General features: G+C 37.9%; 1 protein-coding gene across 2 annotated transcripts; it reads left to right on the forward strand.

Annotated features, from left to right (window-relative positions):
* The first annotated feature begins 8,295 nt into the window (after positions 1 to 8,295).
* Rnf19a (ring finger protein 19A, RBR E3 ubiquitin protein ligase) lies at positions 8,296 to 60,503 on the forward strand. Of its 2 annotated transcripts, none has more exons than XM_048358413.1 (10): positions 8,296 to 8,537; positions 26,187 to 26,953; positions 37,909 to 38,117; positions 45,265 to 45,409; positions 46,013 to 46,175; positions 50,112 to 50,226; positions 51,087 to 51,248; positions 55,399 to 55,612; positions 57,259 to 57,402; positions 58,312 to 60,503. In XM_048358413.1, exons 2-10 carry the CDS (start codon positions 26,280 to 26,282, stop codon positions 59,000 to 59,002), a joined length of 2,517 nt encoding a protein of 838 aa, XP_048214370.1. In that variant the 5' UTR covers positions 8,296 to 8,537; positions 26,187 to 26,279; the 3' UTR covers positions 59,003 to 60,503. The 2 variants fall into 2 exon arrangements, with proteins under 2 accessions (XP_048214370.1, XP_048214371.1); XM_048358414.1 differs by lacking the exon at positions 8,296 to 8,537 and adding an exon at positions 8,989 to 9,121 and having other exon boundaries at positions 26,185 to 26,953.
* Positions 60,504 to 64,106: the final 3,603 nt, after the last annotated feature.

Raw genomic sequence — 64,106 nt, forward strand, 5'->3', positions numbered from 1 at the left:
ACATAAAGATAGAACTCCTAAAAATGATATGACTTGGAGGAATAAAGCTTTTACTTTCTGTATAAAAAATTTCTATGTTATACCATCTTCACCCATTTTACAATAACATTATTGGTGTTATTATAATATTTATACTATTACATTACAATAGAACGTTGTAATATTTATTGAACCATTACTAAGTGCCAGGCATTGTGCTAGATGCTTATACTATTACTTCCCCTAATCGTCACATAAACATATAAAGAAGGTACTTTTTTAATTTTCAGGCAGAAAAGAATTTATTGGGGAGAGAGCAAACCGCAGGCCTGCATGAGATAGAGGCACACAGAGACAGAGGAGAAAGAAGAAGAGAAAGAGAGCAAGGAGGTACTTTTATTGTCTTAATTATAAAGATAAGGAGGCAGGCTTGAAGGACCTTGATGTATGGGTTCTCATCAACCTGTATTCAAAATTTTAGAACTTTCACTGGAAGAGTTCTGAGAATCAAAATGCACACATTATTTTCTTCACCTAGTTAATGTTGACATCTATGACATAATATGTTTGAGAAGAACATAGTGTTTTCAAACTTTGAAAAACAGTAAATCGTCATTAAATTTGGTATGACAGAACAAATCTCTTGCATACACATAAAGGCATACATAAAAATGCTCATTTAGCATAATGCCAGTGGCTCACACCTGTAATCCTAGCTTTTCAAAAGACTGAGATCTGAGGATCATCGTTTGAAGCCAGCCTGGGCAGGAAAGATAGTGAGTCACATATCTCCAATTAATCAGCAAAAAGTGGAGCCATGGATCAAGTAATAGAGGGCTAGTTGAGCATAAAATCTCAGGGACAATGCCCAGGCACTAAGTTCATGCCCCAGGACACACACACACACACACACACACACACACACACACACAGGAATGCTCATTTATTTAGCATTTAAAATGTCTGACTACAGGGCTGGGAATATGGCCTAGGGGCAAGAGTGCTTGCCTCATATACATGAAGCCCTGGGTTCAAGTCCTCAGCACCACATATATAGAAAAGGCCAGAAGAGGCGCTGTGGCTCAAGTGGCAGAGTGCTAGCACTGAGCAAAAAGAAGCCAGAGATAGTGCACAGGCCCTGAGTTCAAGCCCCGGGACTGGCAAAAAAAAAAAGTCTGACTACAGTTCCAGGCACTAACATAAGTAGATATTGAGAGCTATTTTGAAGGTTTTGTTTTTTGTTTTTAAGCTATAGAATGGTACTAGAACTATGTGAGTTTATTTTGTCATTCTCTGAAAGGTTTTGTGCTTAAAAAAAAAATCCACCCTAAGAAAATTAAGATAGGCATATTTATGTTGGGGAAATGAAAAAAAAAACAAGAATTACCATATAGAACATGATTTTGACAATTTTTTATAAATATTGTTATTTAGTATCAGGAGTCTGGATCATATCTAAAAATATTTCACTTGTAAATTAATCTCATCTCTTGTTTGCTTTTGTTTGGAATCTTTTCACTTTGGATAATGCTTTAATTGAAGACTCCTAAAGCCAGCATTAAAATGATATTTGTTTGTTTTGGTTATATTTTGTAAATGAGGAATTTATACCTTATATGTACTTAAATACAATCCCTTTCACTTATTTAATTACCAATCAGTGCTAGTTTGTGGATATATATACATTACTTTATTACTATATTTTGTTACATGAGTAGTATATTTATTAATATAATTAATAATTGTATAATCAACATATTATATTGTTACATATATGTTCGCATACATAATCTGCCTTGTATGTACATGTTTATACATATACCTGCCTTGTTTAAAAAATGGTAAAAGATGAATTACAAATATATGTCATATAGCACCAGAAAAGTTAAATCTGAACTTAATGAAGAAATGGGAACTAAGCCAGGAATGAGTTAAGTATATACAATACATCCTGTCACATCTTATACATAGGCCGGAAGGAGACCACATATATCGCTCTAAGCTTCCTCACAGGCAAGGGAAATACTGTCATGTCCACAATGAGGCACCCACAAAACAAAAACAATTGTAGACAATAGTGAGGGAAACATAAGCATACCAGGTGTTAAACCAAAGAAAAATATTTCCAGATATTGTCAGAGAGACTAAATATAGCAACAAGTTATGACTCTTGTTTATAAAATCTCTTAATGAGGGCCTAAAATATTATACCAAAGTGGATTCATTAAGAAAATTTGGAGCCAGGTTCTGGTGGCTAACACATATAATCAATCCTAGCTACTCAGGAGACTAAGATCTTAGAATCTTAGTTCAAGGCCAGCAAGTCCATGAGACTCTTATCTCTAATTAACCACCAAAAAGCTGGAAGCAGAGCCATGGCTCAAGTGGTAGAACATTAGCTTTGAACAAACAAAAAGCTCAGGGAAAATGTCCAGGCCCTGAGTTCAAGCCCCAAGATCACACACGTACAATATGGAAGACAGAGGAGCCATATCATGAGATTGGGAGGAAGTAGAAGGCTGATCAGTGGAAGCATAATCCTTCAGTTGGCCTTGACATATGTTCATTACCAGGATGGTCATCATATTTGTTGTCTAATCTAGAACCTGCAAGAGTAAAGTCCACACAACAGGCATAAGTCATGACTGTCTTGAACAACCTGGGTCATAATTTTACCCAAAATTATCGTTCATCATCCACTGCCATTCTGCTCCATTGCAATATAACACTGGGAACCTAATGAGCCAGCCTCATCCTATCCAGCATAGAATATGCCTAACTTGTTTTGCTCTAGTTATAGAGGATTCTGGGAATCTCTGGTTCAGGTCACCAGCAAGGAGTGGGCTTGTCTGAGTGAAGATAACTGAGAAAGACTGATAATTGAGTACAGAATTTGAAACAGTGGCCTGAGGATCTGATCCACATCAAGAAAAGATGAGAGATGTGGTATGAATTACCTGGAGAGATTGTTTAAAACTAAATCCTACACCCCTCTCCCCCGAGTCTGACAAATGATTCTATTAGGCTGAGATGGAATCCAGGTATCTATTTTAGCAAGCATTCCACACAATGATAATTTTAGCTTATACTTTGAGAAACATGACCCTAATAATTGCTTACACACCTCCGCAAAGTCTTAACCTATCTCCAAGAAAGAATACCTTGGGTCAGCCTTAGAGAATTCTCTCAATGGACTGTGGGAGGTGAAGGATGAGAACAGAGATAAGCAGAGTTCAGCCTTTAGCCACCTGAAGGACTTTCCCATCAAGGAATTTATTCTCCATTTTGTAAAGGCCTCTCCTCCTCAGATTCCCTATATGGTACTAACAAGAAAACCACCCAAGCAGGTACATTAGTGACACAATATTAGAAATCTCAGCTGGAATATTTCCCACTCTAGTGAGGTTTGTTTTTTTTTAACCTAGTAAGTGAGGCTACCATTTATTGATGCTTTACTAAGGTCAATCCTTTAGGCACGTACCTTTATCATTTAGTCTTGTGACCCAATGGGTGGTACTATTTTTACCCTCCATTTTAAATCTGAGTAGAGTGACCAGGGCTACTATGATGATCATTCATCGGGCACTGGAATCAGGGTGGTCTGTGTATATAGCACCCCCTCTAGTAATTCAGGATACAACCTTCACAGCCATTCACACTAGTCCTGAAATTGAGGATCCCAGAAAGAAAGTCTGTAACTTTCTCAGGTCCCCATAACTAATGCTGAAACTCTGAAACCTCAAACATAGAATATTGAAGAAACTATATGAAGGAATCTGTGTGACCTTGCTGGAAAGGGAACTGAGCCAACTTGGAAATCAGTATTCCCAGTCACATAAAGATAAATAAGGGTGAGAGGTCAAGAAGTAGCACATTCTGTGACACACTGTGCCAAGTAAGATTCTCCCAAGTCATCTTTGAGAAGGAAGGCTCAGTATATCCTCCCCATGGCATGTTAATGGCAATAGAGAATAAAGCCCTAAGTTGCCATTTTCCTGTGATGAAATAACACTAAGACCACGTTTCTTGCCGTTGTCGACCTCAGACAGAATTTATGGTACTCTGGTAAGTTCTTCTAATTGCTTGTACCTCACATTTGGCCATTATACTAGACTATACTACACTTCTATGTGTTAGTTTCTCTGTGAGGTTTATGAGTTAAAGGAGGGCAGGGAGCATTCTTTATCTTATTTTATCTCCCAGTGCTTAGGAAAGGCATGTCATGTGTGTAAAGCTAAGTTGCTTGCTTTCTTCTCTTCTGAAAGTGTCAGACATTAAAGCTCCCTGCCTTCAAAGCTTGATAGGAAAGATCTACTAATAATGATAATACAGTGCTTTGAGGAAAGAATTATAGTGTAGAGAACAGGGTTTCCATGAAGCCAAATAGGCTTGACTTAGCCAGTGAGGCCCAGTAAAGATAAGTAAACGAGCCATGTAGAAAAGAGGGAAGGGGGTATTCTAGGCAGAGTGACACCTAGAACGGAGGAGAAACCAAAATGAGGGAATGAAAAAAGACATAAGGCAGGGGGAAAAGGAAGGATTTGTGGTGCTGCAAGCTTAGTGTAGCTAAAGAAAATTTCACTTTGTGGCACCAATAAAGAGAAATGAGGTAGGTAGGGGAGAAAGGTATGAACTCTGGAGCCAGGCTGCCTGGATCACCCAAATCCCAGCTCTGCCACTTGCCATCTATGTAACAGAGCAAATTACCTAACCTCTGGAGCTGTAGATACTAATTTGTTAATTGGCTAACAACAAAACCTACCATTGGGAACTCATAATAATTAAATGGCTTAATACTAATAAAACAGAACACAGCCTGTCAGGTAGCATGTACTCAATAAGGGATATCTATTAATGTAATCCCATTGTATTCTCTAGTGTTCCACCTTTATTCCATTCTACTCACCTATTTCTGCCTCAACAGCAGGACTGGCAAAAAAGAAATACTTTCAGAGAAATCAAATTTGGCCCAGGACTGGCAAAAAAAGAAAGAAAGAAATACTTTCTTCCTCAACAGATTCAACTTTTTTCCCCCTCCTGTATTGAACCCAGGGCCTTGTTCATGTAAGGCAAGTGGTCTACCATTGAGCCCCAAGCCATGACTCCTTTATAGGATTCCTTTAGTAGCCTAACTAGTCTTTCTGCCTCTTCTCTTGGTCTACTTTAATTTGTAATAACCAACTGATCTAGGTCAAAAGTACAACAGCTGTTACTCTCCTTAAAATCTGTTGCTTTATGACACACCATACCAACCATTACAAATTCACCTTCCATGACCTCGGTCTTAAGTAATCTGGCTCACTCCTATCTTCTCTTATCCTCCCATACTCACCTCCCTCTTTCTATGTATGCTTCAGCCACTGGCTGCTTTGAACTTGACACATTTTTCTTGATAGGGCCTTTGCATTTGCTATTTCTTCTGCTTTTCCCGCCGGCTAAATTTACTTGCTTCCTCCTTGTCTTGCCGAACCCAACTCAAGTATCAGAGGAATTTGTCTTAGTTGGAGAAATCAAAATAAAGTAATAAACTTCCTGATTTCTATATACTACTTTGGGAAGTTAATTTCTTTTTCTTTATTCTTCCTTCATGCCCCATCCATTAGCCTCTCCACGAGAACAGACATATGGGTTGGATTTTTGAGTGATGAATATATTCCTAGCGCCTGTAACAGCAAATGGTCCCTCTCAATAGCACTCACTCATTGACACTGAATGAATTCCAAAAGCATAGGGAAATAAGAGAAAATGTGCCCAAAATTAAGGCACAAGGGGGCCTTAGTTTTAGGGGTTTGTTTTTTGCATGAATCCAACAAGAAATGACATCCTAGTAGTGATTCAACCTTGGGTATGCATTGGGTCACCTAGGGTCTTAAAACACTGATGCTGGGCACCACTCTCAGTAATTCTAATTAACTGATATGTGTGGCTTGGGCATCTGAATTTTGGGGGGTGAGGGGGTAAGCTGGAGTTCATACTTGCTAGGCAGATGATTTAAAACTTGAAACAAGCTTCTAGCCCTTATTTTGCTTTGTTTCTGGGATGAAACTTTTTTTTTCAAGCCTCCAACTGAAATCCTCTGATCTCTGCCTCCCAAGTAGCTGTGATTATAGACATGAGCCACCACACTGAGCCTGGCATTAGAATCTATAGAAGCTCCTTCAGGAGACTCCAATGTACACTCAAGCTTGAAACATTGCTTTAAAAAGATACTGGGGGATGTAGAAGAGATAGTATAATAAACAGTAGATGGCATAATAAGCAGCACTTGGTAGATAGAAAGTCTTTGAGAAAAATCTAAGTTTTGGCCTAGATGATGAAAGATGTAAAATTTAAGAGAAGTAAACATCTGGGCATGGTGGTGTATACGCCTATAATATCAGCTTCCCAAGAAGAGGTTAGAACATCCAAAGTTCAAGGCTTGCACTAACAGTTAGCTAGACCTTATCACAAAACAAACAAAAGGGCTGATGGTATGGCCTAGGTGGTAGAATGCATCTTGGATGTGCTGAGTTTGAGGCCATCTGGAAGGAATCCAGTACAGGTGTTCAATAGGTTGGGTTTTGTTTTGTTGTTTTTTTAAATATAGTTTTTGTGCTGTACTTTTTAGCAGTACTAAAATTTGAACTCAAGGCTTCACACTTGCTAGGCAGGTGCTCCTACCACTTGAGCCACGCCTTAATTTTGAGATAGGGTCTCACTTTTTGCTAAGGCAGACCTGGACTGCTATCCCCCTACCATTTATTCTTCCCAACTGTAGATAAGTTGCCAGGCACTTGTCACTGCACCCAGCTATTGGTGGAAATTGAATCCAGATAACTTTTTGTCCAGGCCCACTTTGAACTTCAAGCCTCCCAATCTTTGCCTCTGGAGTAAGTGCAGAGCTGCATTGCTTAACAGGTTCGTGTTGGCCTAACTGAAGAGTAGGAGGAAATCCCTCTAGTTTCAGGAAGGCAAGTAATGGGCATCTCTGCAGACAGCTATAGAGTACAAGAGCATTTTGTCCTGCTCTTTATTAAAAACCAACCAAATTCCAAGCTCTCTCTAAGCTGAAATGTTTAACATGATTTATTTTCAAGAATTATGTGTGAGTACTATTCCATGTATCCAACTCATCATTTATACTTTTGCAGGCTTAAAGTATTCCATTGATTATACTGCTGGCCTTCAAGCAGTATTTAAAGCTACATTTAACAGTTCTGAAATGTCCAACAAATGAAAAACATATCCACAATTGCTCCAAGACTCCTGACTGAAGACATTTAGACCTGAAATGACTAGCTTATTCAGTTTAAGTGGTAAACATTTACTGGGTTACCAAAGATACCAACTATAGTCTGAAAAGGCATGGCTCTTCGGTTTGTTCTTAATTTAAATTAGACAGACACACTAAAATAAGGATCGAAAGGTTGATATATTTAGCTAAGTAACAGATGGCGGATGGACATTTTGTACAGCATTTATCACGTGTGTTCCAAGGAAGAATGATGTAAATCTCTGAAGGGAAACAGACTAGGAGGGAAGGGATCAGGATTGGAATGAATCTGCTATTCAACTAAGAATTTATAGCAAGTCCTGTGTAGGTTTAAAAAAAAAGACATTAGAAGTCTTATAAGACATAAGGATGAGACAGACAAAGCTGGATCAAAGTGTTTTATAATACATGAGACAACGATGAGGACCGAACTATGTATTCTCCAGGCGCCAGCGGCTCACGCCTGTAATCCTAGTTACTCAGGAGATCTGAGGTTTATAGTTCGAGGCCAGCCAGGGCAGCAAAGTCGGCGAGACTCTAACCACCAAAAAGCCGGAAGTGGAGCTGTGGTGCAAACAGTAGAGCGGCAGCATTGAGAGAGAGAGGGAGGAAAAACAGACCGAGGGCCCCCAGTTCAAGCCCCAGGACCAGCACACGCAAAAAGGAAAGAACTACGGGTTGGGTGGACGGTCAGGACTGGACCTGGCCAGCTCCGCTCTCCACGGGCTGTCAAGGAAGCAGGTGGTGAGCCGCGAGAACACAAAAGAATGAGGAATTCCTACTCAGGCACCCCCACCTGTCCACGGAGGAGATCGCGGGCTCGGAGACCCCACTGCCCAGCCGGCGGCTCCGGGCCGATGGCCTGGCTGACGGCTGCGGCGCCGAGCGAAGGGGCACGAGCGCACCACGGCGTCCCAGCGGCGCCCGCGGCCGGCCGGGTGGGCGTGACGCCATGACGCAAGGCACGCGGGTGGCGCGGCGGGGCGGGGCCGGGGATGGGGGCGGGGCCGGGAGGGAGGGGGGGCAAGAGGAGTGGGGAGGAGACGGGGGTGTGTGTGGGGGGGGAGAATGGCAGTTGCGGCGCTGCTTCCCCCGAGCAGCCGTCGAGCCGGAGCTGCGGAGGAGGAGGAGTTCGGGAAAGCTGCGGTGGGGACTCTCGCCCTCCGCTACCCGCGCCCCAGCCGACAGGAGCCGTGGCGGGGCTGAAGGGGCCTCCTTCGTCTTGGCTCCGGCTTCCCCCTCCGCGGCGGGGACGTGGGCCTGCTCGCCCGCTGCCAGGCGCCTCCGTGGCTCTGAGGAGTTAAAGGTACCGCGGGGCACCGGAGGCGGTTGCGCTCGGGACGGGAGGCCAGGGGCGGCTCCCATGTCCGGACCCGAGGAGCTCCGGCCCGGGCACTGCCATCACGCGCCCCCCAGCCTGGGACATGGATTCGTTTATTCCCTAGAGGAGGCGCCCGTGGGTGCCCCACGCGGGCAGCCGGCGTGAGGTGCGGGGATTTGGGGGGGGGGGGTCACAGGCCTCGAGCCCGGCTCCCTCCCCTCCCGGGCCTGGGTCCACCTCTCTTCCCCAGGATCGCGGGCGGAGGCGGGGCGTGGGATCCGCCCGGAGCCCGGTCCCGGCCCGGCCGGCTGCTGGGCGGGCGGCGGCCCCGCTGTGTTGTGACGGGCCGTGGCGGCGGCGCTCCCCGAGAGCACTCCCCCAGCCCGGCCCTACCCGGCCCGGGAAGCCAGCGGGACCCGCGGGCGGCTGCGGCGGGGAGGCGGCGGGGGCGGAGCGCATTCCTGACGGGTGAAATCGGCTCTAACGGGACGGTTTCCGGGCTTCGCTGCACGTTCGGAGCCGAGGACTTGGGCCCGCTATCCTTGCTGCCGGCCGGAGGCCCTTCGAGAAGTGGGGGGAGCCCTGTTCCTTGGGAAGAACTAATACCCTTTCCAAAGCGAAAATCACACCCACCATGGTCGCCAGAAAATGGAGTAGCCTCGGGGTGGGGTATGTGTTGATGGGGGTCTTCAAGTTGCCCCCAGCCCTCACCCAGCAAGCAATGCCACTACTTTTTCATGTCTAGTTTTTTCCTCTGATCGGAATTCCACTCTGCCACCCCCACCCCCGTTTCCATTAATTTGGGAAGAAAAAGTAGTTTGGGGGTTCGTTAGCCCCGAGATGAGCGCGGTGGATAAAAGAGGTTACCGTGTCGTTTAGGGTTCTACGTGGGGGAGAGGAAGGTCTGATCTTGATTTTTGCCCATCGGTCCCGGGCAGAAATGGATGAGTGAGGCTTCGCTCTGCTCAGAGACTTAACTCTTCTCTGAGTGTTTTGTGGGGTTGACGTTCGTAAGGACCGTCCTGTTTAAGTGCTGCTGCTGCTGCTGTTTTTAAACTCAGGTGTTGGCTGGAAAGGCTAGTTTTAAGTAAACAGCATGAGGCATAAGGCGATCGGTCCATTGCCTCCAAATGTGTGTGATCTTACTTTTCCATTCTACCTCTGTTTTGTTTTGAAGAATATAGCTGTCTTTTGTTGTTGTTGTTTCTTATTCTAACCCAGATACATTGGCTCTTTTGAGTGTCTGAAGTCTGGCCAGTAAGCTCAAGTTTTGTTTTCAGTTTTGCCATTAACCACCTCAGTGCACGTTTGACCACTTCTGTTTGTAATTCAAGCCCTTCCCAAATTTGCGTGCTTAGCCTTCTCTAACACTGAGCTGTCTGAATTGAATTAAAATGTAAATACTTTATTTAGAAAATGGCGATGAACCTATTTCCAGATGTTCTTTCGTTGCTACGTGTAATTCCTGAGTTAGGATTTAGAATTAAATTTTGGGATTTAGTAAACCAAATTATGCAATAACAAAACACTTTTTTGTTAGTACTGTGCTTAATGCTCTTTTAAAAAATTACTGTATGCAGTGCATTTGGAGATAAATTTTATGTTTTCATGGAAACTTTTAATATCATCAAAAGGTGTCTTAGGAAATAAATACATTTGGCAATTAATGACATGTTTTTTTAATGATGGTAAGATTAATTTTTAAGTACAAGTTTATTTTAGAAGTTGGAACACAACCAAATAGTAGCTGCTTTAACTATTATCTCCTCCCAGAGATGTTTCAGCTGACCATTTAGGATTGATATAAAGAATTGCCCATTTTTCCCACTACTGTCTGAACTGTCTTAAATATTATTGGCAATTTGTTAAATTTTTTTTGGTACTTCGGTACTGACTAAAGGAAACCGTATTATTTTCTACGTAAATGCTTTTAAAGATGCTCCAGCATCTTAGGGGAAAGTAAATGAACTTCCATATTTGAACATGGATAAAGTATAAAGCAGCATTTTCACAACTGTGATTACAACATATTTTGGGGTCACCTCTTAAATGGAATCAGATGAAAGTGTATACTATTTTGGTGTTGGGTGAAATTTAGATAATTTGGCAAATCTTAACATATGAAAGATTTTCCTGTATTATGGCAGGTTTACAAGTTATCTTAAATCTTTATATGGATTTAACACAAATAGCCTCGGTTCCCCTGACCCCCATGTATTTTTCTTTCTGGACGTAGTCATACCTTGTAATCCTAGCTATTTTATGAGTGAAGTAGGAGGTTGGAAGTCAGTTTGGGCAATTTGAGACACTGTTTCAAAAGTTATTTTTTTAATTTAAAAATATTAAGGACTGAGAAATACAGTTTTATGAAATTTCCAAAAAGGCAAAAAAAAAAGTTTCTGATAACATGTAAACATTACTAGTCAGGTGTTTGCTTGGCACAGAGTAAGCTGGTGTTATATATTTACATCATAATTGGTCATTTGTATCTTCTCTACTCTGGTAATGTAGAAAATGTTAAGAGAACTGTTACTTATTTTTTTATTTTTTGATGCTAGTAATAGGTGACAATTGTCAGATGCTGGCTAGTGTTTACTAAGCTTATGCTTTTTAAAAATCAGTTGTTATTGTTGAGGTCCAGATTAAAAATTAGGCCATTTTGGGCTAAAGGCCAAAGTGAAATTGACCTTCTAAATTTGAAGTTGAATTTCTAAATTTATATTTGATTGCATATTTCACTGTATTTGTCAAGCTAGCTAGCTCATCATAGCTAAGTAGTAATTTAATGACTGAAAGAACCTATTATCATATATGGAGTTACATTAACTCCATATTTAGCAAAACATTAATCTGATTACTTATAGAAAATAGCTAAAGTTTTCATACTTTGGCAGGTTTTTTTTTTCTTCCAACTATGAATGATTTTTCTTGGGTTTTTTTTCTTCCTCTTTCCCTTTATCAAATGATTGTTAGCTGACCGAAGACATATCATTGAAACAGCTCATGTGCATAAGCACACTTACACAGCTAAGAGATTGAGAGATAATACCCATTTGCTAAACACATTTGTGTTTAAATTCTCAACAGCAGTCATTTCTGACATCTGCTGTAAAGTGAAAAAATAGTACATTTTTATAAAATAATTTTTAAAATAGTTTTTGCTGTATTGGTTTCTTTGTTTCTGTTAACACCAGAATTATTTTTGTTAGGTTTTTAAAGTAGGTATCCAGTAAAGGAGAATGCCAGGCAGTATTCAGGCAGGAGAGAAAGTTTTTTTTTTTTGTTTTGTTTTGTTTTTTACCAAACTGCTGGTCTGTGGCCAAGGTGATGCATTCTGAAGAGAAGGGAGTAAAAGGGGCGGACCCCCACCCAGCCCTGCCTTATCTGGGGCAGGGGCCTGAGGGTATGGCCAGGTGGATTAGGATGTGACCTCAGGGAAGGGGAAGGTAACTGCCTCCAGGTCTGCTGATTACCCAGGTAACTGGGTGGAGACTTAACAAAGTGGGGGCATCTGCGTAGAGCCCTCCTGGGACGGACCTTAAAATTTTTATTATTCATACTATCTTGAAAGTTATGCTATTGGCCTTAACCATTAAATATTTTTGGTCCTATTAATACTACCTGGGGTTTTATTTTAAAAGTCAGCTCTACATTGGGTGCTGGTGGTTCAACCTGTAATCCTAACCACTCAGGAAGCTGAGATCTGAGGATCACAGTTTGAAACCAACATAGGCAGTAAAGTCTGTGAGACTCTTCATCGCCAATTAACCTCCAAATATCTGGAAGAGGAGCTGTGGTGCAAGTGATAAAATGGTATCCTTGAGCAAAAAAAGCTGAGGGACAGTGCCTGGGCCCTGGACCAGCACTAACTCGAGCACACACACAGTTCTAGTTGAACTAGACAATTCTAGTTGTTAATTTGTCTTATTTGGGAAGGTTTTGTTATGTGAAAGTCTCAGTAGCACAGTACTGATAAGGAATTGTTTTAGCCAACAAAAAAGGTTGTCCATTGAATTTTGAAGCAAAATCTTCTTTATAAATTACCTTTCTCTGAATCCCAAAGAAACTTCAAAACTGTATCCTTGGTTCACAAAGCTGGTGGGATTAAAGTGGGGTTGGGTTTGAAAATAGATGTTGAGTAAGCATTTGCTAACTAAATAAAGTATGTACAGTGTAAAGTATCTGTTTCATAAACTTCTCTATAGCAGTAGTGCCCAAATAGAATGTAAGCCACCAAGTTAAGGATTTCTTTTTTTTTTTTTTTTTGCCAGTCCTAGGCTGTGAACTCAGGGCCTGAGCACTGTCCCTGGCTTCTTTTTTGCTCAAGGCTAGCACTCTGCCACTTGAGCCACAGCGCCACTTCTGGCCACTTTCTGTATATGTGGTGCTGAGGAATCGAACCCAGGGCCTCATGTATACGAGGCAAGCACTCTTGCCACTAGGCCATATCCCCAGCCCAAAGTTAAGGATTTCTTTTTTTTTTGGGGGGGGGGGGGCCAGTCCTGGGGCTTGGACTCAGGGCCTGAGCACTGTCCCTGGCTTCTTCTTGCTCAAGGCTAGCACTCTGCCACTTGAGCCACAGCGCCACTTCTGGCCATTTTCTGTATATGTGGTGCTGGGGAATCGAACCTAGGGCTTCATGTATACGAGGCAAGCACTCTAGCCACTAGGCCATATCCCCAGCCCCCCAAAGTTAAGGATTTCTTAAAGTACTTTAGCATGCATTGGTGGGTGACTTTTTTTTTTATTCATACTGAATGGTATAATTCCAAGGATATTTTGTATGAACTGTTCCTTTCCACAGAGATTCATTTTCTTCCTCCTTACTGTTCCTTTCCACAGAGATTCATTTTCTTCCTCCTTTTCTCCCTGTTCCTTCCTTTCCCCTCGCACCTTCTTTTCTTTTTTAATATTAAAAAAAATTTTTTTTGCTGGGTGCGGGTGACTCACACCTGTAATCTTAGCTATTCAGGAGGCTGAGGTCTGAGGATTGCATTTCAAAGCTAGCCTGGGCAGAAAAAATCCATGATACTCTTATCTCTAACAAGCTATTCAGAAAAAGCTGGAAGTGGCTCTGTGGCTCAAGTGGTAGAGTGCTAATCCTGACTACAAAGAGACTCAGGGACACAGTGCCTAAGCCCTGCGTACAAGCCACAGGACCAGCAAAAAGGAAAGAAAGGTTTTTTGGTACCAGTACTGGAGTTTGAACTGTCTTGAAATCTTGCTTGGCTTTTTTTCCTCAAGGCTGGGGCTCTACAACTTGAACCACACTCTGCCCCTGGTTTTTTGTTGGTTAATTAATTGACAATAAGAATCACACAGATTTGTCTGCCCTGACTAGCTTTGAACCATAATCCTCATATGTCAGCCTTCTGAGTAGGATTACAGGTGTGAGCCACTGGTGCCTGGCAGATTCATTGTGTTTTAGTAGTATTTTTCCAAATGATCAATGTGTCTTTTGGAGTGAAACGCAGAACAGTATGTGCCATTTATTATACAGGAATTATTGAGTTTAATTGAAAGTCAAGGTGCCTGTCTTCTCTCTTTTACAACTGTCCCTAAATGACTGCCTTACCCTTTTTCCCAGTCTATAAAATAAAGGAGAATGTGCTATCGTCTTGTACAATCTGAAATACTCTGAACTGTTCAGATAAGACTGTTACAAAATTAATCTTTTATTACTACTAAGTTGCAATGACTAGTCCCTCTGCCTGGAATGTTCTTTCACCAGATTTCCACATGGCTAACTCTTTAACTATGGACCTTGGTGTAAATGTCACTTTTTCAGTGAGACTCATGACCCTATTTAAAATACATTGTTGATTTTTAAAAATTCTATTTAACTTTTTCCTACCTCTTATCAATCACCTAAAAATATTTAGATGAATTATTTAAAAAATATTAAACTTTATATAAAGCAAAGAACATTTTAGTATTATTTATAATTACTGAATTTAAATTGTTTGTGAAGAATAAAGAAGACTTTAGAATATCAAAAAAGATGTAAAAGAATATTTTAGCTAGCATCCAAGATGCAATAAAAATCATGGAAGTGAAATTATGTGTGTTTTGTTAAGACACTTTACAAATATTGGGCCTTTTGTGGTGGTATTGGAGTTTGAACTCAGCACCTTGAACTTGCTAGACTGGCCTTCTACCTCTTTTACCATATTTTCACCCTTGCGTTTTACCAGTTACTTTGGAAATGCTGTCTCATAGACTTTTCTGATCTAGATGACTTTGAACCTCACTCTTCCAAATCTTGACTTCCTGGGTAACTAGGATTACAAGTGTGACCCATGTATACTGGGGTAAATACAGAATTTCTTTGAGAGACTTGGACTTTTTAAGGCTATACAGGGGGTGGAGAGAGGGACTCTGAATGCAATGTTAACTTGAAATTGTTCCATATCTTTAGGAGACCAGGGTCTGGGAAGGTGGCTTAGCGGTAGAGTGCTTGCCTAGCATGCATGAAGCCCCGGGTTCGATTCCTCAGCACCACATACACAGAAAAAGCCAGAAGTGGTGCTGTGGCTCAAGTGGTAGAGTGCTAGCCTTGAGCAAAGGAAGCCAGAGACAGTGCTCAGGCCCTGAGTTCAAGGCCCAGGACTGGCAAAAAAAAAAAGGACTTCTCTTTAGGAGACCAATGGAAATTTGTAAGTAAACCTTAACAAGAGAGGCTAGGTGATTAATGAAGCCCTAAATAAGAAGGATGATAGTAGAAGAAGCACAGATAATTTGTCTCTGCCATATTTACTGTGTGGATAAATCATATGCTCTAGATGAGTGCTATCCAATTGAACTTTCTGTGATGAAAGTATGTTCTAGATCGACATTGTCTAATGTTATAACAAATAGCTGCACATATGGCCAAAGACTATTTGAAGTGTAACTAATGCATCTGAGGGACTGAAATTTTTAACAATTTTACGTGCTAGTGATGATATACTGAGTACCTCTAGACTTCATTTTTACATTTTACAAAATGTAAAGATTAAAATATTAGAATATCATTAGAAGGATAATTCCAGAGCCAAATAAAAATTGGTGCAGTCTTCTGAGAAGAGTGAGTGGATATTTGAGCAGATGCCCATGTGCATGACTAGTATCTGTGAAGTGATTCCTAGGCTTTTTGTCTTCATGCCTTAGGAGACTCACTCTGTCTCTTCATGAGCTTTTTCATCTTTAGATTAATGTCTCCCAAGAATCAGTAGTTGGTTATCTAATACATCTAATTTAATAGTATATTTTAGAATTTTACTGATTTTCTTTTGGATCCTCAATGAGAAAAACCACAAAATTAGCAAACCTTAAAGATTATTTACTATGTATTTCTTAGCAAGTACTTTGAGTTTGTTTTTTGTTTTTAAGAAAACACTTGCCCATAAGTTTTCTAGCCTTGTTATTTTGTATTTGAGTTTCTATTAGTGGTCTCATGGGAGACCATGTTTAAAGAAAGGCTATCAGTGCTGAATATCCATGGGAACACATTTGCTTCTTGTGCCTCTTATCTTAAAAGAGATGTTGTTCCTTTTGAGAATTACTTTATAATTTGATGAACATTTTTTTAAATACCTCCTTGGGCCTCTTACCATACACTTCCTCCAAACTCTACAGCATCTTATCTACATATGTTACAAACGGGTTGGCTAACCGGAGGTCTTCCCACTCCTTTGCCTATTATATTCTTTAGGAGAAAAAGGTAAATGAGACTCTAAAACTGGAGAAATGTTAGGATGCTGTGGGTACTAGTGTATATTTATGTGTGGTAGAGTAAAGAATAATGTATATGGAAACCTAAAAGTTTTAATTTTTTTAGAAGATACCTAAACTATCGAAAAATTAGGCTTCAGTTTGTTAAAATACTACTGTGGATCCACAGAAGGGAAATGCTAGTAGTTAGGGTAAAATTGAACCAAACACTATCAAAATATTAAAAATAAACAGATTAACCATGATACTTGTAAAGATTATATTCATGCCATGAATTTAGTAAGGCAGAAGAATGTACTTGAAAATTTGAAAACATTTAAAAGCACTTATCCAGTTTAACCCTAAAAAGTTCTTTGTATTAAAGCTGTGTATTATATACTAGAATAGTCTTAGAACTAAGGGACCTTAGACATCTGGTCTTAATAATCTTTACTTTCAAAGAAGGAAGCAGAAATTAAAACAAATAGATATACTTAGCTTAGACTGCATACTAGCCTAGTGTTTCCCTTCTGTTGATCTGCGGCAGTGTGTATTTTAATATGTTTTGAAAAATTTTTAACAGTTAAGTATCTTTAAAAGCCTATTAACTGATAGCTTGAGACTTTTGCATTCTGCTTTCCCTATTATTTCCCTGTTGGCGTATTGCTTGCCCTTTTTAACAAAAGAGGGACTAGAATAAGATAGCTAAAATGTTTTTTTAACCATTTTCTACATTTTTTGGTTTAATTGAATAGATAATGCTGTTTTCTGAAGCAACTTGTGACAGATTGAATAACAAGTACTATTTGTGTTGTTAAAACTACAAAGTATCATTCTGTTTTACCTTCTAATGAAGAATAGTCAAATAAGTGTGTTTGTGAAGCTGTTTAAGAAATATCTCTTTTGGGAGGCTTGGTGGCATATGGAATAGTTTATTCTGAATTTGTAGTTTCTGTTTCTGGGAAATAACAGAAATTCTCTTAAGGATACAACACATGATAATCTATTTATGTCTTGATGGGCATGAAGGGCATGAAGTTTTTAAAAGTAGAAAACAATTGCTGGAAACTGACACTTGCCTATGATAATCTATTGATCTCTCCTTATCTCCTTTATTTATATGTAAATTTAAAAATTCCTGTTTTAATATTAGGCCAGTAGAGTCAGGTTTGTACTTATATAGACATAAGAAAATTGAAAAGGGCTACACAGTGTGACTGTTTCCGTGTGTGTGTGTGTGTGTGTGTGTAGTTATATATACATAAAAAAATGAAAAGGGCTTAAACAGTGTGACTGTTTCTGTGTGTGTGTTTGTAGTTATGTACACATAAGAAAAATGAAAAGGGCTATACAGTGTGACTGTGTGTGTGTGTGTGTAATTTATTTATATTTCTCTCACAAGCATGTGGATGATTCAAGTATCCAAATTCCTCCATTGTTGTGATTCTGTTGCCCTTTTAGGTGTTCTTAGAGTTAGCCACTGGAATAGCTAAAGGATGCTTGAAGAAATGGTTGCATTGGTCAGGACTAGTTATATATAGTTGGTAGGTAGCTACTACTGGAATGAAAATATCCTCCTTTGTGCTGAGGAAGAAAATGAAATGGCTGAGCATATAGCATCATCTCTGCCACAGTAGTGTTTTTCTTATTTATACAGATGGTACAGAGAGGTCATTACCAATCAAAAGCCACAAACCTCTTGGTAGCAATCCATAGTGCCCAGATTTTCTTCTGTGTAAACTATATGCTCATGTTTCTGCAGAAACAGAAATAATTGAAAGAAATTTAGACTACATTTCTAAAACTATATGTAGCTGCCTTTTGTGGTGAACAGTGAATGTTTGACCTCTTAAGCCAGGCACTCTGGAGGTTGAAGCTGGAGAATCATAAGTTGAAACCATCCTGGTCTGCATAGAGACTTTCCCAAAATAATAATGAACTTCCCTTTAAACATACAAATTGATGAACCTTCATTTGTTCTGATTTTAGTTTTAAAAATGTGAGAGATTACTTTGTGTTGTCCTTCTACCTAATATTTATTCTTACATAATGAAATGTAGACCTTTGTTCAGAAAACGGTGTGGTTTTTTTTAACCTTCCCCCACACTTTGTTGAAAGATCTATAACTTTAAATCTTAATGGAGTAGAATATGTTCTAGCCAAGGATATAAGCTGATATAGATGAATATTGTACTTATAAATTATAGTAGAAAGGTTTTCAAGCGCTAATGTCAATGTTTTATGTGTGCGTGCCGGTCCTGGGCCTTCAACTCAGGGCCTGGGCACTGTCCTTGAGCTCTTTTGCTCAATGCTAGTGCTTTGCCACTTGAGTCACAGCTCTACTTCTGACTTTTTAGTGGTTAATGTGAGATAAGAGCTCCTATTTGGGCTAGCTTTGAACCATGATCTTGTGATCACAGCCTCTTGAGTAGCTAGGATTATAGACATGTTAACTTTTACTGACACTTTCAACTATGACTCCTCAGAAGTAGCTGTGTTAATTAACTCTCCATTAGATTCCTTAGGGAAGTTATTGAAAGCTATGGATGTATCTTCTTATTAGAACATACGTATTATATTTATAATTTATTATCTAGTTTGTTATTTCATTGATATCTCTGAAGCCAGTCAGTGCATTAGTGATTTTTAAAATATTTTTGTTACCAAAATTTATTGTGCCTATTAAATTTTTACTGTGACAGGTAGTATAAAAAATGATTAGTAAGTCAGAATTCTTTCAAATATATCGTCTCTTTAATATTGTTCAAGAAGTAAAAATTATGCATAGAGAATGCATTGGTGCTTACTTAGTATCTGGGTTTGGTAGCTATACTGGAGAGCAGGCTTATTAGAGGAAAATGTTTTCCACATTTTAGGTTGGCAAATATAACAACTTTTTAAGATTATGAATGTTACAACTTGAAAAATAAAATATTTATATAACCTTTTAAAATTATACCAGACTTCATTATAATGAACTTTAATTTTAGTTTATTTTTGTCAGTCATAAGGCTTGAACTCAGGGCCTGTGAACTGTTTGTAAGCTTTTCTGCTCAAGGCTAGTGTTCTACCACTTTGAGCCACAGCTCCATTTCCCATTTTCTGGTGGTTAGAGATGGGTTTACAGATTTTTCTCCCTGGGCTGGCTTCAAGCCTGGAGCCTCAGATCTCAGCCTCTTGGTAGCTGGGATTACAGAAAAGAGCCACCAGTACCCAGCTAAACTTTAGTGTTTTATCTCTGGAAGCCATACACAAACATCCAGATATTCAATATCCTAAACTTTTCTCTCTTTCAGTTTCATTTTGAGTTAGGATTTACTTTATATAGTTCAGGTTGGTCTCAAATTTATAATTCTTCTTCAGTCTCTTGAATGCTGAGATTACAGGCAGGCACCACAATGTCTAGCTTAAGAAAACCTTTTATTATACATCAGTTTTAAATAGCAGCTTAGTAAATACACACACACACACACACATACACACATTAGGCTAAAATAGTCAATGATACCATCATATGGAGATCTAAGCATATTATATCTCAGAGCCTAGATGAAGGTATCCTTTAGAAAACTATCAGATATCTCTTTGTGACTCAGCCCCCTGCATACCCCCTCCTCCCAAAAGAAAAACCATGTACATCTTTTCCATAAAGAAAAGTCAATGTAGTGTAGGAACTCAGGCATGGAAAGCCAGAGTTTTATTTGCCTAAGGTGTCAGGAAATGGAGTTTGGATTGCTAGAGGGGCTGAAAGTTAGAAGCATAAATCTAAGAGAAGAAAGTTATAGTAGGTTAGTCCTAAAATCTGTGGATAAACTGTCCTCAATAAGTAATTTTCTCCTGAACCATGCATGGGAGATTTCCAAGTATCTCAAAGGAAAACTAGCTTGAAGCTATTGAAAGCTGTGGATGTATTTTCTTATTAGAACATATGCATTGTATTTATAATTTATTATCGGGTTTATAATTTCATAGATTTCTCTGAAGCCAGTCAATAGTACTAGTTATTTTTAAACACTTTTGAGTTTTATTTTGTTTTTTTAATTTTTTTTTCAAGTCCTGGGGACTGAATTCTGGGTCTGAGCACTGCCCCTGGCTTCTTTTTGCTCAGGGCTACCACTCTACCACTTGAACCACAACGCCACTTCCGGCCTTTTCCATATATGCGGTGCTGAGGAATTGAACCCAGGGTTTCATGTATACGAGGCAAGCACTCTACCACTAGGCCATATTCCCAGCCCCTGGACCTTTTCAATTGTTAAACATTGTTAAACATTTTTATTGGGGAAAACTTAGTTGAACTTAAGCAGCTACTACAGAATTGCGTGTGATTCCCAATATAAAGTACCTTAGTAAACATTTGTGCTTTTTGCAAGACATTTTTAAAAGCATAAACAACAAGCCTCTATAAGTTCTATTTAATTAGTTACTAATTTAACTGCCAGATATAATTTTTTAAAAATCCTCCCTCTTCCCAAAGCTTCTAAGAAGATCATGGTGCTGATAAGAGCGGGGGGCCAGGGTCTGATTGTCAAAGACTGGATTTAGGGTACATGTATGAAAGACCATTTCTGCTACTGTACTTGTTCTGCCTTTATATGTTATAACTACATTTTCTCAATATTGTTTTCACTAAATTAATGAGTAACCATTTAAGTTGTAATGGTTCTGTGCAGTATTATTACATGCATTATATTCTCAGAGCATCAAAGGATTACCCTACATTTAGCCCAGTATGTATATGATTAACATGTAAAATAGTTGTCTCATGGTGTTTTGCATGGAACCAGTATCTTTTAAAATATCTCAAGGGCTAAGAATATGGCCTAGTGGTAAAGTGCTCGCTTTGTATACATGAAACCCTGGGTTCGATTCCTCAGCACCACATATATAGAGAAGGCCAGAAGTGGTGCTGTGGCTCAAGTGGTAAGAGTGCTAGCCTTGAGCAAAAAGAAGCCAGGGACAGTGCTCAGGCTCTTGAGTTCAAGCCCCAGGACTGGCAAAAAACAAAACAAAAATATCTCAAAAGTAATTTGTTCAATAAATGTTGATAGCATTGAATTTGCAGTTTTAGAAATTTAAAGAAAATTTCCTAGTATTGTGCAAGCCTGTAAAATTTATTTAGTCCCTCATGAATCTTCTATGTAGTGACATATGCTGTTAAGCTAATGAAACTGAAGTATGAAATATTTTTCTTCTTTATGAGAGGAATGTGAAATTCCAGAGATCTTTGTTATATTTTCCATATGTATCCTCTTTATGAATAGTTTCAAAGTGCTACATCATTGAATATTTTACTTGTGTTATAACTTGGAAAAGTCAATGAGAAAAATTTTAATTATTTGAAACTCAAATCTTTCCTGTTGAGAAAATAAGAAATTCCAGAATCTCTACAACATATCGCACACAGTATCCAGCTTACAAGAAGCAATTACTAGAAATACTGATAAACAAAATACAGCTTACTTTTTACCACTTCGTCCAAAAAGAAAAGTTAGGTAACGGAGTTAGCAGACAGATTTTTAAAAGCAACATGAGTATTTTAAGGACTTAAGGGGAGATAAATAACTGAACAGATGGGTAATATCAATGAAGACATGGAAACTAAAAAGGAACAGTTACTCTAGTAATGAAAAGTACAGTGTCTAAAAATTTTTCCTGGATAGATTTAACAGTAGAGTCAAGATAGAAGAAGAAAAAGTAAAATTGAAGACAGATCAATAAAAATGTGTTAAGCTCTTCCTGTGGTTGTACCTACACATCTCTGTAATCTTATCTGAGTATATTGGAAACCGTGTATACTGGTATTGGAAGTAGGAAATTGAAAGGGAATACCAAAATTGAGAGACACAGGGTAAAAAAAGACAACTACAAAAGCAGTACTTGCAAAACTGTTTGGTGTAAGTGAACTGAACACCTTGGGGGGAGGGGAAGGGAAAGGGGGAGGGGGGTATGAGGGACAAGGTAACAAACAGTACAAGAAATGTATCCAATGCCTAATGTATGAAACTGTAACCTCTCTGTACATCAGTTTGATAATAAAAATTTGAAAAAAAATGTGTTAAGCTAAAGAATGAAGAAAACAGATTACTCAAAATGAACACAGAACTATTGATATAATGAGGGCTGTTGGTGAGAATTCAGAGACATAAATAAATACCTTTCTGTCAGCTGGTACAAATTGGAAGAAAACATTTTCAAGCCAAAATCATTTAGGTTGTAGGAGATTGGTCCACTAATAAGTGATTTATCAATCAGTGGAAGATAGGGTGGAGAGGAGATCATTATTCAGTAACCATAGCCCAGATAACTTATAACTGGCTAGGTCTTTAGAAATCAAAGTTTAATCCTTACTTTTTTTCCCCCTCTTAGGCCTGTTCTGGTGCTGAACTCGGGGGCTAGCTGCTGTTCCTGAGCTTTTGTGCTCATGGCCAGCATTCTGCCACTTGATCCACAGCTCTACTTCTAGCTTTTTTTTTTTTTAAATTGCTGGTCAATTGGCCATAAGAGTCAGACTGAGTGGGCTGGCTTTGAACCACTGATCTTCAGATCTCAGCCTCCTTACTAGGATTAAGCTAGAAATACCACCAGTTCCTGGTGTGTGTATTTTTGTTTTGTTCTCTTTTTTTTGTTCTCTTTTAAGACAAAGTCTTACTATGTAATCCAAGCTAGCTTTAGACCCGCTATGTGGCCCAGGTTGGCCTTGAATTAAAGATTCTTCTGCCTCAGTCTGAGTGCTTGAATTAAATGTGTGCATCCATACCCCCCAGATCTCTTCATTTTCCCCTCTAGTACTGGAATTTGAACTACTTAGGTAAGAACTCTAGAGCCACTTGATCAATTCCACTGGTTCTTTCGGCTTTATTTTTCAGAGAGAGTGTCATATTTTTCTCCCGGCTAGCCTCAGACTATAAGTGTTCTATCTATGCCTCCTGAGAAGGATTACAAGCCTGTCACTATGCCCTGTTGATTTGTTGAGATGAGGGTCTGGCCACACCAACTTGAACCCCTGCTGGCCTTGAACCATGATTCTCCTAATCTCTACACCGTGTTTCCTTTCTTGCTCTGTGTGTGTGTGTGTGTGTGTGTACGTGTGTACTGGTACTGGGGCTTGAATTCAGGTCCTTGTGCCACTCACTGAGCTGTTTTTGCTGAGCAGTGATTACCATTTGAGCACCTCCATTTCTGGCTTTTTACTGGTTAAGAAGAAAGTCTTGAGAATTTGTCTTCCTGGTTTTAACCTCAGTCCTCAGATCTCAACTTTCTGAATAGCTAGGATTACAAGTGTAAGCCTCAGGTGCCTGATAGATGGATAGCCTCTTTCTTTTCCTTTTCTTTCCTTTTTAATTTCCTTCCTTCATCCCTCATCTCTTTCTTTCCATATAACTTTTAATCATGGTGTAACATGCATCCAAAAGTGCATTAATTATGAGTTTGTAGGTCAGTTACTTAACACAGAGTGAACATACCTTTGTAATTACTCCTACACTTGTTAAGAAAGCTCCCATTGAACCACAACCACCACCACGGTGGTGACTTCTAACATTGTAGATTAGTTCTGCCTATTTTGAATTTTATATGAGTGTAATTTTTTTTGCATTTCAATAATTTTATTGAAAGGTACCAAACGATAGTTGGTCAGGTTGCATCTGCCAACTCAAAGTTAACACTGATGTTTTTAAAATGTTGAAATGAATCAGCCCTTTGGGGAAACTGAAAGGCTACCCATAAAGCATGGTCTATAAAAGATAGGGAAAACATACTCTGTGGGGCTTTGGTTTGTGTATGAGTGGAATTTTATAGTTTGTTTATAGTGGAATTTTATGTGGCATTCTTTACTTCATACGTATTGGTGCTTTTATGGTATACACTAGTGTGAATATAACACAATTTGCTCATCTGCTTTACTCTTGATGGAAATGTGGGTTGTTTCTATATTGACTGTTATAACTAATACTGCTGAGAATATTGTTAATGTGCACCATTGGACATCTTCGTGCATGTATTAGAAAATAATACAGAAGAGAACTACTGTATTCATATCTAGAAGTGATAATAAGAGTCTATGTTCAGATTTGGTAGATATTCCAAGATTTCGAAAGTATAGAGGTACTATTTTATGTACCATTTTATATTTCTATCACTAGTATGAGAGAGTGCCCATTTCTCCATATCTTTGTGAACAACTACAAATATTTTTAATCTTAGCCATCTGTTGAGTACATCATAACTTCTCAGTGTGGCTTTAATTTTTTCTCCCTTATAACTAATGATTTTGATCATTCTCTCACAACTTCAAGTGCCTCTTAAGTCCTCCTCCCATTTTTTTTTTCTGTTGGGTTGTCTACTTTTATTGATTTGTAACTTTTTACGTGTTTAGGGTACTGTTTCTTTATTAGTTATATGTAGCACAAGTCTTCTCCAAACCCCATAGTATTGTCCCTTACTTTTATTATAGACCTGTATATCAGTGTTTTTTTATAGTTAGCAATTTTTAATGTTGTTTGACATCCTTTTATTGAAAATATTTCAATTTCTTATGTTGCTTGCTAAAATAAAAGCTTTATAGTTACACTTTTCACATTTAGATCTGCGAATAGCTTGGAATTGGTTTTTAATGGCATTGGGTTTTTTTTGGTATTTTAATGCTACCCTTTTTCATTGTGTTTTTAAATGGAATTTATTAGTAGTTTTTTTTAACAGTACTGGGTTTGAACTTGGGCTTTGTATATGATAGGCAGGTGCTATACCACTCCACTATGTCACATCTCTAGCCCTTTTTTTGCACTGGTTGTTATGAGACAGAATCTCACTTTATGCCCAGGCCTGTGTCTAGATCTCAAGCCACCTATGTTTTGCTTTTTGTTATAGCTGGGATGACAGGCACATGCCACCATACCTCGCCGCCTCTGTTGAGATGGAGTCTCATGAACTTTAGTACTTGGACTGACTTGGAACCTCTGTCCTCTCAGTCTTAGCCTTCCACATAGCTGGCATAACAAATGTGCATCATTCTGTCCAGCTATGGGTTGGATGGGGGTGGTGTCTCACATGTATGCCGGGCTATATTTGTCATCGTCTAATTTCAGCCTCTGAAGTCCCTAGGATTATAGGTCTAATCCACCAGTACCTACTTTAATTTTTCAGACAAGGTCGCACATTTTTGCCTAGGCAAAATAAAGACTATGATCATCTTAATTACATTTCTCACATAGCAAGAGTAACAGATAAATACCACGATGCCCAGATAAGACTTCACTAACTTTTTACCACAAACCTCTTGATAATCATTTCCCAAATAGCTGAGGTTACTGATGTGAGCCACTGTATTTGGCCTTTTGAATTGATTTTTATACATGAGGTGAGCCATAGGTTAAACTTGTTTTATTTTCTCAAATGAATAACCAGTCAACACTATAATTGTTAAGGCCACTTAGTGCTCAGAATATTACCTTGGTCATAAATCAAGTATCATATATACGGGACATTCTTCTGTCCTATGTTGTATCAGTTCAAATGAAGAGAATCTTTTGTTAAGATTAAGGAATATGCTCACTGCTATTTCAGAATTTTATATTCTCCTGTAGAGTATTTAATCTGATAAAGAACATACTTATTTGAAATTGTACAGAAAATTTGCTTGTAAAAATATACAAGGGCTGGGAATGTGGCTTAGTGGTAGAATGCTTGCCTAGTGTGCATGAAGCCCTCGGTTTGATTCCTTAGCACCATATAAATAGAAAAGGCCGGAAGTGGCATTGTGACTCAAGAGGTAGAGTGCTAGCTTTGAGCAAAAAGAAGCCAGGGACAGTGCTCAGGCCCTGAGTCCCAAGCCCCAGGACTGGCAAACACACACACACACACACACACACACACACACACACACACACACACACACGCTAAAATTAAAATTAAGTGGTCTTGAATTGTGTTTTTGTTTTTCAGGACATCCATGATACAGTCTTCCGTAAACTGAACTTCTTCAAGAATTATCAGAAGGAGCCATGTTGGATTTTGTTACATCATGACTTAAACTGAATGCAAGTACAAGAAATAAGTTTTGCTTCTAAATATAATGAAGGGCTGTGTATAACCACTGGCCCTGACTCAATTCTGATGAGCATTTTAGACATGAGTTTACATCGGCAAATGGGTTCAGATCGCGATCTTCAGTCTTCTGCTTCCTCTGTCAGCTTGCCTTCAGTCAAAAAGGCACCAAAAAAAAGAAGAATTTCAATAGGCTCTCTGTTTCGGAGAAAAAAGGATAACAAACATAAATCAAGGGAGCTCAATGGCGGGGTGGATGGAATTGCGAGTATTGAAAGTATACATTCTGAAATGTGTACTGATAAGAACTCCATTTTCTCTACAAATACCTCTTCTGACAATGGACTAACTTTGATCAACAAACAAATTGGAGACTTTATAGAATGCCCTTTGTGCCTTTTGCGGCATTCTAAAGACAGATTTCCTGATATAATGACCTGTCATCACAGATCTTGTGTGGATTGCTTACGACAGTACCTAAGGATAGAAATCTCTGAAAGTAGAGTGAATATCAGTTGCCCAGAGTGTACTGAACGGTTCAATCCCCATGACATTCGCTTGATACTGAGTGATGATGTCCTGATGGAAAAATACGAAGAATTTATGCTCAGACGGTGGCTTGTTGCAGATCCTGACTGTAGGTGGTGTCCAGCTCCAGATTGTGGGTAAGAAGATACTGACTTTTCCAGAGTTAATTGGTTCCCTGAAGATAAGGATTTGCACACTGCTACTTGAAAAAACAGTGTTAACATTCAAGATAATTTATTTATTCAAAGAATAAACTGAGCATATATCATGTGAGGCACAATGTTAGGTGTTAAAACCAAAAATCATAACTTGTTTTTATATTGTCTTCATATATTTATTTAATTCCATATTTGGAAGGAAAGAGTACGATAGTGAGAACAGGATTTAGCTGTATGCAATACTGAATTTTCCTGTCTATTTGGAGAACTTTTATTTGGGAGTAACAAAATGATCGGGATTATTGGTAATGACAGTTATCTGTGGACATAAATAAATGATCCTTTTGCAAAATACCTTAACAAAATTACAGAATAATGTGCTCTAGTTTGTATGTGTAAGAGTTTGCTATATATAGTTTTGTAGTATTTCATTTACCTCAAGTTTTTAAATTATAAATATCATTTAATAAACACTTAAAGTAATTTATGTTAACAGAGTATCCTCTGTTCATAGTGCATTGGTTATGTTCATTTTTGTCAGAACTAAGAAAAAAGACACGTGTTCAGGAATAGGGAAGGCCACATAGGGAAGGCCACAAACAGTAAAACTTAGTACATAAATAAGCCAAATATAAACAAGAGCTTATGAAAACCTGGAACGTCCAGATTATATAGATATAGTCTCAGGCATCACTGGAATATGATTTTAGCAAATTGCAGTTTTGGAGTCAGGTGCAGTGATACACACAGGAGGATCATGAATTTGGGGCCAGCCTAGGATACATAGGAGATTCTGTCTCAAAAAAAGAAAAGTACAGGGCTGGGAATATAGCCTAGTGGTAGAGTGCTTGCCTCATATACATGAAGCCCTGGGTTCAATTCCTCAGCACCACATAAACAGAAAAAAAAAAAAAAAGGACAGAATTGGCGCTGTGGCTCAAGTGGTAGAGTGCTAGCCTTGAGCAAAAAAAAAAAAAAGTACAAGTACAATTTTATCATTAAAAACACAAAAAATTTTGTTTCTAGTGTGTAAATGTAAGTCCCAGTTTTCCCTGGTTATTAGTGACACTGAAAGACCTACTAAGGATTTCAGTAAAAATTACATAGTTATTTAATACTTCATGAATTTATTAATTATGGGTAGGACAGTCTATGCAATATCATGTTTGAATTATGCTTATACTGAAGGGAATTTATAACAAAATTATAGGTTAAAAGATATTTAAAATGGGTTGTAGTGACTTCATGTGGGAAGGTGCTCAGCTGTCAAGAATCTCCACGGATGCCACCGTCCTGTCATTCAGAGTGTTGCTATAGAAGTACCAGGCATCTTCACTTTTGCTACCTTGATAATAGCATTGGCTATCATGTTATAACATTGAAATACATCAATTTTCTTAAAAATACTTTTATAAGAAAAAAATGGGTTGTAGTGAGCTAGTTTTCCAGGGACAATGGTATAACCAACTTCTAGGACCCATGAAAGACTGAACTCTCAAGAAAAAGATAGGGAGACAATATTGTTCAATAATGGACAATATCTTCAAATAACATGATATGATTGTATCACTCTTTTTTGTGGTGTGGGGTTTAAACTCAAGGCTTTGAATTTTCTAGGCAAGTGCTCTGCTAATTGAGCCATCCCTGTTTTTTGCTTTAATCATCTTAAAGTAGGATCTCACATTTTTTACCCAAAGCTGTCTTTGAACATTGATCTTCCTACCATAGTCTCCCAAAGAAGCTAGGATTACAGATATGTACTACCTGTTTATTGGCTTATATGAGGTCTTGCCAGTGTTTTGCCTGGGCTAGCCATCAAACCATAAGTTCCCTGATCTCTGCCACTCAGGTAGCTAGGATTATAGGCTTGAACCATCATACTTGGCCAATTGTATTATTCACTCCCCCACCCCCTGCACCCCGAGACAGGAACTCAAACTTGGTACCTGATGTTTTTGCTCATTGGCTTGTTCTCTACCACCTGACCCACACCTCCAACCCCCTATTTTATTATACTTTATAAACTTTTTGTTGTATGTATATTTCTTAGTGAAATTTTTTTTTTTTTTTTGCTGGTCCTGGGGCTTGAACTCAGGGCCTGAGCACAGTCCCTGAGCTTCTTTTTGCTCAACGTTAGCACTCGACCTCTCGAGCCACAGAGCCACTTCCAGCTTTTTCTGTGCATGTGGTACTGAGGAATCGAACCCAGGGCTTCGTGCATGCTAGGCGAGCGCTCTACCACTAAGCCACATTCCCAGTCCTCTTAGTGAAATTTTTTAAGAAACTAATACATTGGTATTTTTTCTGGTATTACAGTTTGAATTCAGCCTCATGCTTGTCCAACTGGCACTTTACCACTTGAGCCATGCCCCCAGATCAGCTTTTTGCTAGTTATTTTGGTTTTTTTTTTTTTTTTTTTTTTTTTTTTTTGGCCAGTCCTGGGCCTTGGACTCAGGGCCTGAGCACTGTCCCTGGCTTCTTCCCGCTCAAGGCTAGCACTCTGCCACTTGAGCCACAGCGCCGCTTCTGGCCGTTTTCTGTATATGTGGTGCTGGGGAATCGAACCTAGGGCCTCGTGTATCCGAGGCAGGCACTCTTGCCACTAGGCTATATCCCCAGCCCCGCTAGTTATTTTGGAAATGGAGTCTCACAGACTTTACTGCCTGTGCTAGCTTTGAACTACAGTGCTTCATATCTCAGCCTTCTGAGTAGCTATGATTACGGATTTGAGCTCTTGATGCCCAGCTACTTTGCCATATGTTTAAACATTTTCCTCTTATTGAGACTATTTTTAAAAAGTAAAATGTCTCATTATACTTATTTTTAAAAAGTAAAATATCTCATGCTAAATATTTTGGAAGGTAAATTTTAATATCGATTTAAGTAGTAACTATTACAAAAACAACCAAGCTTAATATTATGTAAGCTTAACACAGAATTGTCCTTCATTATATGTGACTGAACATTAATTTTTGGTGTTGATGGTTGTTAGCAATCTTACCCACAAAGGCAGAGAAAACATCACACACACACTTGATTTATACTGGCTCACTAGTTAAGAACATATTTCATGTATTTGATCAAATTGCAGATTTTATGTTGGTGTTGATGTAGAAAACCTCATCCACTGACATTAAGCTTCTATATCTATTTTGAAGACATCATATTTATTTAGAGTTACAGTATTGTTTATCACGAGCATGTAGAAACCTGATTTTAGATTCCTGTCCTATCATGAGGATTAGGATGGATTTGTTGTTGTTGTTGTTATGTTGGGTATGAAACCCAGAGTGTCTTGTACATGCCAGGAAAGTACTCTGCCACTAAACTAGATAGCGCTCACATATTATTCTTCATCTTCATTTCCTGAGTGTTTGGTTTGGTTTGGCTTCTGTAGTACCAGAGCTTGACCTGTATCATTCAGGTCTACCTAGTCCCCAATTTAACTTTAATTAGTCACTCAAATACTTAATATACCAATGTCTCAAATACTTAATATGCCAATGTGCTAGGTACTGGAGATTTAATAACAAAAGAAAAATGTCTTGCCCTCCTATGGCTAATTAAAACCTTTTGAAGATGAAAGAAGCATCCTGATAGATACCTGTAACCCCAGCACTAGGGAGGGTGAGGCAAAGGATTTAGAGTTCTGGGCCACCCTGGGCTACAGAGCAAGACTCATTTCAGAACATAGAGATAATGGGGAGCAGGGAGAAAGTTTTAGAACTCAAAGAAAGACATTTTAAATTAAAATTCCATTTGCTTATCTCATATAGAGTATTGGTAAATGCCTGAGCAATCATTCATAGAAATGCTTATCCACAGTGCCAGGACCATTGGTGTTTATATGGGATTTAGCCTCTTTCACGGTACCCACAAGAGATTCTCCTCCCCTTTCCAAGAAATGACAAGTAAGAAAGTATGAATTTCTCCTTTTTCATTGGCCATTTTCTTTATCTGGCATTAATTTTATTTAAACATGTCTAATACACTGCCTCAGATCTGGCTGGCATTGGAAATCTCTTGAGATTTCTGGCCTAATACTCTTCATTCTTCTAAAGACCAAGACAGATTAAACTTGTTAAAAGGAAATTGTTTCCAAAAACTCCCCCTAAGAAGAGCCTAAGGAGGACAGATCTAAGTGTTGTGCTGTGATTTAGCCAGAGTAAGGAGTTTTTGCTGGTCTGCTTGTAGAACACACCATTCCTTGCAGTTTCAGAGAAAACTTTTACCATGACTAGGGAGAAGAATAGGGTGAAGAAATTATAAGAGGAAGAGAGGAAAACCTGTCTCAGATAAAAAAAATACCAGGTTACTTTCTGCTTAGGAGCCTTCATTTGCATGTTCTAGGCAAATAAAAAGTTGCCATTTTAGCCAAGAGCTGGTTGGTTCACACCTGTAATACCAGCAACTTAAAGAGTCTGAGATCTCAGTATCACAGTTCAAAGCTAGCAGTCAGAAAAGTCCAGGAGACTTGTATCTCCAATTAACCAGCAGAAAGCCAGGAGCAGAGCTGTGGCCAAGTGCTAGAGTGCCTGCCTATCAAGCACAAGGTCCTGTTCAAGCCCAAGTACTGGCATATGCAAATGCCATTTTAATTTTTCTTTTTTGGGGGGGGGGCAGGGGCAGTATGAGATTTGAACTCAGGGCCTTATGCTTAGTAGGTAGGTAGGCATTAGCACTCGAGCCATACCTCTAGCCAGATATTTTAGTTTCTATCATTACCTGTTCCAGTTAGGTGAAGGCTATCCTGCTGCTTTACTACCACAAATTATTTTCTTCTCTAGGAAACTCTTAATAAATATACAGGACATTAAGTATTCTAGAATGGAGTCAATTTAGATACCTGTGAGCCACTCAAGGGAAAAAAATACAAATACTTGTTTTTTTTCTGTGTAACCACAGGTTAACTTCATGCTTTACAAATTATTGAATGAACTAGTCTGACTCTATGTTCTTAACACAGAAACGTAAGTCCTATTACCTTATTATGGACATACGAAGTCCATACTATCCTATACCTTAGGGTAATATAATCAACCATAAATTAAGTTTATGTTGTGTCAAGCCTTTTTAAGATATATAAATGGCTGTCAGTGATAACTACTTGAGATGAGGACATTGTTTTTAATGGATTAAAAATGAATTAAAAATAAGTTTAGGATCTAGAGAAAATATTTTTAGAATTAAAAATTATATCCTATTTTATATCATAGTCTACAAATAATCCCATAACTTCACAATTATTTGACATATTAGAAATACTTTTATAGGTTAACCTTTAAAATTTTTGCAAAGACCCAACTTTTTCTCCAGAGGTTAAAAGTATACTTCTTACTTGTACTTGGAATAAAGTAACTAGTACTTGGAAAACAGGTCTTGTATATAAGAATCCATAATGTTTCAGAAGTTATAATTGATTACTAGTGATTCAACAGACGTTCATTAAAGTATTCTGAGAGTTAATGGTTGAACTGAGTTTGCTCTTTTTATTTTTCTTCCTAACCATAAATTTAGCCCAGATACATTTTAACATAATTCAACACATACTACTTACACATCATTAATTGTTATTACAAATCTTGGTACACTTTAGGGGAATTGGTAAAAACTAACATTTTCCATCTTACACGCTTGTTCAGAACCATGTTAACATATGACATAAAAGATACTGACTTTCTCTTGCTACTTAGTTGACTAGAGAAAATACTTTTCTAGATATTCAGGTACAATACCAACCCTCAATCCCTAAATTGACAGGCTTCTCCAGTTAGGTTCAGGTAGTCTGAGCATCTGTAGGCTTCTCTTGCAGTTTGTAGTAAAAGTAGAACAGAATGCTTCCTTTCTGAAGGATGCAGATCCTAAGAGAGGGAATCACAAGATGAGCCTTACTTTATTTCAATTTTATTGTAAAAGTGATGTGCAGAGGGGTTACAGTTACATAAGTCAGGTAACAAGTACAGTTCTTATCTTTTGTCTAGGTCTTCTTGCAGAGGTAGCAATCAAGATAATCACTGCTTTTCCATTGACATGACAGAAGTAGAAGCATGAGCCTCTTGATTCTTCTATGAAACTTGACTTTCCTCATTAACTGAATCAAATAATTTTGATACTGTAATTATAATTTCTTTGTTCTTTAAAAATAGGTTGACAGCCTTATGCTTTTGAAAAACTTAGATCCCACCTAATTTTTTTTATTTTTTTTTTATTTTTTGCCAGTATTGGGTTTGAACTCAGGGACACACACTTGTTTGGCTTGCTTGCTCATAGCTGCCTCAAGCCTAGCATTTTAATGGCTACTTGGATAGGAGTTTCCCAGATTTCTCTTCCTGGGCTGGCATTGAACCACTGTTCTCTAGATCTCAGCCTTCTGAGTAGCTTACAAGGTGTGAGCCACACATGCAGGCCTTTTATTTTCATTTTCATATCAGAATATTTATTAGGACTGTCATATCTTTCTTAAAATTATGTTTTAGTTGGCTGATTTTTTTTCCCCTTTCTTGTTCCTTCATAAGGAACATGTAGAATATACTATCCTAGTTGCTAACCCCATTTCCTCAGTGTTATCAGTAGTATAATTTGTAAAAGGCTAATACTATGGCCCTCTCCCACAAAACAAAAGTCAAGGCCAAATAAGTTCAGGGAAGACAGTGTCCTGTTTATTGTATGCTTAAAATTCTTTTAGCAAGGGGGAAGGAAGAATAATAGAGGGGTAAGATTGATTGGAATATACTGTAAATACATGAAACTCTAACTGTGAAGTGCTGATTTAAAAATTCTTCAGCAAGGGGCTGGGGATATAGCCTAGTGGCAAGAGTGCCTGCCTCGGATACACGAGGCCCTAGGTTCGATTCCCCAGCACCACATATACAGAAAACGGCCAGAAGTGGCGCTGTGGCTCAAGTGGCAGAGTGCTAGCCTTGAGCGGGAAGAAGCCAGGGACAGTGCTCAGGCCCTGAGTCCAAGGCCCAGGACTGGCCAAAAAAAAAAAAAAAAAAAATTCTTCAGCAAAATCTAGTATAAAATAGAAAGTTCCCTAACTTGACCATTGACTCTTTTCTTAGTACAGATCACCTGTTAATAATCCATTGATTGGAAAATACTTCTAGAAAGATTGCCTTCTTCAGTCTCTTCCCATTTTCCCCACTTTCTTCCCATCTCTCCCAGTCCAGAGCAAGGTTAAGTTTTTCAAGTGGTTAAAGCCTTTCAGCTGAAGGCATCTATCCCACTATGTAAATACTGCCTTATTTAACTCTCCCATACTGTATGTATATCTTTATGTTTTTAAGATTATTTTACTTTTCTGAGACAAGGCCCCACTGTTTTTCAGTTAGGAGCTTACTGCCTCAGCTTCCCAGCTGGCTTGGATTATCCATATATGCTACTATACCTGACTTAAATACTCATTTTTGAGATGCATCAAACCCATATTTTGATCAAATGATGAATGGGTATATCTTAAGTCAATACTATTATAAGGCCAAAAAAAATATAAATTTTTATTAAGAAGAAATTTGCAATCAGTATTAAACGTTCGACATCATAACGTAGGAATGATAATTTTCCTACACTGTCAGCTACCGGTTTGCCCTGATAATTGTAATTCTTATTTTAAAAGTTCTATGTAAACCTTGACTTTATTAGTGATGGTCAGTACTTTTGTTCCTAGCCAAATAAGTACATTCAAAATAAGGTTTTATAATGATGTATTTTATAAGGTTGTACACTAGGATACAAATGAAGGTTGGATAAATTTGAAAATCCTGTCCATCTGAAAGTCATTTTCCTTCTTTCTCTCTTTTAATTTGTGCCAATCTTGGGGCTTTAACTCAGGGTCTGGGTGCTGTCCCTGAGCTTCTTTTGCTAGGGCTCTACCACTTCAGCCACAGCACCACTTCAGGCTTTTTCTGAGTAGTTTATTAAGAGTCTCATGGACTTTCTTGCCCAGACTGGCTTTGAACCCCATTCCTCAGAGGTGACTCTCCTAAGTAGCTAGGATTACAGTCCAGACTCACCAGCACTAGGCTGTAAGTCATTTTCAACAAGCTTAAATCCATAGACTAATCATCTTAAGGAAATCAGCTTAAAAGAACTTTGGAAGTTTGATTGTTGAGGGTTTTTACATTGTCTGTTTTCTTGTCATATCCCTTCTATATTTTTATGGATATTGTACCAGATTTTGACAATCCTTGTCATGAAATTTGAAAGGTCATATTTGACATTCTGCGTTTAATTCTTGTCAAGACTTTTTCTTGAAAGACATAGAATGTAAATCATCAGTCAAAAAAGTTGTGCTTAATTCAATATTGTTTAAATGTATTTGTGATAGATAATGATAGAGAATTCTATCAGAAGTAAAGTGGAATTTAAAATGTAAAGTTTAAAGAGTGATGTACCTATTTAGGGAACAGCAGATCAAAAATGAAAGAACTTCCTGTTTCAAAAGCTTGCATAGTTTTATAGATTATCCTGAAACCTGATAAAATCTCAGTTACCATTATTATTCAGATTTTATTGCCAGTAACAAGAAGAGCCCAGAAAATTCCCCTAAATTTCCAGACAGAAGGAAATGTTTGGTATTTAAAGAAAAAAAAAACTTAAATATAAGTGATACTTGTTTCTGTTTAAAAAACAAAACAAACTAGAAACATTTAGAAATTTTGTAATTGAAAGTTTTCTGCTAGTTACAGGTGTATATGCAGTTCTAAGAGAAGTAAAAGATTCTGTATACTCTTCACACTATTTGCCTAAGCTGCAAAACAATTTGACAATATAATCACTTATATAAGAGCATGTGTACAATCTAATAACTTTATCCACACTTTCCCAGTTGTACTAATTTGTATCTAGATGTGTATTCTATCACGTGTACGTCTACATAGCCACCACTAGTCAAGGTGTCACAACAAAGATCGTGTTCTTTTTTTTTTTTTCCCCAGTCCTGGGGCTTGAACTCAGGGCCTGAGCACTGTCCTGAGCTTCTTTTGCTCAAGGTTAGTGCTCTACCACTTGAGCCACAGCACTTTTTCCAGCTTTTTCTGTTTATATGGCACTGAGGAATCAAACCAGGGCTTCATGCATGCTAGACAAGCACTCTACCACTAAGCCACATTACATACAGCCTTATCATGATCTTTTACAACAAAATTTCCTTCTGTCCTATGCTTTCCTGGCAGCTACTAGTCAATTTTGCATTTCTAAAATTTTGTCATAGAATCATATAGTTTAACTTTTGAGCTTTACTTTTTTTCATTTAGCATAATTCCCTACAGGGTTATCCAAGTTGTTACTTGTGTTAATTTTTTTATTGTTGAGCAGTAGTCCATGATGTACATTCATTCACCAAGTTTTATTGTTTACTTGTTAGAGGACATCTGTGCTGTTTCTAGTTTGGGGATATTATGAATAAAGCTGCTAAGAATATTCATGTGCAAAAACTTTATTTCTGTAGGACAAATTCTCAGCAGTTCCCTGAATTTAAATTTGAAAATTTTAAGTACCAAAGCTATTTACTCAAGAGAATAGGAATTGCTGGACGCCAGTGGCTCACCCCTGTAATCTTAGCTATTTAGAAGGCTGAGATCTGGGGATTGAGGTTCAAAGCCAGCCCAGGCAGGAAAGTCCCTACAACTCTTAATTTCCAATTAAACACCAGAAAACTAGAGGTGGCACTGTGGCTCAAGTAGTAGAGTGATAGCCTTGAGCTGAAGAGCTCAGATTCAGCGCCCAGGCCCAGAGTTCAAGCCCCACAACTGACACACACACAAAGAGAATAGGAATTAAGGCTCTCACAAACCTGCCATTCTTAGTCACCTTATTTGAAGCAAAAACACCCAATCTACTTCCCAATTGAAGAATTTCAATTTGTGTGCTTTTTGGTAGACGATGAATACCAATGACCATTTACCATGCTGCTTAGAAATAAAAGTGTGAAAATGACCAGGTGTCTGTGGTTCACACCTGTAATCCCAGCTACTCAGAAGGTTCAGTATGCTGAGATGTAGGGTTGCAACTCAAATTCAAAGCTAACCAGGGCAGGAAAAGTCCATGGGACACTTATTTCCAATTAATAAGCAGTAAGCAGGAAATGAAGGCTTAAGTGGTAGAGTACCAGCCATGAGTGAAAAAGATAAGGAACAGTAGTACCCTGAGTTCAAACTCCTGTACTGGCATGCGTGCGCACGCGCGCGCGCACACACACACAGTGAAAATACATAATTTACAAGGCAATCACAATGTTTTTAAGTTAGTTCAATATTCCATTAGCTGAGAGATATACTGATTCAGTTTTGTTACATTTTTAGTCATTTTCTTTTAACTTTTCTGATTTTAAAAGTTAAAAGTAATTTTAGAGAATAAAAGTAAATAAGAAAATTAATATTTCAACACCAAGAAGACCATTAAGATTTTTGGCATATATATTTCTTTTTTTTTTTTTTTTGGCCAGTCCTGGGCCTTGGACTCAGGGCCTGAGCACTGTCCCTGGCTTCTTTTTGCTCAAGGCTAGCACTCTGCCACTTGAGCCACAGCACCACTTCTGGCCGTTTTCTGTATATGTGGTGCTGGGGAATCGAACCCAGGGCCTCATGTATATGAGGCAAGCACTCTTGCCACTAGGCTATATCCCCAGCCCCGGCATATATATTTCTAGTCTTCTTTGTGTGCATATGCTACTAAAACAGTATCTTCTTAAAATAAATTTATAGTTCTTGTAAAAGTAAAATGTGAGTTTTTAAAATGCTTTAAAATTGTTTGGGTGTCTTCATTTGTAAACTGTTTATTTTTTTCTCATTTTCTTATTGATGAAAATAGTGTTAGGGTCTGTAACGTTTTGCCTAATGCCAAAGAAAATTACAGGAAAAATTATCTTTTTTACATTACTTTTAGCTCTTGCTTTGTGTCACATTTTAAATCATTTTCTTTGTTCTTTCAAGATATGCTGTGATAGCATTCGGATGTGCCAGCTGTCCAAAATTAACTTGTGGGCGCGAAGGCTGTGGAACAGAGTTCTGCTACCACTGTAAGCAGATTTGGCACCCTAACCAGACCTGTGATGCTGCTCGGCAGGAGAGAGCCCAGAGTTTACGTTTAAGGACTATCCGTTCTTCATCTATTAGCTATAGTCAAGAGTCTGGAGCAGCAGGTACTTAGTTTTCTTTTTTTTCTAATCAGATAGTTGATACATACAGAATGCCTAGTAATTTAAAGTAAAAAGAAGTATCCAGTCACTCTCATCACCTGTGCTCTCTTCGCTTTTTAAGAAGTGTCTGACATGTTAAGTGGTTTTCTGTCTCAAGAGCACTTGTTCTTCCTGTAGAAGAAAGTGTTAGACGGGTAAGATTTTATTATCCTATAAACAAGAAAATGTCGTGACTATGTATAAAGATAGTCTGAACCAGTTGTTTATAAAGGCATCATAGGCAAAGCTTAGCAGATATTTCTAATATTAATTTTGAATGTGTCACCTATAGATTTCTCCTAGTTTTATAAATATTACAAAATACTGTTTTAACGATTTAAAAATATTTATTTTTGAAATCATCTTTGTTTCAATATTTTGTGAAATACAGTTTTAAAATTTTATGTTATTGTAAAGGTGATAGACAGGAGAGGAGTTACTGTTACATAAGTCAGATAAAGAGTACATTTCTTTTTGAACAGTGTCACCCCTTCCTCTCACTCTCTCCAGTTTTTCCCTCCTGTCTCTACCCACAAATTGTATAGTTCATTTTCAATATAGTGAGTATCACTGCTGCATTTGTTCATCCTTTGTCCCACCATTTCTGTGCCCTCACCTTACTTTCCCAAAGACAGATAAGTGAACAAACAAGACTAAAGGTACAGAAAACAAAAACAGAAACAAAGAAAAATAAAAACCTCTTGTTTCCACTTCCTGGAATTCATTTTGATAAATAACTATTTTTTATGGCCAGATGCACATAGCTATTGTGCCTTTGTGAACCTTTTCTAAGAATATCCTCCATTGGTCTCACTCTGTTCTTTGTGCATTCGCCTAGAGACCTGTATAATTTATAATGTCCCAGAATATTTTCTTTCTTTTACCATCCAGGGTCTTACTTTATAGACCCATTCTAGTTGCCACAAATGAGGGAAACCATGCAACCTATGTTTCTTTGGTTCTGGCTTACTTCACTTAATATTATTTTTTCAAATTCTTTTCAGTTCCTTTAATATGGTACAATGTCGTTCTTTCTGATGGATATATAGAATTCTGTTGTGTTCTGTATATGACATTTTCTTGATCCATTTGGGTTGATTATATATCTTGGCTATTGTTAAAAAAAAAAATGCTGCAGTGAACATAGTTGTGCTGGTAGCTTTAGTGTGGCCTTGTTTGTGTTCTGTTGGATAAATGCCCAGGGATGGAATTGCTGAGTCATTGGGAAGTTCTCTGTTTTAGTCTTTTGAGACACCTCCATAATGCTTTCCATAGTGGTTGAACAAGTTTACATTCCTACCAACCAACAGTGGAATAGAGTTCCCTTTTGGCCACATCCTGCCAAGATTTGTTATTGTTAGTTTTCTTAATAATGACCATTTAACTGAGATGAAGTGGAATCTCAATATTTTTTTGTTTTTAATTTTTATTGTCAATGTGATGTACAAAGGGGTTACAGTTACACAGTTACATACGTAAGGTAATGAGTACATTTCTTGTCAAACTTGTTACCTCCTCCTCCTTTCATCCTCCCTCCTCAATTTCCCTCCCTCCAGTTTTACAGTTAGTTTACAACATATTGTAAGTATTGCTGTTGCATTGGTTCGCCTTTTACCCTTTGTCTCACCATTTTGATGTTCCCCTTCCCTTCCCTAATTCAGACAAACATATATACAGGGTACCAAAATCAAATACAGTGATAACAGGGTCTAACTATGGGGAAGATAAAAGAAATAATTTCACATAGTACGTTAAAAATAACAACAATGATGAACTGCTTGTTTCCATATCTTGGAGTTCATTGATGTGATCAATGTTGGTTTTATTTGCATTTCTTGGATGGCCAGAGATGTTGAACATTTCTTCACATGTTTATTGGCCATTCTTTTTTCTTCTTCTTTTGAGAAGTCTCTCTTTAAGTCTTTAGCACATTTATTAATTGGGTTGTTGTTTGAGAGTTTATTTATGAGGCCTTTGTCTAATGCATAGCTGGTAAAAATCTTCTTCCATTCTGTGGACTTACTATTTTCTACTTACCTTGTTAGCTATGTCCTGTGCCATGCAGAAACTCTTCAGTTTGATGTAATCCCATTTATCTAGTCTTTGTTTGATTTGTTGTGATTGTGGATCTTTACTTAAGAAATTTGACCTGTGCCTAAGAGCCCTAGTGTTTCCCCTGCCCCTTCCTGTAATATTTTCATGGTATCTGGCCTTACATTATGATCTTTGATCTGTTTAGAACTAGTTCTGGTACAGGGTGATATCTAGGGGGTCTCTTTTCAGTTTTCTGCACATAGATAGCCAATTTTACCAGCACCATTTGTTGAAGATGACAGTCTTTCTTCCAACCTTTGTTTTTGGCTCCCTTATCAAATATTAGGTGGCTATAAGTCTGTGGGTTCAGTTCTGGGTCTTATATTCTGTTCCATTGATCCTCAAGCCTATTATTGTGCCATTACCAAGCTGTTTTTATTACTGTGGCTTTGTAATAGAGTTTGAAGTTTTGTATTGATATTCCTCTAACACTGTTCTTCCTGCTAAGGATTGTTTTTGCTATTTGGGGTCTTTTATTATCCCAAATGAATTCTTGGATTGCTTTCTCTATGAAATACATTTTTTTTCTTTTTTTAATATACATCTCTCACATCTAATCCAGGAATAAGAATATAAACCATACCTTAGTTTAGGACGTTAATAATTTTAAGGTTTCTTTGGCCAGGAATTCAATGTTCCTTTTTTTTTTAACTTAAGATTTTAATTTTCATTAATTTTATTTATTTATTTATTTATGCCAGTCCTGGCGCTTGAACTCAGGGCCTAAGCACTGTCCCTGGCTTCTTTTTGCTCAAGGCTAGCACTCTACCACGTGAGCCACAGCCCCACTTTCGACTTTTTCTGTATATGTGGTGCTGAGGAATCGAACCCAGGGCTTCATGCATGCTAGGCGAGTACTCTACCAGTAGGCCACATTCCCAGCCCTTCAGTGTTCTTTAAATATTAAAAAAATTAATTTCCTGTTAATAGATCTTTCATTGTTCATTGAAATTTCAGTGCTTAGGAAAATATTTTCCTTGATTTTGACTGGGAAAAACTTGTAAACACAGAAATTTTTAATGAAAGTAATAGCCATTCCACCAGCAATATATCCTGATTTTCATACACTTTATGCTATTAGAGAAAGGTCTTATTTAAGCTTCCTGGAAATATTAGTGTTTAATACTTTATAAAGTATACTTGGATTTTCATTTTTGTTTGCTTACTGATTTGTTTCTATTCTAAAGATTTGAGTGAAACTCCAAGTTATTAGTAATAATTTGTGGGTATGTGTTCAGGAACAGTTCAGAGAGGAACCTAATATATCTAAACTCTTCCCTAAAGAGTCAGCAGTAGTCATTAGGTGGTTCACATGGAAGTAATATTCTCCTTTGAGTAGGGATATTTATTGGCCACCAGACATCAAACATATAGAGTAAAAGAGAATAGATTCTGCAATTTGACTCCTTAGATTTAAATCCAGGATTTTCCACTTCCTCTTATGTGACCTTGAACAAGTTATCTTTAAAATATAGATACTAACAGAGCTTATATCTATAGGGTTCAACCATTCTTGGCTCACAGTAACTGCTCCTGCTGCTGTATGAGACAGGGAAACAGAACCACAGCCATCTGCTAGGGATTTGAGCATGTCTCATCATTAAATAAAAAATAATATAGAGGTGGCTTTTGCTATTTTTTAAATGAACATTATGAACAAGTATTGGTCTTCCTCAAAGTAGTAGTCATCATGGAAGTATTTATGTTTATTTCGGCATTGCTGCAGTGGAATGCTTTACTGGCATAACATTTAAATTCAGTAAATTCACTGTCAGTTTGAATTGACAGTGTGTTATCTGGGAATGACCAACAGTTCCTTTAGAGCTAACAACAAGAGTATCACACTGGTTGAATCATGAATATTGGTTTAGGGTGACTATATGATTTTAGAGGGATTTAAAAATATATATAAAGTCATTTTGAATGCAGTTCTGAAGAAAAACTTCCCATCTGATTTGAGCAAATAGTATCATTGTTGGAATAAATATAGCTTCTCAAGATGATTATTTAATAAAGCAAACTTTATTTGGATTTTGTACCATTTAAAATTTTTCCTTCTATACTTTTGAAAATTTAAAATAGTACATGCATTTTTACATGTGCTACAGAACTTCAAAAATCAAAGTTCAGAGTACATGGCCATGTGTTCACTTTTTTAATATGTAATCTATAGAAAACTAAAAATTTGAACTTAGCTTCTCAAGAACCTGTAGCAAGAAAAAAGGGAAAGAGAACTACTTGCATTATGAGGCTATTTTGAAAAAAGGTTTCATTATATTATGCTTACAATAAAATCATTTTCTAAAATTTGTCAGTTTGTAGAGACAGCACACCAAAAGCCTTTCATAGATAAATATGTACACAGAATGAAAAGGTAGGAACAGCTATAAGAAGAGACCTATGAAAAATACATTGCTTATGGTGTTTTCACTTTTTTTTCTTTCACTCCCTAGTGGTCACAAAATTTTAGTACAGATTATGTTCTTTCGATCATCTAAATAATGACTTACAAATTTTTAAATATATTTTATTATCTTTAGTTGTACAAAGGAGATGCCGTTTAACAAAACAGTTTATGAATACTGTATATCTTGATCAGTGTCACCCCTTTCAACATTCTCACCCATCCCTCCTCTACCCACCCCCCTCATTCTTCTTAATGTCATAGGATATACATTGGATTCTTGACTTGTTCTCCCCCTCTTCTCTTTGTCTACCCTTTTCCTCTTGACCTCAACTTAACCCCTTTCACATACCTGCTTCCTAGTGTTTTATTTGCTGAACTTTGACATTTCCTTTCTAAGGAATTACCCTATTTGAGTTCTCCCTTGAATCTACCATATTTCATTTAACACATTTGTATACACTTACATACCACCCAACATGTTTGCATATAAGTTTACAGCTAAATCAGCTTTTTATGTATATAAAGGAAAATATTCATCCTTTGCCTCTCTGGGTCTGACTGACTTCACTTAACATCATTTTTTCCAGGTCTTTCCATTTCTTTACAAATGAAACAGTGTCGTTTTTTCTGATGGACGAGTAGTAAAATTTCACTGTGTATGTGTACTACGTTTTCTTGATTCACTTGTCCATTGAGGGGCATCTGTGCTTATTCCATACGTTGGCTATGTTGAATAGTGCTGCAGTAAACATGGTTGTAGTAGAGCCTTTACTGTGATCTGGTTTATAATGCCCAGGAATGTAATTGCTGGATCATGGGGAAATTCTATGTTTAATTTTTCGAGGAACCTCTATATTCCTTTCCAGAGTTATTGAGCAAGTTTACATTCTCACCAACAGTATATTAGGGTTTCCCTTCAGCTGCATCCTTGCCAGCCTCTGTTATCATTTGTTTACTTGGTGTAATGTCCATTCTAACTGAGGTGAGAGTTTAAAATTTTTTATCCTAGTAATTATCATTTGTCTTGGTCTGGCTGCATAGTTATTAGTTTGCTTAAAACTGATTAAATCGTTAGAACACTGTGTGTTGCCAGTTCTTAAGTTAAAAACCATTTTGGTCCTAGAGAAAACACTAAAGAAACCTGAATTCACTGATAAAGCACAGTTAAAATTTGGCCATAAAACTTGTAGAAGGGAAAATGGAATATAGCTTAGTGCTTTGGATGTTAAAAAAACAAAAAACTGGAACAAATACTTAAATTCAGTGTCTAACACTATAAATATCTTTACTAAACTATGTCTATATATATAATTGGGAACTAAGCTGCCCACTAGTAACAGTAAAATAACTATAGATTACTATTTAAATAGCTGCTGAAGTTCCAAATAGTTGTGTAACTTATTCTATCACCGTTTCTCAAAGTTAGCTACCACTTGATTGTAGTTGACACCATTGTGCAATTAAACCATAATACTATATAAAGAGCATGCACCAACATTTGAATAAATGAATAGAAAGGACAGAGCAACTAATGAAAAACAGTCATGAACTTAAGTAACAGTGATTGCTTTTATACTGAAATTGCTTTCCCTGTTTACGATGTTTAAAACCATGTAACCCTTCCTTAATCTTTTACCTCTTCCCTTTATTTTGAGTATTAACTTGGCAAAGTCTGTCATGTGAAATAAAATATAGGGAGAAAGCTGCTTTCTTAAAGTATCTGTAGTGTTATTTTTACAGTACTTATAGTTCATATATTTAGAGGAGAAAAGTGAACAGTGCTTTGTATATAGTGCCGCAGAGTAATAGGAAGTACCACTTAAGAGAATACAGGGGCTGGGGATATAGCCTAGTGGCAAGAGTGCCTGCCTCGGATACACGAGGCCCTAGGTTCGATTCCCCAGCACCACATATACAGAAAACGGCCAGAAGCGGCGCTGTGGCTCAAGTGGCAGAGTGCTAGCCTTGAGCGGGAAGAAGCCAGGGACAGTGCTCAGGCCCTGAATCCAAGGCCCAGGACTGGCCAAAAAAAAAAAAAAAAATACAGTTATGGTATCTGGACTAGACAAACTTTGTGCAGTTCACAATTTGCCTTGATTCTCTTTTCTTTTTGTTTTTTGTTTTTGTTTTTTTTTTTTTGTTTTTTTTTGGCCAGTCCTGGGCCTTGGACTCAGGGCCTGAGCACTGTCCCTGGCTTCTTTTTTGCTCAAGGCTAGCACTCTGCCACTTGAGCCACAGCGCCGCTTCTGGCAGTTTTCTGTATATGTGGTGCTGGGGAATTGAACCCAGGGCCTCATGTACACGAGGCAAGCACTCTTGCCACTAGGCCATATCCCCAGCCCTCTCTTTTCTTTTTTATTCGTTGGTTATTTCTTCTTCTGTGATTTCTTCTTCTGTTATTATGACTACTGTGTTTGAAAATGTTCACCACTTGAACTTTCAATGTATGTGTCCTCTCTAAGGAAGAAGAGAAACTATATACTATTAATTGTCAGTTAATGAATTGTACATGCTAAGATTTACTTTGTCAGTACTACAGTTGATAAGCTACTGGAAATTATTTTTAGATCAGTTTTATATACTTAACAGATGTTTCTCTGTTCCTAATAGCTGATGATATAAAGCCATGTCCACGATGTGCTGCTTATATAATAAAGATGAATGATGGGAGCTGTAATCACATGACCTGTGCTGTCTGTGGTTGTGAGTTTTGTTGGTTGTGCATGAAAGAAATCTCTGATTTACATTATCTAAGGTAAACTTACAGCAGATGTTACTTATAAAATGTATGTGATTTTGTATTGCAATGTAAAAGTACTTTTTGGAAAAAATCTTTCTGGACATATTTTAAACTTGGAATTTAAAGGAATGGATTTTATTTTAGTTTCATAAATTTAAAATGTTGGTACTAAATTGTTACATCAGTCATTCGGAATTTGTAACTAGTCAAAATGGGAAATGGAAATTCCTGTGCTTTGTTGAAATAGAATGCTTGTATTTAATACCCTATGTATTATACTAGGTCTTAATTTTCTCATATATGAATTTCCTTATTTAAGTCATAAATGCATTTATGTTATAATCACATAATTGGCATGTATAAAATAGAGCTAAGTGTGCATTGATTTAGTTTCAAGTTTTAAGGTCTTAGGTGATATGGAGGAATAGGGATAAATTTTGAATCCCATTCAGCAGTATAGCATTAATTCAGTTTATAGTGAATTTACTGTAGTCTTTTAGCTTTAGCAAAATCAAAATGCAAACAAAAAAGTGGAAGGAGAAGAACTAAATATGAAATAAAACTAAGTCTGAAAAGTTATTTGCAACTGTTATTTTACGTTGCAATTTTTCCCTTTAGTCCATCAGGTTGTACTTTTTGGGGAAAGAAACCCTGGAGCCGAAAGAAGAAGATCTTATGGCAGCTGGGAACCCTTGTTGGTGCTCCTGTAGGAATTGCTTTAATAGCTGGCATTGCTATTCCTGCAATGATTATTGGCATTCCTGTGTATGTAGGCCGTAAGGTAAAATGAATACTTCTTTGCTAGCATATTAATTTATTCTAAACTTTTGGTTTATCCCTTTTATTTATGGTTTGTTGTTGTTTTGCTTTGCCTTTTGCATATTTTTAAACGATTTCTTCATTATAAAAGAATTTTCATAATTTTAGTGTTCATAATACAATATGTATAAAAAAGCAATCTGAACCTAAAACCTTAAGTCCATTTACAGTATAAAACTAACTTTGAGTGGGAGGTGAGTAGGAGAGGATCATAATTCAAAGCCAGCCCAAACTAATGGAAGGCACTACTTCATAAACAAGTCTGGCATGGTAATTCATGTCTGTAATCCTGGCTATTTGGGAAGTGAAGGTAGTATTGCTATCTTACACTGAGCCAGGCAAAAAAATCTCAGGACCCTATCTGAAGAATAAACTAAAGCAAGAAGAACTGTAATTGTGTGGCTTAAGTAGTAAAGAGGAAAAGACAATTTTTTTTTTTTTTTTGGCCAGTCCTGGGGCTTGGACTCAGGGCCTGAGCACTGTCCCTGGCTTCTTTTTGCTCAAGGATAGCACTCTGCCACTTGAGCCACAGCACCGCTTCTGGCTGTTTTCTGTATATGTGGTGCTGAGGAATTGAACCCAGGGCCTCATGTATATGAGGCAAGCACTCTTGCCACTAGGCCACATCCCCAGCCCCGACAAAATAATTTTTTAAGCATAAAGTTTTGAAGAATCTACAGTTGACATATTTCTTATGGGTATATCCTTGTAAAAACAGGAGTATGAGATTGTTTTACAATAAAAGTTAATAACTGATGCATGCTTGGATACAAAGAATAGTTAGCCAATTCTTTAACTCTTTCTGCTTGAGTTCAAAGTCCTACTGTTAGTAAATATGCTTCTTATAAATTCTCAGATTGTAGCAATCTTTTTAGATTATAACTAGTACTTACTAATAACTACTACTGCTCTGTGATTGTTGGTTTTATTACCAGAACAAATAATTCTTTTTTGAAGAGTCAGTGGATATTAAGTGGATATACTCCCTTTGTCAACAACTAAAATGACTATTGTTAGAACTTTCTTACATTGAGTCAGAATGTTTCCCTTTAAATTGTTTCCTTTAATTCCCTGTCTGATTTCTAGAGACAAACTTCTACAAAATAGCCAAAGTTTTCTGTATTAAAGACATATTTTATAATCAGAAAAATAACAATGTATATACTGTTGTTGTTTTTTAAAAAAATTACTCTTACAGGGTTGGGATGCAGCACAGTGATAGATCACTTGCCTAGTATGCAGCCCTGACACACACACACACACACACACACACACACACACACACACGCACGCACGCACACACACATGCACACACATACAAAAGAAATCAAAACAAAATAACTAATTCTGGGACTGATAGTAATGTATTTGCAAGCTAAATGCTTCAGAAGATGTTTGATTGCTTGTGCTGGTTCTGGGGCTTGAACTTAGGGTCTGAGTATTCAGAAAACGTAAATTTTTAAAAATCTCCAATATAGAGACTTAATATAATTTTAATGTACTTAACCAAAGCAAGGTTTTGTTGAAAACTTTATTCTCATACTTCTGGAAATAGACTATTATACTGCACATTCTTATAAATAATTTATGAAGAAGAGGTTAGGTATAGTCCCATGGATTGGAAGTAGAAGAACAATGTTCTGTGTTTAGGGATCTAAAGCAGACTGGAAAATCTGTTGTCAATAAAGTGCCAAAAAGCCGAGTCTTAATTTATAATATAAAGCAGGAAATGTGGCAAGAAATGGCAAAACAGATAATTACATTGAACCAGAAATAGTGGGTAATATGATCTCTGTAATTGAACATTGATGTTTTAGGTACAAAATTTGCTGGCATACTCCCTTCTCTTGGCAGCTTCCTTTTGCAAGGTTTTGTAGCTCTGGTGTTAGGTCTCCTATAGTACTACTTTTCAGGAGTGCGGGTAGAAAGAAGCAAGAATTAACTTCATCCTGAAGGATGTGAAAAGTACTTTGGGAAGCTCTGCCATCTCTACCTACATGAACTATATAGGAGCTTGTTTCCTAGAACTATAGTCAGTATTGGGACACAGAATTCTGACTAGGATCTCAAAATGTTCCTTGTCTCATGCATGCTTGTGTAGCTTCCACCCCAGCCCTTCCCTGTTTCATCTTTCACATAAGAGTAATTGTATTTACTAGCCTTCCAAATAACCACCAATGTTATTTTGTTATGCTTTGTCTTAATATTCTTTATAAGTAAAATGTTTAATGCTAGAGTACCTGAATCTGTGAGGCTATTTTGAATGTACCTTAAAACAGAGAGGAGCATGTTCTTCATTAGCATTAGCCCTTGCAGACCTTAAGAACAAAGCTACTGCTAGGCCCCAGTGGTTCTTTCCTGTAGTCCTAGCACTCAGGATTGGAGGATCTCAGTTCAAAAGCTAGGCCAAGCAGGAAAGTTGATAAGACTATTATCTCCAACTAACCACCAAAAAAACAGGAGTGGAGCTGTGGCTCAAGTGGTAGAAGGCTAATAACCTTGAGCAAAAAAAGTTAATAGACAGCACCAAGACCCAGAGTTCAAGCCCCAGGATTGACACCAAAACAAAAGGTACTGAGCTATTTCCAAGCTATATAAAGCCTCATAAGCCAATTTTGTTTTAATATTAAATTCTATATGTTGATATAAAAACTGTATAAAGATGCTAAGTACATGCACTTCTTATCTGGTAGTCATTATTTACTCTCTACCTTTTTTTTTTTTTTGCCAGTCCTGGGACTGAACTCAGGGCCTGGGCACAGTCCCTGAGCTTCTTTGTGCTGAAGGCTAGTGCTCTACCACTTGAGCCACAGTGCTGCTTCTGGCTTTTTCTGGGTAGTTTATTAGGGATAAGAGTGTCATGGACTTTTCTGCCCAGGATGGCTTTGAACCATGATCCTTATATCTCAACCTCCTGAGTAGCTAGGATTACAAGTGTGAGCCACCACCACCCAGCTTACCTCTTGAGGAAAGAATTTTGAGTCATGTATTCATGTTTGTTTCTTGTATAAATATGTTCTTGAGAAAAATACTACTTGTGCATTTGTTTTATTGAGCTACTTTTTAATTTCAAATTTGAAAAAAAAAATCTGGAGCTGGGCTCTGGTGGCTCATGCCTGTAATCCCTAGCTACTCAAGAGGCTAAGATCTGAGGATCACTGTTCAAAGACAGCCTAGGTAGGAAAGTCCATGAGACTCTTATCTTAACACCAGAAAACCGGAAGTGGTGCATTAACACTAGCCTTGAGCAAAAATCAGAGAATCTTACATAGAAAGAAACTTAAAGACTGCCAAATTTCCTGTTAGTGAAATAACCAACTACCAAGTATGTTGAAATAATATTCTTACTTTCTTCTTCTTTTCTAAATACACAGTTGTACTACTCAAAATTTTAAATGATGCTTTTTCTCAAGAATGTATTTTTTCTCTTTAAAATTTTTTTATTATTAAATAGTTGTAGAAAAGGCTTTCAGTTCAACATGTCAGTTTATATGTACAGTGCATTTTGATCAGTGTCACCTCTTCCATCTTTCTTCCCCTCCTCCTATTTATCCCAATTCCACCCATCCCCTTAGGTTTCCTAGTTCCACTTTCACATGTACGCATTATTATGATTATATTTGCCCACCATTCGTACTTTAGAAATAAATACAAAGTAAAATCTATAAAATCACTGTCTTTAAAAAAAATCACTGTCTTTGTACACAGGCAAATTTGATAAAGGGTAATAAATTACTTGTGAAACAGAGCTTAAGAACAGTAATTTTACCTTGACACTCAACTGAAATTGTAAAGTCAGTTTAAATTCTTTAAACATGCAGATCTATTTAATCTAGATTAAATATGTAATATATTTTCTATTTACTCTTCCATTCTTGATTTTTATTTTTAATTCAAGATTCATAATCGATATGAAGGCAAGGACGTTTCAAAGCATAAGCGGAATCTGGCAATAGCAGGTGGTGTGACGTTGTCTGTAATTGTGTCTCCAGTAGTAGCTGCAGTGACTGTAGGTAAGAGAATGCTTTATAATACTGATTGCCTCAGGTTTTATGAAGTTATGGAAAGTTTTTGTTTGGGGGATTTGTTTTGTTTTGTTTATTAAAAAGTATTGATGCCAGGTTCTGGTGGCTCGTGCCTGTAATCCTAGCTACTCAGGAGGCTGAGATCTGAGGATCGTGGTTCAAAGCCAGCTGGGGCAGGAAAGTCTATGAGACTCTTTTCTCCAGTTAACTACCAGAAAACCAGAAGTGGTGCTGTGGCTCAAGTGGTAGAGCACTAGCCTTCAGCTGAAGAGCTCAGAGACAGAGCCCAGGCCCAGAGTTCAAGCCCTATAACCGACAAAATAAAAAAAATACTGATGATAGTTACTGTTAAAATGTATTTTTAAAGATGACTTAAATTGAGCCAACACAATGTCTCTTAGTGACTGTATGATTAAATGTATTATTAAGGGCACTCATTACCTGATTTATGAAGCCATAACCCTTTTATACAATACCTTTAATAATAACAAAATTATATTTTTTAAAAAGTATTATAGATTCAAGAACCTAACCTTAGGGTAGGTTGATAACTTGTTAGTGGCTGGTTGTTCCCTCCCCTTATATTAGATTGGAGGCCTGACACTTAAAAAGAAAAGGATTTTATCTGTTATCTTTTTGTTTTTCCTCTCATATATATCAGCTGAAAGGCAACCAAGTTGAGAGCCTTGAATTTGCTTCTGTCCTTTCATTAAAGAGCTTGGCGAATCTATTTTTGGTACATGCTTTACTTTTCTCCACTGTACCTTCTCTTAAAAAGATTTCCTTAACCTTATATTTCTAAGATTTTATTTTGGGGGCTTATATTAACTAACTTAATTCCTCTTTAGGTATTGGTGTTCCTATTATGTTAGCTTATGTCTATGGTGTTGTTCCAATTTCACTCTGTCGAAGTGGAGGTTGTGGAGTCTCAGCAGGCAATGGAAAAGGAGTCAGGATTGAATTTGATGATGAAAATGACATAAATGTTGGTGGAACTAACACAGCTGTAGGTAAGTCCTTTAGGAAAATGTACATATTGATAGTTTTTTGGGGGGAGGGGACATAGATAACATATGCAAGTCAGAATTTCGATTGATTTCCTTTTATTAGGCCTAATAGTGTTCATCCAATATGTCAGTGATATGAAGTGCCAAGGAAGTAGGTATGGGTGAAAAGAAATGTAGTGATTCTAAGTGAAATCTGAAGCTTTTTACTGTTATATTTTGCTTTAACACATTGAAGATAAAGGAAGGTTGTGAGGGAAAATACAGTTAAAAGAACAAGTACGCGATAAATCCAAAATATTTCCAGCAAAATATTATTTTAAAACTATGAATTATCCAGGCTTCGGTGGCTCACACCTATAATCCTAGCTACTCAGGAGGCTGAGATCTGAGGATCACGATTCAGAGCTAGCCAGGGCAGCAAAGTCCATGAGGCTCTTATCCAATAAACTCAGAAAAAGCCAAAAGTAGGTCTGTGGCTCAAGTGGTGAGTGCTAGCATTGAACAAAAAGAGCTCAGGGCCAGGGCCTAGACCATGAGTTCAAGCCCAGGACCAGCAAGAAAACAAACAAAAAAACCTTATGAATTAGGATAATAACTTGCAGAAATTAAGAAGAATTTTTTAAAGCCTTATACACTACCAATAGGGCTTACAGTTATCAAAAGGAACTCAGCAAGGCAAAGTTTACTTCTGCAGAAGGGTATGCTATGCCATCAGCCAAAAATCTGGCAAGCAAGCTCACAGAGCAGGCAGGCTTCTCTCTTTTTATCCATAGTCCAACAGGCTCTGCGCCTCTGCTCACATTGACTGAGCCCAGAACCACAATTTGCAAAAGGAAGGAGCAAATTGCCTTGATAAGAAAAGACACTTTTCGCACAATAATAAACTTTTTTTATTGTTTGGTCACTTGTGGGGCTTCAATTTAGGGCCTGGGTGATATCCCTGAGCCTCTTAGTGCTTAAGACTAGTGCTCTACCACTTGAGCCACAGCACCACTTCTGGTTTTTGACTAGTTTATTTGGAGATAAGAATCTCATGGGGACTTTTCTTCTCTGGCTGGCTTCAAACCATGATCCTCAGATCTCAGCTTCCTGATTAGCTAGGATTACAGATGTGATCCCCTGATGCCTGGCTAATAAGCTTTATTTTTAAAGGTGCATGTTTTATAGTCTAGCAACATTTATTCTGTTTCTCAAAGATATAATTAGCAGATGTGTATGAAATAAGGCCCTTTTGTTACCTTTATTCTCTTGACCTTAATACAATCAGATTTTTGTCCCTTTCACTCCAGAAACCTCCACCATTCAACTATGGTCACCTATTATGGCTTCCATGTTACCAAATATAGTAGTCCATTCTGGCCTCATCTTAACAGCATAACTCATACCTAATGTGACAAACTGGATCTTCCTTGAAACACTTGTTCACTTGCCTTTTTATAAGTGACTTCTAATCCTATCTGCTAGCCATTCCTTCTAAATTTGCTTTGAAGGTTCATTGGTTCTCATACTTCTCTTATTTATCTATACTCACTCCATAGGTAATTTCTATTAATATATTAATCTATTAATATATAGGATTATTAATATATTAGTATATATACATTGATAGATGAAATAGAGAGACAGACTGACATTCGGGCTCCTAACTCTGTGATTATAGCTCTTAGACATGTGCAGGACCCCTTTCCAATCAGTGTTTGGATGCAGTGATGCACATCTGTCATCCAGACTACATAGAAAGCTGCATTCAGGAGATTGTGGTTCCAGACCAGTCTGAAGAAAGTCTGAGAGACCCCATCTCACCAGAGACGCTGGTCATGGTCTCATTCCTGCAACAATGGAAGCCTAAAGTAGATGGATTATGGTCTAGGCACTGCAGTATCCAGTGCGAGAATGTTCTAGAGGCATGCTTCGGTCGTACAAGTGCAAAGCTCTGAGCTCAAACCCTAATACTACAGATACACATATACACACAGATATATATACATGCATGCATGCATACATACACACACACACTTATGGCCCTATAAATTTATATCTAGGTTAGAACTCTTTCCTGAAATTCAAACTTGAATATCTAACTTTGCCTACAACCAAACTCTATTCTAAAATGTGTTCTTCCTTCCATCATTCTGACCTCAGTAAGTAGCTTCTCTATTCTGTTGTTGGGACAAAAACTTCCTCCCGGGCTGGGGATATGGCCTAGTGGCAAGAGTGCTTGCCTCGTATACATGAGGCCCTGGGTTCAATTCCCCAGCACCACATATACAGAAAACGGCCAGAAGCGGCGCTGTGGCTCAAGTGGCAGAGTGCTAGCCTTGAGCAAAAAGAAGCCAGGGACAGTGCTCAGGCCCTTGAGTCCAGGCCCCAGGAGTGGCCAAAAAAAAAATAATAGTAATAATAAAAAACTTTCTCCCTATGGCACTAACTCTATCTGAATCTAATGTCTAGGGAATAGTACTTACTTGAAAATTGTCACAGCTCTGGGAGGCTGTTACCACCCCCACTTCACAGATTACCCAAAGCAAATCTAAAAAGAGTATTAACTGATTGCATACTTGTTAAATTTAGAAAATCAAATGAAATGCAGGTCCACCCAGCTCAGAGTTCCCCCATTACCTTCTACTGCCTCTTCCATAAAGAGACACAGGCTAGAGAGAAACTCCTTTTTTTGTTCATCAGTGTCCTAGCTCCAGGAATAATGCCTGACAAATGCTGGTCATCCAATAAATGTTGCTAAATAAGTGAAATAAAGCCCTTCTCCTATCACGACTCCTCCTTGCCTCATACCCTGCCTGTAACTGCTGCTTTCAGTCCATGGCGGCAGTTCAATGACGTCTTATCTCTCCATTGTTTCTCCATTAATCCACACTACTGTTTTCTTTCCTCTGCTATTATAGAAGCCTCTCAGCTGATGTATCATCTTCTCAGTTTCCACTCACTGTTCTGAAGTGCAGCCATATCATGCCTTGAAAATATTAGCCAGATCATTTCTTTCTTATGCTCACAACTTCCTCGGTGACTTCTAACTGTATTTGGGGGGAGGTCCAAAGTGTTCTTATTATGGCCCAAAGGACTCCTGTGATCGGTTCTGTCTCTAAACTTACCTCTTGTCATTCTCCTCTTCTATACCATTCTCCTCTTAATTTTTGAGCATGCTAATCATGTTTCTGTTTCTAAGCTTTAAACTTACAGTTCCCTCTACCTGCAATTCCCTTCTTCCTGGTAATTTCACAGCTTACTCCTTACTTTGCCTGGGATTTCTATAAGGGTTATCTTACCAAAGTGGCCTCCTAATCATTCTACTTAAAATGGTGTGCAGGCCTTACATACATGGCTGGTCATCTCTCACTCCCATACATCTGCTTTATTTTTCTCATAACTTTTTTCACCCTGAGTATATCAAATACTGGCATGAATAAGTGAATCCCTCAAAACAAAGCTTGTGAAAAGTACTATCAGATTTAGAACATAGAATTAGCAAGTCTTACATTCATTTGCAGACAATTAGAACTGTGACCAATATCTAGGAGCCAATTTTTGTCCCATTCTTATTGACCTAGAGATAAAAGCTCTTCATGTGACACTTACTGAAGATTTTCCTGTACTTTTCCTGTAAAATCAATTATTTTTTTTTCTTTTTTCCAGTCTTGGGGCTTGAGGCATTGTCCCTGAGTTTCTTTTACTCAAGGCTAGCACTCTACCACTTGAGCCATGTTGCCACTTCTGGCTTTTTCTATTTATGTGGTACTGAGGACTCGAGCTCAGGGGTTCATGCAGGCTAGGCAAGCCACATTCCCAGACTCAATTAAAATTTTTAATAATTTATTCATTATTACACTTCTGGATTTTTTTTTTCTTGTGGGCCTTGAACTCTGGGCCTGGGCACTGCCCCTGAGCTCTTCAGCTCTAGGCTAGTGCTCTACCACTTGAGCCACAGCGTAACCTCCTCTTCTGGATCTTTTTAAAATTAGTTTCTGATCCAAATGTACTTTCTAAGATACTTCCCTTTACATTTACCCAATATTTCAGACATCTCTCTATTCCTACGTGTTTTGTGCCTTGCTTAATAAAATGGTGAAAATATGAAGCTGTTAAAGAAGGGAGAAATTAATAATCGTGCCTTAATTTCTTTGAATCATTTGGTTTTTAGATACAACATCAGTAGCAGAAGCAAGACACAATCCTAGCATAGGAGAGGGAAGTGTTGGTGGTCTGACTGGCAGTTTGAGTGCAAGTGGAAGCCACATGGATCGAATAGGAGCCATTAGAGACAACCTAAGTGAAACGGCAAGCACCATGGCTCTAGCTGGAGCTAGTATAACAGGGAGTTTGTCAGGAAGTGCCATGGTAAACTGTTTCAACAGGTAAGAAATAGTGTGGTTTTGATTTGTTTCTGCCTTTAGATGAGAATTTTGAACAGAATGTGATGCTTACCCTTGCTAACAAATGAAATTTAGTGGTAGATACTGTTTTTACTGATTAAATTTCCTGCCAAAATATTCTATGTTGTGGTAATAACTAAATCTGAGAAATTGCATTCTGTCATTATACTTGTCACATTTGATAGGAGAAATCAGTGCTGGAGCTGCTTCAGTTTATACCGAAGGTATTGTTTAGCTTAGTCCTTCATTCTGGGGTTAACAAACAGCTGGATATTGGGAAACGAGACTTTACCTGAGGCTTGGTAATAAGTGGAGTCAGAATATCCAAGAATACAAGAACTTGGGCCAAGATGTTCTGCCTGGGTCCTGTAGAGTAAATGGTCACTTCTCACTAAGTCTTGGACTAATAGTCATATAGAAAAGTAGGAGAAGTGAACATGTTTTTTATCTTCTTGTGTTTCCTCTCTTTGATTGACTCTGCTTTATTTCTACCAGTCTTTTTATGTAACAGGAAAAATATGAATAAAAATAAATCAGTCACATTTATCTTATTTCTAGATTGTACTTAAGCAGAAACTTTAATTTATAGCTGTATTTGAAGAGAAACTCTTAGGCTATAGTGGTGTATATTATTATCTCTTAAAAGTCAGATATGGGCTAGAGATCTAGGTCAGTGCCTAGCATGCACAGGCCCTTAGTTTGATCCCTCACACTACCAAAAAAGAAAAAAAGTCAGATGCTATTCATAGAACCTTTTTTCTGTTCCAGTTCTGGGACTTGAACTCATGGTCTAGGCATTGTCCCTGAGCTTTTTTGCTTAAGGCTAGCACTCTGCTACTTGAGGCTCTACTTCTGAGGGGTGGGGGGCTGGTGCTTAATTGGAGATAAGAGTCTCATGGACTTTCCTTCCCAAGCTGACTTTAAACAGCTATCCTCAGATCTCAGCCTCCTGAGTAGCTAGGATTACAAGTATGAGTTACCAGCACCAAGCCTTAGAACCATTTTTAACGTAGAATTTTTTGATTCAATGATGTGGCATGTGTAATGGTTGGTAATATATTTTGATGTTGTCTTTGCACAGAAGCATGACAGAGTACCACATCCTAAGGGAAAGTAGTAGACTGTATTTAAGTTAAAAGCCCATTGTTTTATTTTTGTGTTGTTCTTTCTGCCTTGCTTGGCTAATTTTTCCCATTGCTTTTGGATGACTGGAACTATTCAGTGTACTCCAGTAGAATTTGAGTGACCCACTAAGTAGAAACTGGACAAAACAATGGTGTCTAAAATTAGCTTTTCACTACTGAAGTTCTTCTTTTTTTTTTTTTGCCAGTCCTGGGGCTTGGACTCAGGGCCTGAGCACTGTCCCTTGCTTCTTTTTGCTCAAGGCTAGCACTCTGCCACTTGAGCCACAGCGCCACTTCTGGCCATTTTCTGTATATGTGGTGCTGGGGAATCGAACCCAGGGCCTCATGTATATGAGGCAGGCACTCTTGCCACTAGGCCATATCCCCAGCCCTTCACTACTGAAGTTCTTAACTGAATTATTTAACATTAACATTATTTAACATGTCATAGCAGTACTGAATTATAAATAATTTTGGCTTTTATCTAATACCCTTCTCTTTAAGGTTGGAAGTACAAGCAGATGTACAGAAAGAACGGTATAGTCTAAGTGGAGAATCTGGCACAGTCAGCTTGGGAACAGTGAGTGATAATGCCAGCACCAAAGCAATGGCAGGATCCATTCTGAATTCCTACATCCCAATGGACAAGTAAGGAGACTATTGTTACAAAGTCACAAGTAGTTTTGAACTAAATTTAAGGGGATTATCTTTATCACTAGGCCAAAATAAGCCAGTGAATAATGGTGACCAACTGTTAAGTTCTTTAGGAAAAGAAATGGTGAGCTATTTAGATAGGCAAATCTATAGTAGATTCATGGTTGCTGAAGCTTCACGGAGCAAAGAATGGGGACTGATTGTTAATGGTGGGTATAGGGTTTCTTTGGAGGATGATGAAATGTTCTGAAAAGACTAAAGATCACTAAATTACATACTGGTGAACTTTATGCATTTAAATTATACTTCACCAAAGCTGTTCTTGAGAAGATGCTAGGAGGTGGGGAAGGTTTACAGGGGAGGTAAGCATCCCTGTAATCCTAGCTATGTGGGAGGTGAGATGAAAGAATTGCAGTTTGAGACCAGCCTAGTCAAAGTTAGACCCTGTCTTAAAAAACAAGTGGTGGTGGTATATGCCTGTAATCACAGTTACATGGGAGGTAAAGATAGGAGTATTGCAGTCCATGGCTAGCCCCAGACAAAATTATATGACCCTACCTGAAAAATAAAGCACAAAAAAATGGAGGTTCTGTCTAGAACAGCATTTTGATTGTTTTTACAAAAACCTGTGCCTGAGGCTGGGAATGTGGCCTAGTGGTAGAGTGCTTGCCTAGCGTACATGAACTTGGGTTCATTTCCTCAGAACCACATACACAGAAAAAGCCGGAAGTGACACTGTGGCTCAAGTGGTAGAGTGCTAGCCTTTAGCAAAAGAAGCCAGCAACAGTGCTCAGGCCCTGAGTTCAAGCCCCAGGACTGGAAAATAAAAAAGGCTGTGCCCCTTTTGCTATCATCTGAATGAAAAAGAAGCCAGAAATTATGTTTGCTACTCTTGTGTTCCAGAGAAGGCAACAGCCTGGAAGTGCAAGTAGACATCGAGTCAAAGCCATCCAAGTTGAGGCACCACAGCGGAAGCAGCAGCGTGGATGATGGCAGCACTCCCCGAAGCCAACCTGGCGCTTCATCTTGCAGCTTGCCGGAAGGTAAATCCAGTGCAGCCAAGTGGTCCAAAGAAGCTGCTGCAGGAAAGAAATCCAAGAGCGGCAAGCTGAGGAAAAAGGGGAACATGAAGATCAATGAGACCAGAGAGGACATGGATGCACAGCTGTTAGAACAGCAAAGCACGAACTCGAGCGAATTTGAGGCTCCTTCCCTCAGTGACAGTATGCCATCTGTAGCAGATTCCCACTCTAGCCATTTTTCTGAATTCAGCTGTTCTGACCTTGAAAGCATGAAAACATCCTGTAGTCATGGGTCCAGCGATTATCATGCCCGCTTTGCAACTGTCAACATTCTTCCTGAGGTTGAAAATGACCGTCTGGAAAACTCCCCCTATCAGTGTAGCATTTCTCTGCTCACCAAAACTGCTTCATGTTCAGAAGTTCCACAGCAGAATCCTATCACTGAAGAACACGGTAATGGCGGAATAAAACCTAATGCTGATCTATATTTTGGTGATTCACAAAAAGAAACAAATAACAACCACTCACATAAAACAATGGAATTAAAAGTTGCAATTCAGACTGAAATTTAGGCCTATAAATGCTGCAAAATCATTACCACTGAACAACCTTGTTTAGAGCTGGTTAAATGTGACTACTTTCAGTTTCAGGTTACCAGCAAAAGCCAGGTTTCATAATCAAAATGCAGAAACTTCTTCTGTGTTCAGCAAAGCATTGTGTTTCATGTGGATCTTAATCACCAAACTATGAAATGAAGGCTTTAAAGTGCATTATTAGTAATAGTAAATCGTAAGAGTAAAGCAAGTTTTGTGTGCTTCTCACAAAACATTGCTTAATACCATACCTGTGTATTTAGATAGAAATGTGGCTTAATTTATAATCAGTACAAAATACTAATGCAGCTCTATAGCATTCTTATGAAGAAAACTTGGGGCTTTGAGATATAAGTGGTTAGTGACATTTTATTGAAACCACTAAGGGATGCTATTTAAAATAACCTGGCAGGTTACTCCGTATGTGATATTCTCTGTAACATTTCTATTCATAACTGGGCTTAAATTTCATTTTCTCCATATGAAATGTGGATATATAAAGCTTGGCAGCCCATTTGCAACCATTTGGATACATAAGGCACTTTGAGCAAGATTGTGGCAGTTTTTGCACAACTTTGAAATAGAAATACCTGGTACTCTATATATCTTGTATATTGTTGATGCCATTTTAGAAGAAAAATGTAAAGGTAGGTAATTAAATATATTGACGGTGACAAATAAAATACATAAAACTACAAAGTAAAAATCCCATTAGGTTGTGTTACCAAAAAAAAAAGTCATCTTTTACTAAGGGGAGATCTGTACCCCATTGATTCTTGGTGCCTTTTGGGATAGACTGGGTTTTAAGGGCCTAGTCATTGGAGGAACTTGCTGTATTGTGCACAATGTCCTCATCACCATGGATTATATAGAAAAACACAGGAACTAGATAAACATGAATAACAATGCTGAAAAAGTATTAGCCTACCAAAGACACACTCAGGCTTTAGTAAATAACTTAATGTAACCTCAGTTTTAAACACACGTGTATCTTTTCCAACCATAAACTCAAAGCACCATGCAGAGCTCACCTGTGCCGAGTGCAAAAGGTCTGTGTATGGTTGGCTTGAGTTCCTTTTGCTTTTGCTTATGGAAGATGTTTAGCTGACAAAAGCAGAAGTTGGCCAAAATACTGCCTGTGTTGTAAACTTCCTGTATAGGTCACTTAAATAAAGCAGGTTAATCTCAATGATAGCAGTTAAAATGTTCTTTCTATGTTTAAGTACTACCATTATGGTGCTACTGAGCATTTTCTTTTGATTAAAAAAAAAAAGAAAAGAAAAATGTCATGGGCTGCAGTCTATTTCCATCACCAAGTTTTTCTCTCACCAAGTCCATTAATATGCTTATAACACTAGTGCCAGTTATTTTATTTGATTATGCTTATTATTGTATTTGTATATTTGTTTGCATTCCAGTTTTGTTCAATAATGAGTGTGTAAACTGCCTATGTGAAATAAATGTAAATACTTTTGCTGCATTTTGATGCGTGAACAGATTTTTTTTTAATTTCATTATTATAAAAGTGATGTACAGGGGCTGGGAATATGGGCTAGTGGCAAGAGTGTTTGCCTCATATACATGAATCCCTGGGTTTGATTCCTCGGTACCATATATATAGAAAAGGCCAGAATAGGTGCTGTGGCTCAAGTGGCAGAGTGCTAGCCTTGAGCAAAAAGAAGCCAAGGGACAGTGCTCAGGCCCTGAGTTCACGGCCTAGGACTGGCAAAAAAAAAAAAGTGATGTACAGAGGGGTTACAGTTATGTAAGTCAAATAGAGACTATGTTTTGGACAGGTATTTTTGAAAGATATATTTTATAAGGAATTTTCACTTGCTGTGTGATAGTAGTCATCAATATTACAAGCCATTAAAATGATTGGGCTTCTGGCCTCAGTCAAAAAGGAAACATTTGCTGAATTTTCCAACAAATAATGTTAGAAACTCCATTTTTCATGTTTCATCCCTGGCTTTACTGCAGAAAAAAGGTACTTTATTTGTCAAAGTAATTTTATTCCTAAAAGTGAGTTAGGGAGTGGGGATTTAGTTCAATGGAAGTATGCTTGCCTGTAATGTGTAAGACCCTGGGTTTGATCCCCAGCACCACACACACACACATACACACACCCCAGTTGTTTGAATTTAACTTGAGTAAATAAACCTATAATTAGGTTTGAAAATAAATTAATATTATAAAGTGCCATCTTAAGAAAAGTAAAGAATACTTTAAAAGACTGAAGAGAATGTGTTGTAGCAATATTAGATTATGAAATGAGCCTTTTAAATTCAAGCTAATACCAACTGCTTGTATTCTTAAGCTTCTATAAAATACATAGGTGGTTTTTCTGTTTTCATAGTCAGTGAAAATTAGTTAACATCATGAAAATGTTGACTGTCTTTACATTCTTTCAAAGGCTGAATTTAAAAAAGGAATTGTTAAATGATTAATGCAGGAATACAGTAATGTGGCATCGTATGAGAGATCAGTGCATTCAGTATACCTCATCCCCTACCAGTGTCACCTCACCTTAACAATGGTCCACCTGCGAGGGGCCAGTGTCTCATGTCTGTAATCCTAGCTACTCAGGAAGCTGATATCTGAGGATTGCCAGCCTGGGGGAGGAAAGTCTGGGAGACTTACCTCTAGTTAACCACCAAAAAATGCCAGAATTGGAGCTATGGCTCAAGTGGTAGAGCTCTAACCTTGAGCACAAAAGCTACGGGAACAATCTACATGCCATGAGTTCAAGCCCCACGGCTGGTATGCATGCACACACAGTTCTACCTTTCAGCTGACTTTAAAAGGTATTACATATCTGGATCTTTCAAGCGAGATTGAGTACAGTATACTGTTTAAGACCAAGCCAGATTTCCTTGGAGCTCAATTCTGGGCTGCCCTCTAACAATATACCCCCAGGGTATTTAAGACAAGGCTTAACTCACTAAAATTTCTTTTCAAGCACTCTACCACTTGAGCCACAGCTCCACTTTTGGCTTTTTGCTAATTAATTGGTGATAATTACAGATTTTCTGCTAGGGCAAGCTTTGAACTCTGATCCGCAGATCTCAGCCTCCTCAAGTAACCAGGATTACAGGTGTGAGCCACTGCACCTTGCTTATTGAAATCTTTTTATTTTATTGTATTGTCTTTTATTTATTTTGCCAGTCCTGGGGCTTGGGATTCGGGGCCTGAGCACTGTCCCTGGCATCCTTTTGCTCAAGGCTAGCACTCTACCACTTGAGCCATAGCACCACTTTCGGCTTTTTCTGTTTATATGGTGCTGAGGACTTGAACCGATGGCTTCATGCATGCTAGGCAAGCACTCTTACCACTTAGTAAGCCACATTCCCAGCCCTGAAATCTTTTAAAACTCTACCTTTGCTTTCTTCAAGGCCTGGAGGAAAAGATCACATGGTAGTGTGAGAAAAAAAATACTAAGACTATAGTATACCCTACTGATGATTATTGTAAAGCATTTAAATTGGATTCTCTTAAATGTACAAATTCCCAGCTTCAGAGTACTAAATCAGTTAAATGTCAAGTGTGTATGATTTATCACTTTTAATTTTGTTGGAGGCTGGGAAAATCTGTACATATGTAAGATTTTTCCAAAGCATATTATCCAAATATAGACTTTATCACCAAAGAATATGTTGAAAGCCATTAGTTATTCATTCCAATATGAGCAAAATAACTGTTACATAAATTGTTTTGCTTTTCCATTCAGAATCATCAAGTGTCTCAAGACTGGAAACTTTAACCCCCATTTCCTGCCAAGGAAGCAGGAATTGTTTTCTCTTTTTCTCTTTCTCCCTTCTTTGCCCTTTTATATTAAATCTTGGTTAAAACTTTAAAAAGCCAGGCACTGGTGGCTCATGCCTGTAATTCTAGCCACTCAGGAGGTTGTAATCCCGAGGATCACAGTTCGAAGCCAGCCCTGGTAGGAAAGTCCACAAGACCCTGAACTACAACTAATCTCCAAAAAGCCAGAAGTGAAACTGTGGCTCAAGTAGTAGTAGAGTGCTAGCCTTGAGCACAAAAGCTCAAGGGCAGTGCCCAAGCCCTGAGTTCAAGTCCCAGAAATGACAAACACTAAAAAACCTGACCACATTTTTAATATGGTTCTTTTTAATTCTTTATTGCATTTATTTCCTTCATTTAAACATGAGAAGCCACTATTAAAGGCTAGCATTTACATATTGGCCAGTGTTGAATGCCAAAAATAGTATTATTTGAAGAGTTATATTATTTGGATAGCCATTGATTAATAGACAGTGAGTTTGCAGTTTTAAATTTAGTTCATATGGCATCACTGTACCTTCTCATATGCTAGTTGGAGATTTTTGTGATTGCTACCTATTCATTTATTCAAATAGTAATAAAGGTCATGCTGGAAATACATCATAGCACCTAATAAACACTCTGGCCTCTGAGATTCAATTATAAATAAGAGAAAGTAGAAAAAAAAATATACATACAACTTAAAAATATGTCAGATGGTGATGGCTATGAAGATGCAAGGTGGAAAGTAGACTTTCTGGGGTATTGGGAAGATACTTTCTGGGTATTAGGAAGCTCCCTGTTTTGAGAATATTTATAGGAAAGGACCATGTCGGCATAACCCGGTGAATGGGTATTTCTGAACCCCATGATGAATGAATGGACAGTTTAGACATCAGTCTTGGAATTTGACATCTAATGGGTAAGTCTGCCACCTTGTTTTTCTTGGGGAATATTTTCCACAAATTCATAATGAATTTATAGTAGCCAAAAAAATTAAAAATAGGAACAACCCAAATGCCCATCAGCTAGTGAATGTGTGTATGCCATCTACTTGTGAATAGATGAGACATGATATATCCATATATATAAACATATACCCACATATGCATATGCCCATATATATGCATATGGATATTCTACAAAATTGATTAAATTTGAAACATGCTAAATTCAGTCATAAAGCACATATTGTATGATTTGTATTAAATATATAGAAATGCAAACCTGTAAAGACATGGAGTCTAGTGTTCGGCTAGGGCTGAGGGGATCGTGTAACAATGCTTATGGCATGGAGGATTTT

The sequence above is a fragment of the Perognathus longimembris genome, chromosome 12, assembly GCF_023159225.1.
Source record: "Perognathus longimembris pacificus isolate PPM17 chromosome 12, ASM2315922v1, whole genome shotgun sequence".
NCBI lineage: Eukaryota > Metazoa > Chordata > Mammalia > Rodentia > Heteromyidae > Perognathus > Perognathus longimembris.

Bases quoted from the DNA above. Each gene is read 5' to 3' on its own strand.
- Rnf19a (XM_048358413.1), top strand. From the start codon at position 26,280: ATGCAAGTACAAGAAATAAGTTTTGCTTCTAAATATAATGAAGGGCTG. The intron at 46,176-50,111 runs GTAAAATGAATA...TTTTAATTCAAG, and splicing joins CTGTGTATGTAGGCCGTAAG to ATTCATAATCGATATGAAGG. The intron at 55,613-57,258 runs GTAAGAAATAGT...CTTCTCTTTAAG, and splicing joins ATGGTAAACTGTTTCAACAG to GTTGGAAGTACAAGCAGATG.